Genomic DNA, 72,089 nt, shown 5'->3' on the forward strand with positions numbered 1-72,089 from the left:
AATATCGCTCAAAAGGAAGACATGAAACTGCTACAGGAAAATACCAAAAAAAGAGAAAAAGCCACCAAAATAGGAGTGCAAGACCAGAAGTAAAACACTACACTCAAAAAAACGCCAAATAAGTCATAAAGTGATGGTGACAGTACACCTACTTTGAAACGAGCTATAGTGATGCATGCTTGGTTGGTTTAAAGTCATATCCAACAATTGCGACAACTTTTTACTGTCAACTTGAGTTTCGTTTTTAATGATTTCTGCTGGTGGTGTGCCTCCGGATTTTAGAAAAACACTGGACTCGAGCATGCAGTTGGCAATCACAATTTAATGGTATTTAACAGTATTCATATCATGGAAAACAAATCTAAAGGTGGATGTTCCTGCTTCTTGGCTGCTGGCAGTGTGTACATTCGGCATGATGACGACTGGCGAGTGTAATGTCAACTTTTTTTTTTACCGAAAGAATGCTTCCTTCATTCAGCAGGTGTCATAATGAAGAAGACAGCCATTCATTTCCCCTCAGCGACCGATGGGGGCAAAAGTGGCGCACAATGCATGACAAATCAGCCAGAAGAAGAGACTTTGCAGCGACCAATCAAATGAGGTCCGGTGAGCGCGGGGCGTGGTCATCTCTGCTCTACGCGTCTTCATGTTAGGTGTCTGAGGCAGAGGCTAGCAGTTAGCACTTGGAGTAGTTGTAAAATAACAGCTCATTTGAGACAGCTGGGTCCCCTTTTTATTGTTACACCGACACATGACACGGTTTTTGTTTCTAGTCTCGGTTTTAGGGCAGTAATTAACAGAGTATAACGCTACTTCTATACATGTTGAACGGTGGGAAAGTCGTGAATTGAGTCCCCTCCCACCACCAAAGTAGCTGACGTCACTGACATGCGCAGTAAATATATTTTTGAATTTCGCAAGTGTTAATATGCGCTCCAATCCGTTGACTATCGGCATATACTACCTGTGTCGATCAGAATGCAACTTTGATCTGAATGTGTCATTTGGTCACAATATTCCAAATAATATTTCGGGACGGCGTGGTGCGGTTGGGATTGATTGATTGATTGATTGAGACTTGTATTAGTAGGTTGCACAGTGAAGTACATATTCCGTACAATTGACCACTATAAATGGTAACACCCGAATAAGTTTTTCAACTTGTTTAAGTCGGGGTCCACTTAAATTGATTCATGATACAGATATATACTATCAGATATATACTATCATCGTACAGTCATCACACAAGATCACATTGAATTATTTACAATCAGGGGTGTGGAGGGGGGCGGGGGGGGGGGGGTAGGATATGGACAGCAAGTTGTGGACATAGAGAGAGAGAGAGAGATCAGAAGGCATAAGAAAAAGTATCTGCATTTGATTGTTTACATTTGATTATTAGCAATCCGGGGAGGGTGTTAGTTTAGGGTTGTAGCTGCCTGGAGGTGAACTTTTATTGCGGTTTTGAAGGAGGATAGAGATGCCCTTTCTTTTATACCTGTTGGGAGCATATTCCCCATTGATGTGGCATAGAAAGAAAATGAGTTAAGACCTTTGTTAGATCGGAATCTGGGTTTAACGTGGTTAGTGGAGCACCCCCTGGTGTTGTGGTTATGGCGGTCATTTACGTTAAGGAAGTAGTTTGACATGTACTTCGGTATCAGGGAGGTGTAGTGGATTTTATAGGCTCAGTGCAAGTTGTTTTTCTCTGTCCTCCACCTTGAGCCAGCCCACTTTAGAGAAGTGGGTAGGAGTGAGGTGGGATCTGGGGTGGAGGTCTAGAAGTAACCTGACTAGCTTGTTCTGAGATGTTTGGAGTTTAGATTTGAGGGTTTTGCAGGTGCTAGGGTACCAGGAGGTGCATGCGTAATCGAAAAAGGGTTGAACGAGAGTTCCCGCCAGAATCCTCAAGGTGCTTTAGTTGACCAGAGAGATTCTGTAGAGAAATCTCGTTCGTTGGTTAACCTTTTTGATTACCTTGGTTGCCATTTTATCACAGGAAAGGTTAGCCTCTAGAATGGAACCTAGGTAGGTGACCTCATCTTTCCTGGTGATAACAATGTCACCCACTTTACAGTGAAGTCATTGACTTTCTTAAGGTTGATGTGGGACCCAAACAGGATGGATTCCGTTTTACCCAAGTGTATGGATAGCTTGTTGTCAGCGAGCCAGGTGCAAGTTCTACAGAGCTCAGCCCTGAGGATTTTCTCCACCTGTGACTTGTCCTTGTCGGATACCAGCAAGGCAGAGTCAGCAACCTGAGGGCATACTTGCCAACCTTGAGACCTCCGAATTCGGGAGATTTGGGGGGTGGGGGTGTTAAGGGGGGATGATTTTATTTATAGCTAGAATTCACTGAAATTCAAGTATTTCATATATATATATATATATATATATATATACATATAAAATAAATTAGTAATAGACTTTCAGTGAATTCTAGCTATATATAAGTAAAATAAATACTTGAATTTCAGTGTTCATTTATTTACACATATACACACACATAACACTCCTCTACTCATTGTTGTATTTGAAAGTGAATTGTTTTGCAGCCAGTAGCACAGAAGAAGCATAGGTATGGGCAGCATCTGTGGAATTTAATTTGCAGGAGAGGAGTGAGTTTAGAGTTGAATTGTCCATCCTCGATCTATTCCCTGTCACTCGTCGTCGCCATGACTGACTCGTCTTCGTTCTTCTGCTTCATCTACTTCTTGTTGTGTGCGAAAATGTGCACTCTCCAAATGCCGTAGATGTTATGACGTGACTGGGCCGGCACGCTGTTCATATAGAGAAAAAGCGGACGTGACGACAGGCTTTACTCACTCAGGTCCGCATGGACCTGGAGGGGGCGTGCATGTTGTTCGGCTGGAAATCGGGAGAATGGTTGTCCCGGGAGATTTTCGGGAGAGGCACTGAAATTCGGGAGGGTTGGCAAGTATGCCTGAGGGTTCCTGGTTCAATCCCCACCTTCTACCGTCCTAGTCACGTCCGTTGTGTCCTTGAGCAGACACTTCACCCTTGCTCCTGATGGGTCTGGTTAGCGCCTTGCATGGCAGCTCCCGCCATCAGTGTGTGAATGGGTGAATGTGTGTCAAAGCGCTTTGAGTCCCTTAAAGGTAGAAAAGCGCTATACAAGTATAACCCATTTATTTATTTTTATTCCAGTTAAATTGTTAATCCAATAGTGTCCATGTGCACATAGATAATGTATGGTCAATGTAATCCTTAACAGATGTGCATAATGCATCTGTAAATGGTAACACTTTAGGGCCCGATTTACATATTTATAAGACAAATTCAAGTAAATGAGATACAGGAAAAGATATTTAATATTGGAACATTTACAACATAGACTTTACTCAGAGGAGGCTCTCATTTGAGTGATGGAGAATGGCGGCCCTCACCTCCCGGGTGCTTTACAGATACTGCAAGAAGCCGAAGCGATGCTGTATAAACTCCTCCCGTGGCCTGAGGTTGAACAGCTCCTCGGACAGCGGGGTGACCCAGCGGTCGGTGTGATAAACGCTCTCGCCGACCTGTAGGAAGAAAACGCCCATCGAGGTATTAGCCATTGTACATTGACTCAGGGAGAAAACAACATATAGAAAATAGGATATGATTAAGATAATGAAGGATTAAGTGATTAAGAAATGTTTAATATAGATATGCTTAGAATAGGCGTGCAACTAATCATATGCTCTAAAGTTCCAGTTGAAATTGGGTTCAAGTTCATGCCTCCGCACATACAACTCTTATCTCCCACACAGGTCTGAAGGACAACACCAGATATGAAGTCGGAGTCCGGGGAGAAGAAAATAGAGGAAGATTCTCGAAAGGCCACGCCTGGAGGACACCACCTCATTGCATATTCATACATTGTGTTATATATGGTAAGTCGCCGTGTTGAATGCTACTGGGGACAGACAGCGCTCAGAGAAGCTGTATTAGAATTGCATCCAATAGGGAATAAATACTTCTGATTTTAAGTTTATACATCATGTCCTCTTTAAACATCCTCTGGCTCCAGATTAAAAGAATACGTCGACTAATGAGTTCTCACATGAGTGTTTTAATCAAAGCCGCAGACTAATGTACCTTCCAGCCTGGAACGTCCTTCATGAGAACCGCCTCCTCTTCTAAATTTTGCCTCATCATGCGTAAGGTCCTGCCAAAGAAATAAGACACATTTATTTGAGCTATGTGCCCAGGCAAGGAATACAAGTCAGCAAGTCGAGGCATGGCGTCTATTATTGGAGGAACTATGCATGTTTTTAATGCTCCAATCACCTGCGGTCTTGCTCGGCGTAAAGAAGCGGCATCATCGCTATCCTGGCTTCCAGATCTTCAATTTGCAAGCGCCTGGAAGACAGAAAAAAAAACATGGTCTGAGGTGCGCCAACACATTTCTCCAAAATACAACCGCCATTCCTTACTGTCTTTCCCGGTTCCACTTGAACAGTCTCCAATAACCGAAAATCATGACGCCGATGCCAATTCCAAACATGCTATAACCTGGTGAAGAAGGACCGGGATTATGTTCAGTGTAAAGTAGTCATTCACCAATTTAGAGGTCACCTGTGTGAAGTCGGCCCCTCGCAAAACTCTGTCGAAATAGTCTCAATCAAATGGTTGTTTGTGCTGTTTTCATTTTTGTTATTAAAGTTTCTTTTATAGATCAATCAAAAACCAGCCTGTGCTGGTTTGTGCCAGGTGATGCCCTCCAGACATTGGGTTAGAGGCAGGGAAACGCTGACCTTTAATAACTCAAAAAGTGTAGCAGGACAATCCACTACTTTACCTGCACACAACAATGAGGTTATTTTGGTATAATCTGGAACACAAATCCGACTGTTGTGTGGCTACAAAGAAATCCAGTTGTCTGGTGAGGTCATTTCCAGAAACATCAATCTGTAATAAGTAGGGGTGTAACGGTACACAAAAAGTTCGGTTCATTTTCGGTACAGTAAGAAAACAACAAAATATAAATTTTTTGGTTATTTATTTACCAAATTTGTAAACAAGGGCTTTATCCTTTTAACATTGGGAACACTATAATAATTCTGACCACGTTAATCAACATTAAACTGCCTAAAGTTGTTGCTCAGATTAAATAAAATGACAAAACTTTTCTTCTACATTTAAAAAATTGCAACATTTAACAGTTTCAAGTCAACTCATCATGCTTAATTTTTTAAGGTTATATTTTTATCAACATGTGATAGCAGGGACCCTGCCATTCAAAACTAGGCTGCTGCATTACTAATGATTAATGTAACTATAGCTGAAAAAATAGTACAATAGCAATAGGAGAGACTATTCATCCCTGAACACCATGGAGTTCATGTAGGCTTAATGATGCAGTTACATTATTATATTAACTATCAGAGACAGAAACTCTTCATTTAACATAATGTCCTGCTTCAACACAGCTCAATCAACACAGAAAAAGGTAAAGTGAAATAACAGACAGACAGGGCTTTGCTGTCCGTAACACACACACACACACACACACACAGCAAAAAAAGCGAATTAGCCTTCACCTCAAGCCAGCTGAGCTGCAGTTTATATTTCTAGGTCAACATGCTCATAGTGATGTTACTAGTAGTTGACTGGGAGGTGTTTATTATAATTTGGGGAGAGTCCGCTGCCTGATGCTTACCTGCTAAACGCTAAGCACTGACTACATGCGCTCTGAATACGCACTGCTGATTGGCTGTTACTGCTCTGTATGTAACCAATCAGATGGTTGTGTGGGTGGGACGATGCTGGGTGCTGTGTACTGACAGAGACAGGCAGAAGGAAGCGGAGCAGCTTGTTAAGACTTTAGCTTAGCATAATATGTTCGTGTGGAAACTCGTTCGGTACACCTCCGAACCGAACCCCCCGTACCGAAACGGTTCAATACAAATACATGTAGCGTTACACTCCTAGTAATAAGTCAAAAAGTATAGCAGCACAATCCATCATTTTAACTGCGCAAACAAATGAGACCGTTTTAACAGTTTTGTGCGGTTTTGCGTGTGCCAGCTTCATCAGGACATCACCTCCGGAAAGTCAAAACAATAACTCGAAAAATCAATCATTTTACTGTACACACCAGCACAAATAAATGAGAGCTTGACATATTTGGGGACTGACAATGAATAGTAACACAATAACATAAAAACCATATCATGTTCGTTTAAAAACTAACAGACCAAATAATTTTGCAGCACAAACAAATGAGACTAGTTTGGTTTGGGGACTGGCTGACCTTTGATTCAATCAATCAAAGTTTACTTATACAGCCCTTGAATCACGAATGTCTCAAAGGGCTGCACAAGCCACAACAACAATGGCCTATAAAAGAAACTTTAATCACTCAGAAACAAAAACAGCACAAACAACCATTTGAACGGTACAAACCAGCAAAAAACGATCGGGACAAGGTGGGGGGCTAGGTATCAAATATAAAATAATAACATTAAAACTATAGTAGTTAAGGTCATTTCTTTTGCAGAAGAAACAAATGACTTGTTTGGGGAGATTTTGACATAGTTGAGGACTGTTTATGAATAACAACACATAATTATTAAGGCTGCAAATCTTTGGGTGTCCCACGATTCGATTCAATATCGATTCTTGGGGTCACGATTCGATTCAAAATCGATTTTTTTCCATTCAACGCGATTCTCGATTCAAAAACGATATTTTCCCGATTCAAAACGATTCTCTATTTATTCAATACATAGGATTTCAGCAGGAACTACCCCAGTCTGCTGACATGCAAGCAGAGTTTTTTTTTGTAAATGTCTAATGATAATGTCAATGAGGGATTTTTAATCACTGCTATGTTGAAATTGTAACTAATATTGATACAGTTGTTGATAATATTCATTTTTGTGTCACTACTTTTGGTTTGTTCTGTGTCGTGTTGTGTCTCCTCTCAATGGCTCTGTTTATTGCAGTTCTGAGTGTTGCTTGGTCGGGTTTGGTTTTGGAATTGGATTGCATTGTTATGGTATTGCTGTGTATTGTTTTGTTGGATTGATTAATTGTAAAAAAACAACAAAAAAAAGAAAGAAAAAAAGAAGAAAAAAAAAATTGATTTTTTAAAAATGAGAATCGATTCTGAATCGCACAACGTGAGGATCGCGATTCGAATTCGAATCGATTTTTTGCCACACCCCTAATAATTATATATTAATAACATACAACCATAAACCGTTATGTGGGCTCTGTACCTAGGATGTCGTTGTGGCTTGTACAGCCCTTTGAGACACTTGTGATTTAGGGCTATATAAATAAACATTGATTGATTGATTGATTAACTATAATAGAGCAAAAATGTGAATGAGGCTATTTTGGCTTAATGTGGAGAACGGGGAGAGCTGGCCAACCTTTGATTGACCTGTACAATAATCTTTAATAACTTTAATAACAAACAAATGGGACTATTTCAACAGTTTAGCAGGGGCCAACTTCACACAAGTTACAGCGTCCCGTGACACAATATTGCGGCTTCGTTACTTCAGACTTTTTTTAGGCATATACTACAATTTCTGGTACCTCCTCACATCATTAATACTGACATGTGTGCGAGTGCATAGATATAAACACAGGGTGCTTTCATTGTGTTTATCTCCTAGTGGCAGATTTTAAAGGTGTACTTATTTTTGTCAAAAAGTAGGGGAAATGTTCCCCTAACAGCCCACGGGCCATAGTTTGGACACCACTGGTGTAGAAGTTGACAAAATAAAGATATTTTATGTCAAAGGGGCTCTCATGATGTTGAAATATGTATTTAGAATGGGTTTTAATGTTGAAATATGTATTTAGAATGGGTTTTTATTAGTGGTGTGGGAAAAAATCGATTCGAATCGCGATTCTCACGTTGTGCGATTCAGAATCGATTCTCATTTTAAAAAATCTATTTTTATTTATTTATTTTAAAAAAATATATATATATATATATATATATTTATTTTTTTTTATTAATCAATCCAACAAAACAATACACAGCAATACCATAACAATGCAATCCAATTCCAAAACCAAACCCGACCCAGCAACACTCAGAACTGCAATAAACAGAGCAATTGAGAGTAGTGAAACAAAAATGATTATCATCAACAACAGTATCAATATTAGTTACAATTTCAACATAGCAGTGATTAAAAATCCCTCATTGACATCATCATTAGACATTTATAAAAAAAAACCAAAAAAAACCCAATAGTGTCACAGTGGCTTACACTTGCATCGCATCTCACAAGCTTGACAACACACTGTGTCCAATATTTTCACAAAGATAAAACAAGTCATATTTTTGGTTCATTTAATAGTTAAAACAAATTTACATTATTGCAACCAGTTGATAAAACATTGTCCTTTATAATTATAAAAGCTTTTTACAAAAATCTACTACTCTGCTTGCATGTCAGCAGACTGGGGTATAGATCCTGCTGAAATCCTATATATTGAATGAATAGAGAATCCTTTTGAATCGTTTTTGAATCGAGAATCGTGTTGAATTGGAAAAAAAAAAATCGATTTTGAATCGAATCGTGTGACACCCAAAGATTCACAACCCTAGTTTTTATGCTCCAGCTATGAAAATATTTGATATATTGTCGCTGCCCACTGCTACTCAAGAGAGGATGGGTCCAATGCAGAGACGTTTTACATGTGACAATAAAGCTCAAAGCAAATAATTGTCAAGATGTGGAGTTAAATTCATCAAAAATATTGTTATCTTGAGTTTAGGTCTTCAATGGCGTGTCTACATGTTCTACTAGTTCGGCCATTAAAGCAACAATGTTACAAAAGCTGAAACGCTCAGCCACCGACTTACAGCGTAAAACTACATTTCCCAAAATGAGAGTTAAATAATATGCGTTTAAAAAGTTGTGATATTTTGTTATTTTGAAAGTGTGAACGCATAGACTTATTTAACAGCCACATATCAACGCTAACCTATTTGCACTGCATTAGCATTGTAAGTCAAGCTGGCGCGCCGTGCTTTGTGTGCTTACCAATTAAATCCCAAACGTAATCGAGGCAAATAATATAAGCAGAAGTATGTACCCGATAGTCCTCTTCTTGGTAGATTTCTCTTGTAGTCAAAGGCAGCGTAACCTCCCGCAGGAGGCATGTCCTGCTTCACCTTGGAGCCGGCCATCTTGCTCGAGCCCCTACTGTCCACAACACACCGATGACGTCAGAGAGACGACTCTTCTTCGCTTCATCAGGAAAGCGTGGGCTATAAACTCGAGCGCCTTCACATATCTGCGGTACAATGAGGTATTACAGCTCAATGTAAACTCATTGTATTAATCAGTTGTTGTGACATAAATACTATGTTAAGTTAAGTTAAGTTAAAGTACCAATGATTGTCACACACACACTAGGTGTGGTGAAAATTGTCCTCTGCATTTGACCCATCCCCTTGATCACCCCCTGGGAGGTGAGGGGAGCAGTGGGCAGCAGCGTAGCCGCGGAGAGAATGTATACACAAAACAAAGTATTTAAAATGTATATTTTTATTATTTATTAAGGAGCTAGGAAAAAAGTAAACCGATAATAATTTTTAACATTAATTTGCACAATGCAGTTTAGAGAAACTATGCAATTCGGTGAAGTTAGACTTAAAAACAAAACAAATCGAAAGAATTAGCTTGTGCTTCCCATGTTCTAAAGGTAGAGATATTCCTATTTCTCTTTTCAAGATGGAAAAGGAAAGTCCTTCAGAGATTGCGTTTACTCTCAAAAGATAAAACAAATGAAAATGTTGACAGCAAAATAAAGTAATGGTAATTACAGATGATGGCACCACGCTTGTTTAACGAAGGTGCCAAACATGAACATGGATTTAAAAGTTAGGCATGCTGTTAAACAGAAAGAAGAAAACAAAGCTAAAATAAACCCTCTGCATCTGTGGAAACAACCACAGATACAAACATCAGTCCAATAAGAAAAAGACAAAAAAATAACTTATTGTCAATACAAAATAAATTCCACCTTGAATGTAATGAAACATTTTACAACTCCTGTCCTTTGTGACTAGCTTTAAAACAACTTTGCAGTGAAAAACAATAACCATAGTCAATTTTATTTTTATTCCAGACACATTTACCAGTTTTGTTGTCGTTTGCCCCAATCGTATAAAAACAGGACAGCAAACCTTAAAACTAACAACAGAAAAGAAGAACTCATACCAAAAAAAGAAAAAAAAGGGAGATTTCTTCACTTTCAGACTGTAATTGCCAAATATTCCTCCAGGGATGCGCTGTTGACCATGTTATTGTACAAATACCGGGATCAATGGCGTGTTCTCTTTTGTGTTGATATTTGTTTATTTCCATGTGTTTGCAGTCTGCGAGATGGACGAGCGTGAGGGGATCATGTCCAGCAGGTACTCCCTTTGGCGTGCGTCCACGCTGGCCGAGGTCTTGTGTCCGCTCAGGCTGGGATTCACGTAGGCCATGGTCACGCCTGTGGGGAGGAAACACCACAACAATCAGTCACTGGGGCGCTTTTTGTGCATCAAGATTTATATATATATATTTTTTTAAAATCATTTTGGCTTATTTTGAGACTACGTCCACATGCACAAGTGGACAAATATTTTGGAGTCAAGCTGAAATAAATAATTTCTGGATGTGACAGTTAAAGGATTACTTTTTAGTCCTTTTAATAATTATTGCTGTATTTTTGGCCATCATGTTTGTTGTGTTACTACTCATAGATGCTTTTTCCATTGACGGTTTTTTAAATGTTACATTTTCAATGTCCAATGTTAGCAAACATTAGTTATTGTATGCATTAAAACCTGTGACATTGTCTGATCAAAATGCCTTCAAAAGTGGTAAAAAACATTTTTAAATTACCTGTTAGGTACTTCAGTTTAGGACCTCAGTATTCAAACTACGGCCCGCGAGCCAAGTTGTGTCTGCCATCGTCATCAGTCTGGCCTGCAAGTTTAATATGAAGTCTGGCTTAAAGCATGTCCAGAAATAAATTTAAGCAACATGGCAGTTTTAACACTGCAGACATGCCACCCTGAGGACAATCTTAGTGATGTTATTACTATTTCATATTACACTCTTATGAGCATAGCATTGCATGTCCTAATCCAGGGGTGCCCATTACGTCGATCGCAGTGGGTGTGTCAGACGACCGCCAGCCAGGCATTGAAAAAATAGACCTAAAAATTAACGATCATAAATCTTCAACACATCACTTTTATCACTTAATTGCCATTCATGGCCTGAGGACCTTGTGAAATGATGCTGGCTGCTGCCAGATCATTAAGAAAATATGACTGACAGAAAGGCGAGAAACAGTTTTTATTTCAACCGTACCTCACTTCAAAAGCCTAAAGACTGACCGCAAAGTTCCTGTCTTCACAATAAAAGTGCTGCTTCATCCTGCCTGCACTAACAAAATAAAAGTCTCAGAAAGCTAGCACAAACAAGCTAGCAAGCTACGCAGTTTGCCGTCAATGTATTTCTTGTAAAGTGTATAAAAAGTAGTATGGAAGCTGGACAAACAAGATGCCAAAACCAACCACTTTCATGTGGTATTGAACAGAAAGGAGGACTTTTTTTCTCCTCCACAATGTAAAATCGAAAATGTTGAAGTTGTCAGCACTACTGTGAATCTTGTCTGATTCCAATCAATGCAAGTCATCAGAATCAGGTAATACACCAACTTGTTTTCTTGTCTTCATGAAAGAAGGGAATCTATATGTTAAACATGCATGTATTTTGTACACCTTTAACATGTGAACAAAAACAGCAAAATAATTAAATAAATATAAATTATATATATATATGAGGTAGATCACCTCGACTAGGTCATTTAAAAAGTAGTTCGCCTGCTGAAAAAGTGTCGGCACCCCTGTCGTAATCCAAACAACCGTTCCTAAATTAAACATGTGGCACACAACACACAACCTGCTCACTGGACTATGTGGACATTATCAAAAATGTCCAAATACCGTACATAATGTAAAATTACACCCATTTAAATCCACTACAAAGCATGATAGGTAATATGCAAAACACTCTCGCCACACTTTGCAATGCTTGGGAGGAGGTCGTCACGGAAGTAAAGAAGGTAAGAGTTGAACTTTCACATACTCCTAATATTCAATGTTTAATTGTTTGTTCTTCACATTGTCATGTTGTCAGGGTCTGACCAGGACCGGTCACCAGCCAACACATTAATTCAAACAAAGGTTCACACTCACGCCTATTAACAATGTTTTTGAAGATACAATAGTTGAAAAGCAAACAACTGCATTCATGTGGATGTAGCCTGACAGCCCCAAAAACACGAAGACAGGCACAAAGGAGACAGGAACCCAGGAGAAATACTGGACCATCACACACACGTGGGGGTGGGGGCCGTGCGTGTCATCTGTAGGATTGCTTTGGGCCACACAGGAGTTTTGAAAGAGAGCACCAGATTCGGGCGTCTACGAAGGCGAGTCTACCTTTGTTGCTGATGCTCTGCTTCTTCCATGCAGTGGATGAGGCACTAACTCCTCCGCTCACATTCCTGCTGCCGCCGACTCCACTGCTGCTCACCTTTGAAATCTGGACAGAGCGCTGGGTCACGTGCTTACCTGGCCGGCTGACCAAAGCGGCGGCCGCCACGGCGCTCTGCAGCTGGGAGGAGGAGGAGAAGGAGTGGGCGACGCTGCGGACAACGTTGCTGTGGGACAGCTGGCCCTGGGTGCTCTGATGGAAGGGAGAGATGAGTTACCGGGACAAAAGAAGAAACGACGCTCGTTCTCTGAAAACTCACCTTGATGGAGTGGTGGTGGATGACGTTGGTTCCTCGGTGCAGGGACGACGCTCGGGCCTGAGCCTGCTTCAGCTGCTGAGCCACCAGCTGCTCCGCCTTCAGCGACGACGAGCCGCCGTGCGAGATGGAAGAGGACGTCTGCTGAATAATGCGCTGTTCGATTTCCTGCTCTTGCTGCAGCGCTTTGACGAACGCCGCTTTGAGCCTCTTGGTGTGCTCGGCTTTCAGGGATTTCTTCTGATTGGACGACATGCAGTCCGCGCAGAGGACGACGCCTCCTTTGGCTTTGTCCTGCCGCCACCTGCATGTGAAGTCGGTGTGGCACTGGGTGCACTTGAAGGGGTCTCTGATGCTGGGCTTGGTGGGCGGTGCGCCCGTCTTTCCTGGATACAGAGATGGATTGACACGTTTTAACGAACAGACAGATTACCGCCTTCATAATGGGTACAAATATGTTAAAAGTACACATGCATATTTGATGCAGTACAATATACCGTATTTTCCAGACTATAAGCCCCTACTTTTCCCCCCCAAAGCTTTGAAACCTGCGCCTTTTAAAACGGTGCGGCTAATTTATGGATTTTTCTTGGCTAACGGCCATAATGTTTTGTATTCACCAAATTGTTTTCACAGAGACACTGAAAAGTCCATAGCGTTTCTCCTCGAAAGGATCCTTCAGTCATCACTCCAAGCAATGTTTGTAAGTTTTACAAGATAACTAAAACAATTCATACTTACTAAACCGTCCCATGTGTGATGTCTGCAGTAGTGTTTTAATGCATATTTGTACGTGCTATCATTATATAATAAGTTAGCATTGTTAGCATTAGCAAATATGCTAACAGTGTCCAGGTTAGTATTACTACCTTACAATTACATTATTTTTGCATTGTTTTAGTTTCGTAAACTCACCGAAACGTCACTGTGGAGTTATTAAGTCTGTTTAGCTGATTGGAGACATCTGTTTAGTTTGATCAGCCGTTTTACTGCCATGTGATGGGCACCGTTAGGAAACAATTATGTAAATAAAGTTCACAAAATCCTTCGTACCAGTATATATAGTACAGGCCAAATGTTTGGACACACCTTCTCATTCAATGCGTTTTCCTTATTTTCATGACTATTTACATTGTGGATTGTCACTGAAGGCATCAAAACTATGAATGAACACATGTGGAGTTATGTACTTAACAAAAAAAGGTGAAATAACTGAAAACATGTTTGTATTGTAGTTTCTTCAAAATAGCCACCCTTTGCTCTTATTACTGCTTTGCACACTCTTGGCATTCTCTCGATGAGCTAACTCCTTCAAGACTGTTGGAAAACCATTTCAGGTGACTACCTCTTGAAGCTCATTGAGAGAATGCCAAGAGTGTGCAAAGCAGTAATCAGTGCAAAGGGTGGCTATTTTGAGTAAACTAAAAAATAAAACATGTTTTCAGTTAATTCACATTTTTTGTTAAGTACATAACTCCACATGTGTTCATTCATAATTGTGATGCTTTCAGTGACAATCTACAATGTTAATTGTTATGAAAATAAGGAAAACGCATTGAATGAGAAGGTGTGTCCAAACTTTCTGTATGTGCGGCTTTTAGTCCGGTGCGGCTAATATACGTAAAATATTTTTTACTTTTAAAATTTGGTGGGTGCAGCTTAAATACCGGTGCCATCTATAGCCCGGAAAATAGGCTAAGTATTTTAAATATTACCCTTTCCCATGCCATTGAATGAGAAGGTGTATGGCACCAAAACAATGGCAAAATCCTTGCATGTAGAAACCACACTTTTTTTTAAATATATACCGGTATATATTTTTTTAAACATGTCCTGTCCAGTCACTCAGACAAATCATATTGTTGGTGTAGATGCCCAAATCTGCTGTACAGAATTGCTTTACACAAGAGAAGTGTGGGATACTCTCTTGTTGCCTTATTTGTATTTGACTTTATTCAATGGATGGGTAGGCAGCAGGACGCAGGGGCCTGGGACGCCGACCGCTGCGGAAAAGGCAGGCTACAAGGGCAACACCAGTCCCCTGACTGTAGGAATAATTACACACACACACATACATATACATATACACAAACACATACATACATAAGCCCGCGGGGCAGCGATCCACCCCTGAATCCACCGTCCATTGAGAATCAGCCGATCCACCTCCCCTCTCACAGGTCTGGCCGCGCACCGCCCTCTCCCCCCAGGGACAACCGCCGACAAGCCAACCAACCCCGACAGCCAACCAACCCCGACAGCCCATGCGCCGCAACAGACCACAGTAGCGCCCCCCCCAAAGGACTCAGCAGCCGCGGGCGCTCGCACCACAATCAAACAGCAACAATGACAACCACCGCCAAATCCCCAATGGCCACTACCGCATCAAGGTAAAAACGGCGACAGACAACCACAGGCCAACAATACCACGGAGACCAACCAGCGCCCATGCACAAGCTAGCCCAAACAGCAACATGCAAACAAGAGACATCAATGCCCCCCCCCCCCCCCCCCCCCACCAAGAAACTCCACTCTCCAATCCAAACACACCACCGCCCAAACAACCGAGCTACAGCACTCACATCAAACAAAAGGGCTGCTCTTCCCGCGCACCAAGCCATTGTAGTGTTGTCCCGATACCAATATTTTGGTACCGGTACCAAAATGTATTTCGATAATTTTCTAAATTAAAGGGGACCATAAAAAATGGCATTATTGGCTTTATTTTAACAAAAAAATCTTAGGGTACATTAAACATATGTTTCCGATTGCAATCAAATAACAGTTTTGGCCTTAAATAAAATAGTGAACATATATTAGACAACTTGTCTTTTAGTAGTAAGTAAGCAAACAAAGGCTCCTAATTTGTCTACTGAAGTATGCAGTAACATATTGTGTCATTTATCATTGTACTATTTTGTCAAAATTATGAGGGACAAGCGGTACAAAATTGATTATCAATCCACTAAAATGTAATAATCCCTTATTCTTCTCTTGTTTGGATGATACCACAAATTTAGGTATCGATCCGATACCAAGTAGTTACAGGATCATACATTGGTCATATTCAAAGTCCTCATTTGTCCAGGGACGTATTTCATGAGTTTATAAACATAATAAGATTTTTTTAAAAAGGAAAAAATATTTTGTGACCATAAAAAAGATAGATGTAATCATAGTAGTATTGAAAAGATACGCTCCTGTACTTGGTATCATTACAGTGGATGTCAGGTGTAGATCCACCATGGCATTTGTTTACATTCAGGAACGGCGTCATTAGTGGTGACGCCGGTGAGCTACGGTGTGTAGTGACGCATGTTTAGCTCATCCTCGTCCTGCAGGGATGATACTTGTAAGAAACTTACTTTATTTGTCCTCATGGAAGCGAGCGAGGATTAGAGATTTAGAAGTAGCTAAAACACGGCCGACTGCGGATGGATGTTAGCCTGAGGGCGTTTCAGTGTTATAACTTTACCTTTTTCTTTAGTTTTTAAGCCAAAATGCTCCCTTTTTTGTCTAGACACTGTACTCTGTGACTGTGCGCTGCCGAACATGCTCCTCTGCTCGTAAAACCAGCAATTTCACGGCGCGTCATGCCCGTTAAAAAAATAAATAAAATACATGGGAAATTGGTACTTTTCAAACAGAGTATAGTACCATTTTTGATTAATTAGTACCGCGGTACTATACTAGTACCAGTATACCGTACAACCCTAAGTAATTGCTACAAACCCTACAGCGTCGGACACGGACCTCGCCAACAGGCAGAAAATCCCCGCGACGCCACACAAATCGGAAGCGAAACAACCGACCACTCGATCCAAATCCATAAAAAACCCCACTCCAAAACGTTACAAAACAAAAACCACATTCTACGTGTTTATGGCCTCTGCACGCACGGACTCATTTAGTTTTTTTGCTTCCACCATGGAGACGCTCATTTACGATGCACATTCATGTTACCGGCTCCTACCTGTGGCATTTTTATAGGCATTTTAGAAGCAGTTCTGCAGTGCAATCTACAACAGAACCCATGCACGCTGAAGGTGCGCACACGGAAGATGCTGGTAATAACTTCAAGCTTGCACTGGAATGTTCCAGATGCAAGCATATTGCAAGAATATTTTTCATCTAGGAAATATGTTAATAATAATATATCACCTATATGAAAAAAATAACGTAATAAAAAAAAAAACGCCAGCATAAAAAAATGGCATAAATATAATCTGTTTTAATCAGCCCCTTAAGTCATCCAGAAGCTATAAAAATATAAAATGATATTGCTGAATAGCGAATATGTCTAATATTTTTGACAGTCCATATATGTTGACAAGCATACGTAGGATGGAGCTGCAGCGCGATTGCCTCCTTTCTCACTGCTATTTCTGTGCAACTGCCAGTTTGCACGTCCATTCTAAACATACTAAATATAGGCACAAAACATCGGCCACAGATCAATTTCAGCCTTAATAGATCACACTGCGTGTACTAAATAATTATATTTGCAATTCCTCCTCCCAGTATTGTGGCGGTTCTGATAATCAGCATATATTCGGCATAGTCATGAACTGACACACAAAATGCATTGCGCTCCTTATTCCGCATACTAAGAGAAGCAATCCTCTGCACACACGTTTAGTAGATCAGTTTTGCATGTGCTATCAAGTTTGCACGTGTTTTAATACACGCAATCCTTCAGTAGATCAGGTCCTCGGTGACTAATCAGAAAGGAGGAGCATTGACGGGCAGTCTTTTCAGTCTCAGGAGGAAGATCTATGTCCAAGATATACAGTCGCGATCAAAAGTTTACATACACTTGTGAAGGACATAATGTTATGGCTGTCTTGAGTTTCCAATATTTTCTACAACTCTTATTTTTTTGTGATAGAGTGATTGGAGCACATACTTGTTTGTCACAAAAAAAACATTGATGACATCACATGGACAAAGATAAGACCTTCTGGAGGAAAGTTCTGTGGTCAGATGAAACAAAAATTTAGCTGTTTGGCCACAATACCCAGCAAAATGTTTGGAGGAGAAAAGTTGAGGCCTTTAATCCCAGGAACACCATTTTTATCGTCAAGCATGGTGGTGGTAGTATTATGCTCTGAGTCTGTTTTGCTGCCAATGGAACTGGTGCTTTACAGAGAGTAAATTGGACAATGAAAAAGGAGGATTACCTCCAGAAGCTTGCAAGAAGCTTGTGGATGGCTACCAAAAGCGCCTTATTGCAGTGAAACTTGCCAAGGGACATGTAACCAAATATTAACATTGCTGTATGTATACTTTTGACCGAGCAGATTTGGTCACATTTTCAGTAGACCCATAATAAATTCATAAAAGAACCAAACTTCATGAATGTTTTTGTGACCAACAAGTATGTGCTCCAATCACTCTATCACAAAAAAAATAAGAGTTGTAAAAATGATTGGAAACTCAAGACAGCCATTACATTATGTTCTTTACAAGTGCATGTAAACTTTTGATTGTGACTGTATATGGAGAAATACATATTTCAAGTGTAAACAGAGTCTGTGCATGAGCAAAAAAAATGTGGCGCGCGCGCATAGAGAGACCGTGCAGGCCTAAAATAAATTTACGCACGTGCAAAATGAGTCTGTGCACAAAGTGTGGTTTTTACACGCAAGGGTTTTGGTTGCGACGCCATAAATGTAACTCCAAACTTGTATGTACACAGATCGACAGAAGCAATGTACAGACACGCCAAACAGACCTCTGTGAATGCTATCCAGCAGGTTGTGGACCACTTCCTCCAGTCCCACCAAGTAGATGAACTCGTTATTGGCCGCCGAGGGCAGGAAGTTGAACTCCGGAGCAGGAGGCTTGGGGGGTGGGATCTCCAAGAGGGTCTTCTCTAGTTGCTTCCGCAGAGCCAGTTTGGCCGCGGCTTGGCGACTGGCCGGGCTGTCGTTGGCGCCAACCAGAGTCACGCCGCCGCTCCCCGAGGAGGAAACCTTCAAAGTGGTCGAGGCCTGTGAACACCAGGCAGAGAGTTCATTTGATTTTCATCAACTTCACTGAAAGTTATTCATCAGATAGTTAACGTGTATGTAAAACCGCGGCATGCACAAAAATCTGAGTAACATTTTGTGAGAAATACTGTAGAAGAACCACATGAGATGCGGCCATTTTGAAAGGCAGGTCTAATTCGATGCAAATGGACGCCTCCAGCTGGCTGCAATTGTAACTCTGCCCCATTGGCCATGTTGTTGTTTTAGCAGTACACTTCCGTACCGACAAATATAAGTTGGAACCATGAGCTACTAAATGACAATAGCGGAGGATATTAGCATCAAACCATAATGTACGGGGCCGAGTCTGACTCGCAGCAATAGGAAAGAGAAGAAGAACAAACTTGAGAACCAAATAATTTCAAAAGGTAAATTTTTCAGCTTTCAGTACATAGGGCTGTAAGTATACGCGCTATGTATTATAATAACTATGTCTGCCTCCCAGTTTGAAACGACTATGTACATCCATTACAAGTAGCCTGTTTATCTCATCTACATGTAGTCTGGTTTAGGTAATATGCTAGATTGTCAATATATCATTACATTGCTTAATCTACTGATACTAGACTTACCTTTTCATTGTAACTAGGGGTGTCCGGAACTGAACATCTGAATATTATTTTTAAAATAATAATTAATAATAATATACTCGGTCACCTATTTCGCAGTTTTGTCTTTAAATATATATAATTTCTTTTTTCTATCATTTCTTTTTTAAGTAAAAAAAATATCAAAATGGCCCCAACATACTTGACTTTTCAGTATGCGACTCTTGGTGGAAAAAGTTTAGACAACCCTAATCTAAAATATTGGAAGCTCTGAAAATAAAAATAAAATACACTTAAAATACGAACAAAGTTAGGTTACTTGATTACAAAATAAAATACTAACTTATGAATTAACTTGTAAATGACAACAACCATAATAAACACTGTTAAATGTATAACTGAACATTATTATTTTTGTATAGGCAGAATTTTTGACAGAAATAGGTTCTGCAGTTAAACAACTGTATTATTATTATTTGTATTCAATTATTACATGGGAAAAAAATAATAGTAAAAAATTAACAAAAAAAGAGCAAAAAAATGGAATGTAATGAAAAAAAGCTGTGATGTTCTAACTAATAATTATTATTAATATACTTAGTCACATAGTTGACACAATATCTGTGTTTAGCATTTTTTTAAATGAGAAAATATCAATATGACCCCCGCATACTTTGACTTTTCAGTATGGGGCCCTTGGTGGAAAAAGTTTGGACACCCCATAACCAAGGTGTCAAAAGTATCGATAGTTTGAATATTAGAGCATAAAGATCTGGTATCGGCAGTATCAATATTTCAGTATCGATCGCACATCACTAGTACTTATTGGGATTCCAAGTACACAAAAAATGATGCAAACAGGCAAGAAAAGTGAGTTTTGCATAATATGATACCTTTAAGCTTTTGATATCATACTCTTTTACAATTAAATTGGACAATTTGTAATAACTTTTGAAGGGGAAAAAAACGGTTTCAAATGGGATGTAATCAATTGTGTCACAAGGAAAGCGATACTGACCAGTGAGTTTACACTAGTTCCTATCCTGATAAGGCCCGCCTGCACCATGCTTCTCTGGCCTTGGCCGGCTTGGGCCGAGGTCCTGGTCCCCAAAAGTAAGGGAGGCGGCCCAGAGCCTCCGCCTCCAGTGGACGCCAGCTGCTGCTGTTGCTGCTGCTGCTGCTGCTGCTGCTGCTGGCGGAGAGCCTGGATCTGCTGTGGAGACACAGAGATGGGCTAACCAGGACAACGAGAGGTGGTGGAGCCCAAAAAACAGAGACAGAGAGAGACGCAAAGAGATAATAAGACCTATGTTTAAAACGCCTTGGAGGGTGAAAGAGACGTATGATAAGAAAGTCTGCCCTGAGAAAGACAAAGACATTTTCCCATCACCCACCTGTGCGCCTCTGACCAGAGGCGGCATGATGATTTGGGAGCCGTGTTTGGACGACACCTGCTGCCCTCCACGCACCAAAGGCGGGGGGATGACCGTGCCTGAACCCCTGCCAGTCGCAAGCTGTGTGCACAGAAAAGACCAATCAGAAACGACGTGGACTTCAGCGTGAAAGTTGCTCGCATGCGTGTTTGCTAACCTGCTGTGAGCCTCTACCGCTTGTGATACTCCCGCGTATTAAAGGAGGAGGAGCGGAGGAGGTGGACACCCCCGAAGACTGAGGAATAGTCAAGTCATTATACACACAGCATCATAGCAGTGTGTGTGAATCTTTGTGTGTGTGTAGGGTTGTACGGTATACTGGTACTAGTATTGTACCGCGGTACTAATGAATCAAAAACAGTACTATACTCTGTTTTAAAAGTACTGGTTCCCCTTTTTTTTTTTTTACAGGCATGACAGCGCGTCGTCGTCACATCGTGACATTGCTGGTTTTCCGAGCAGAGGAGCATGTTCGGCGGCGCACAATCACGGAGTACTTACAAACAGACACAGTGTAAAGACAGAAAAGGGAAAATGGACACATTTTGGCCTAAAAACTAAGGATAAAGGTGAAGCTATATCACTGAAACGCCCACAGGAAGAGGTGCTTTTAAACATGGCTAGCAAGTTAGCAGCTAATGTCCATCCGCAATCGGCAGTGTTTTAGCTTCTTCTAAATCACTAATCCTCGCCTCCATGGTGACAGATAAAGTACGTTTCTTACAAGTATCATCCCTGCAGGACGAGGAATAGCTAAACATGCTTCACTACACACTGTAGGAGGATACAATAGCTCACCGGCGTCACAATGTAAACAAATGCCATGGGTGGATCTACACCTGAGATCCACTGTAATGATACCAAGTACAAGAGCGTATCTAGTCGATAGTACTATGATTACATCAATTTTTTATCGTCACAAAATTATTATTATTTTAATTTTTTTAATAATTCATATTATATTCATAAACTCAGGAAATACGTCCCTGGACACATGAGAACTTAAATTATGACCAATGTATGATCCTTTAATTACTTGATATCGAATCGATACCTAAATTTGGGGTATCATCCAAAACTAATGTAAAGTATCCAAACGACAGAAGAATAAGTGATTATTACATTTGAACAGAAGTGTCGATAGAACATGTTGCAACAAAAAATAACCAGAAATTAAAGGCCTACTGAAACCCACTACTACCGACCACGCAGTCTGATAGTTTATATATCAATGATGAAATCTTAACATTGCAACACATGCCAATACGGCCGGGTTAGTTTACTAAAGTGCAATTTTAAATTTCCCGCGAAATATCTGCTGAAAACGTCTTGGTATGATGACGCCGCGGATGTGACGTCACGAGTTAGACAGGACATTTTAGTCCAGCACCGCGGCCAGCTTAAAGTCGTCAGTTTTCATTGCAAAATTCCACAGTATTCTGGACATCTGTGTTGGCGAATCTGTTGCAATTTGTTCATTGCATTATGGAGAAAGAAGCTGAGCAAGCAAAGAAGAAAGTTGCCGGTGCGAAGCGGAGTATTTTGCGAGGGAAGTCAGCAACACAACACAGCCGGTGTTTCATTGTTTACATTCCCGAAAGATGCAGTCAAGATCGAAGAACTCGGACAACAGAGACTCTTACCAGGAGGACTTTGACTTCGATACACAGACGCCTGTAGAGAACTGGGACAACACCGACTCTTACCAGGATTAATTTGATTTGGATACACAGACGCAGACGCGGTACCGTGAGTACACACAGCTGTGCTTCCAAACATTTGATCACTTGCCCGTACGTGCGTGTCACGTACGTAACTTTGGTTAAATATATAAGCTTTATGAACCTTGGGTTAGGTGAACGGTCCTTTGGGCTGAGTGAGTGTGTGTGTTGTGCAGGTGTTTGAATTGTATTGGCGGGTTATATGGACGGGAGCTAGGAGCTAGGAGCTAGCATAACAAACACCTAGGTGTTTTTATGCGGGATTAATTTGTGGCATATTAAATATAAGCCTGGTTGTGTTGTGGCTAATAGAGTATATATACCGTAATTTCCGGACTATAAGCCGCACCTGACTATAAGCCGCACCAGCTAAATTTAGGGGAAAATACAGATTGCTCCATATATAAGCCGCACCCGACTATGAGCCGCAGGGTTTTGATGTGTAATTACCGTAGTATATAGGGGTTCCTGCTACCACGGAGGGGATTGTCGGGACAGAGATGACTGTTTGGGAACGCAAAGCGTCCCATTTATTAACAATAAATCTTTCAATCATTCAATCAAACTTTCACATCTTTGACATGGCGAACAGCATTCGTGCAGAGTACAAATAATACAACGGTGCAAAGTAATACAAAGTTCTCGCCTGTACGTTATCAAAATAACCAGCCTACCGGTATATGAAAAGTCAGTCTTTAATCATTGTGTCATCGTCTTCCTCCTGCGTACTAAAACCACCGGAATCCTCTTCGTCGGTGTCGGAGAAGAACAGGCCGTAAATAAGCCGCACCCTTGTATAAGCCGCAGGGACCAGAACCAGGGGAAAAAGTAGCGGCTTATAGTCCGGAAATTACGGTATATGTCTTGTGTTTATTTACTGTTGTAGTCATTCCCAGCTGAATATCAGGTCCCACCCGCGCGCTTCCAAACATGTGATCGCTTGCCCGTACGTGCGTGTCATGTACGTAACTTTGGGTAAATATACAAGCTTTATGAACCTTGGGTTAGGTGAACGGTCCTTTGGGTTGGTTGTGTTGTGGCTAATAGAGTATATTATATGTCTTGTGTTTATTTACTGTTGTAGTTATTCCCAGCTGAATATCAGGTCCCACCCGCCTCTCACAGCATCTTCCCTATCTGAATCGCTTCCACTCCCCACTAGTCCTTCACTTGCACTTTCCTCATCCACAAATCTTTCATCGTTGCTCGAATCGTCGCTTTCTCGGTCCGAATCGCTCACACTTCTGGCCGCCATCACTGTAAACAATAGGGAACTTTGCGGAAATGTACAACTGACTATGTCACGCTACTTCCGGTAGGGGCAAGGCTTTTTTTTGTCAGATACCAAAAGTTGCGATCTTTATCGTCGTTCTCTACTAAATCCTTTCAGCAAAAATATGGCAATATCGCGAAATGATCAAGTATGACACATAGAACAGATCTGCTATCCCCGTTTGAATTAAAAAATGTCATTTCAGTAGGCCTTTAACAGTAAATGAACAAGTAGATTAATAATCAATTTTTACAGCTTGTCCTCTATAATTTTGACAAAATAATACAATGATAAATGACACTAAAACACCAGCAGACAAATTAGGAGCCTTTGTTTGTTTACTTACAACTCAAAGACAAGTTGTCTAGTATGTTCACAATTTTATTCAAGGACAAAATTGTTCTTTGTCTGCAATAAGAAACATGTCTTTAATGTACCCTAAGATTTTTTGTTAAAATAAAGCCAATAATGCCATGTTTTTGTGGTCCCCTTTATTTAGAAAAGTATCGAAAAGTATCGAAATACATTTTGGTACCAGTACCAAAATATTGGTATCGAGACAACCCTAGTGTGTGTTTGTGTGTACGTGTGTGTGTGTAAGTGAGATTGGAAGTGTCTTCAGAGTGCAGCTCACCTTTTGAAGAGTGTCTCTCTGTAACTGGCTCTGTCGGAGTTTCTTCAGCAGCACCAGCTTTGCCTCCTCCATCCTCAGCTCTTCTTTCAGCTGCTTGATGATGCGCTCCCGCTCAGCCGGGCTGCTCTTCTGCACCCAACACATCACAATCAATTACTTCACACACGCCTTGCCGTTAAAAACAGCCATGTCCGATTGTTCATGCGTCCTTCACAGTGAAATGAATTAAGGATGGACTCATCTTCCGAGTCCACGCTGAATTTGGTCAATCCTACGGTATTGCAACACGATTGGTCAGGCACCCAGGCCTACACCCACTTCCTGTGTCTGTATGTGGAACTCTAGTGAAGTAAAAAGCACAACTTCTCACCATGAGGAGGTCTGTGTTCAGCTCCTTCAAGTGGCTCAGACCATTCATAGGAGGACTTGGGGAGTCATTATCTGACAGGATGATGACATCATCATCATCGTTGTCGTCGTCCCCCTCAGGAGATGGAGGGCGCTTTTCCGTTTTAATACTGCAGGAGGGAGGAAGAGTTCATATTGATCACGTGAAAAACCAGGCCACACAGGACCAAAATGGCACTATGTGTTGGTAAAATAATCAGAAAAATCAAATAAATATCACATTTTTTTAGTAAAAAAAAGTCAAAGGCCACAACAAAAAGGATACCATTAAAATCACCCTACTGAAAGGTTTCATAAATGGCTTATACTGTAGATCAGGGGTGCCCTATACATCGATCGCGAGCTACCGGTCGATAGTGGAGGGTGTGTCAGTCGATCGCCAGCCAGGCATTAAAAAATAGACCTAAAAATTTGCGATCATCAATCTTCACCAAGACGTCACTTTCGTCACTTGATTGACATTCAGGCACCCGAGGGTCTTGTGAGATGACGCTGGCTGCTGCAAGTTCATTAATAAAAAATGACCGACAGGAAGGCGAGAAACACTTTTTATTTCAACAGACTCTCGTGCCGTACCTGCCGTCAAAACTCTAAAGACTGCACAGTTCCTGTCTTCACAATAAAAGCGCTGCTTCATCCTGCTTGCGCTAACAAAATAAGAGTCTCAGAAAGGTGGCGTTCACAAGCTAGCAAGCTACGGAGTGTGCCGCCAATGTATTTCTTGTAAAGTCAATAAAACGACTATGGAAGCTGGACAAATAAGATGGCAAAAAACAACCACTATCATGTGGTATTGACAGAAAGGAGGACTTTTTTTCTACTCCATTTGAAAATGTGGACGTTATCATCACTACTGTCTGATTCCAATCAATGCAAGTCATCAGAATCAGGTAATACACAAACTTATATTCTTGTCTTCATGAAAGAAAGGAATCTATATGTGTTAAACATGCTTGTATTATCATTAAACACCTTTAACTTGTTAACAAAAACGTCTCTTTCATAAATAAATAAATATAAATTATATATATGAATGAGGTAGATCCCCTCGACTTGATCAATTGAAAAGTAGCTTCCCTGCAGAAAAAGTGTGGGCACCCCTGCTGTAGATTGATCCTAGCTTGTTTGTTTAATATTTATAAAAGAACCCCGCCTTCATATGAGCACTAAATGCACTTAACATGTGTGTAAGCCCCCCAACTGTGCTTTAACATACACTTATAAACTCTTCCTATTAGGGCTACACCGCTGAAGCTATCGATTATTTAAGTAATCGGGTAACTTTAGTTTGTTTGATTAATCAGATAAAACACACTGTAAAGCCTTGATGCGTATTTTAGGGAAAATGAACAATGATTTTTCTGCATGCCATAACCTTCAGTCTTTTTTCATCAACAGTGAAATTGCACTAACATGTGCAAACTAATAAAAATAAATAAATAAAAACTACCTGATGTTTGCCGCCACACAGATCACAGCACCCACACACCAACGCTCTCGTGTACACTCTACTGCAGGGGCCGCGCAGAAACTATGTCTGCGTATTTAAAGTTACAGACACTCCCTGAGCTTTGGATTTTATCTGTTTTTTTGTTAGTTTGTTTTTTAAACGATTTATCGAAACAACAGAATATAAATCAAAGCTTTTTCTAATTAATTTAATTGATTATTCATTTCAGCCCTACTTCCTATGCTACTTCAGACACTCTAAATCCAACGTAATTTTAACATGAAACTTCCATGTGTACTACAATCTCCTATTTCGTCAAGTGTCACTTTAAAATATGCAATGCACTAAGAGCGCACTGTATTTGTAAGTTGTAGTAAATTGTAGTTAGTAGCTATAACATGAGAATTAAGCTGCCTATAATAAAGTAATAAACCCTTTATTAGGGTAGCCTTGTTGTGCAGTGATGTAGAAATGCATTGCATCACATATTGCATGAGAGCTACATATTGGTTACCTTTATTAGCTAAATATAAAAAGGACAAAATATTAAAAAAGCCTCTCGTTGTGACGCAATGCAGTTGCACATCATTGCAGACCAGCAACTTCAAATGCAATAATACCTTATAAGTATTTGTGTCTATTTCTTGTACCCTGCCCTTGAATTGAGGGAAGTAAAGTGAATTATATTTATATAGCGCTTTTTCTATAGTGATTCAAAGCGCTTTACATATGGGAACCCATAATTTACATCTTTAAGACGCATTTAAACCAGTGTGGGTGGCACTTTATGCAGTTGGGTAAAGTGACCTGCCCAAGGACACAACGGCTGTGACTAGGATGGCGGAAGCGGGAATCGAACCTGGAACACTCAAGTTGCTAGCACAGGCGCTCTACCAACCGAGCCACCCCACCCCAATATCAAACTTTGTGACTAATTTCAAGAGGGATGGTGATTGCAACACAAATCAAAATTAAGACCATGGACTGATCCATTCCAAATGCAAGTCCAGACACCTCTTCACAATCCAGACTAAGGTAGGGCCCAACAGGGACATTTCTCTTAGATAATACAGTCTTTAGTGTACTAATGAGACGGTCATTCAGAGCCGTGCACAACCTGTTCAATCAGGGGACTTCACTTGAAGTGCATCCATTCAAATGTCAGATGTAAAATGCTCACTTTTTTTATATAACCTGCACAAAAACTGATGATGAGAATGTGTTGGAGGGACTTGTGATGACACACACAACCACAGATAATGTGTTTGTATGCAGCATCAGTCAATGCATGACGACATGCGGCCTATCTGCCTGAGCTGCCCTCTTTACACTATGTGTGCCTCTCTTCGGGGCTTAGCGCCATCATCACTTCCTGTGGATTAATCACTACTTCCAAAAAAGTCACATGACCTCAAAGTCAGCATCACGTGACTCACTTTTGCTCCAACAACAACCCCCCCCCCTTAGCCGCCCTGCTTCTTCCACCGTGGAAACCATGGCAACGTGGCCGGCTGGAACCGGTTTGTGACACACGGCTTCATTTTGTGTGTATGAGTGGACTTTTTAGGGTTCAGGTGGGTGAGCTGGGGTGAAAATGGTGGCGGACGATAGGTTAAAAGTCACTCTCTTGGGGACAACTGTAGCTTGGCCTATAGAACTTCAAAATCACAATGCATGGAATTCACTAAAAGTGTCTTCAGGGTTCTGAAAATACAGTTAAATCTATTTCGTATGTTGAAGTTTTACGCTATGTTCACTGTTTTCCACTTCAAAATAAAATGGCAAAAACTACGCATTAGTCAAATCCAAACATGCCTACAAAACAACATTTTTTTACTTTAACCATGGTCTCCTTTATTTACATCTCAACACTCATTTTATTCATAAGGAGATTAAGGGCAGCTGCTAAAAAGTGGAAACTGCAGAAAATGACACTGCAGCATCCAAACTACAAAAAAAAACAAATTAATCCAGTTTTTAACAATTGGTAGATTATAATTCTTAACTACTTGACGGTTCATTGATTATTATTATTATTATCTTAGAATTAGCATCACAATGCCTCCTCTATTGTGTGCTAACCTGCCCTGTTTTGTGTGTTGTAAGTGAGTGACAAGAAGAAAAGACTTGTTAGGGCCACCTGTTGGTTTGCATATATAAATCTTGACACCCCAAAGACCAAATAAAAAAAAAACTTTTTCTAGGATCTTATTTTCAGTTCAATACAGTAATTTCCTTACAAAAAATGCCCTGTGGTTGACTGACAACCAGGGTTTTGGGCTAAGGCAACTCAAATAGTCTTTATCCTGTGCAGACACCTTGAACAGGACTAGTGGCATAGAAAAAAGGATCAAGTAGTTTCTTACCTTTTGGAGGTGCTCATGTCCACAGGCTGCTCTCCAGTCTGAACTTCGACTTTGATGGTGGCCTTCACCTCGCCCGCAGCCAACAGGCCAGCAGAGGCTTTTGGCTCCGTCACCTGGAAGTGGTTCTTGGTGTCCATGTCTGACTCCCCCTTAAGTGCCCTGCTAGCTTTGTCATTGTATCCAGTCCGATTGTCTGAGTTCGCTTCATTGGGGACCTCGTCCTTTATTGCTAGTGCCAGGATCTGGCCTGGCCCCTCATTTGATCCAGTCTCGACCGGACTCTGGCCATCCTGTTCCAGTCCGGGGTCAGATGAAATAAGCGCCTGAGCAGTTGGTTCAGACGGGTCCAGCCTCTGTTTTTTGCTCTCGTTGTTAGCACTGGAAGATTCTGGAGGCTGGGGTAGAGCATCTTTTTCCAGCGCCCTCTTCTGGCTGCGTGTCTGGCGGACTTCCTCCTCAGACATCCCCTGCGGATAAATAAAAAAACTATTACATACGGTTTATATACACAGTAGATAGATTATTACAGACACCTCTTATTCAATATGATGCAGCACACTTCTGCAGACCTGCAAACGACAACTAGAAAAGTTTTTCTAAGTACAGTATATTCGGTGAATAGTAAGAACTGAACTGGATTTCTTGGCCACATTCTCTGGATTATAGATATGCAGGTGGCACAAACCAAATAAGTAAACCAAGGTATCTTCAGAAATGTGTACATAATTCATGCTGGGCAGTCAGATTTGGCTGAGGTTCAAAATTTTTAGTTTGATCTTACGGCGTTGTCTGGCGGACCGAAACTGACCTTGACTCATCGGTAGCGGACACAAGGGCAACTAAAATGGCCTCCAGACAAAACAAACTGGCTTAGCGTGATCATCTGACCGAGATGTGGAATTCATCTCTCAAAATTTGCTATTACTTGTCTCTTTCTCATCAAATATGCTGACCAAAAGAGACCCGTTACTGTCTGATCTCTTTGTACAACAACTGTAGCAAATGTGGCTGTGCTGAAATGGTGGCGGATGCAAACAGCTGCTTGTTCTGTCGCTCATATACGCACAAACACACGAGTGGTCCCAGTGTGCATCGGCGGACGCTCACACATTATCACTGCAACGCCCGCTCTGAATCTCTCAGGGGTCAAATCACAAATGAGGCTGAAGGAGACATTAGGTCACATGCTCATGGCTCGATAATGTACATCTTCAGTCCATATATGGATGTATGCCAGATCCTCGTTGGACGTACGTATTCACAGGGAAACATAGAACTGCTGGAATATTATTTTGAAATCGATTAACACCCACAATCATATATAAAACAATATCATCTTTTGATAAAGTTGTGCAGACCTTTCTCTACTTTTTTACTCAATGTGTCTTGTTTTGACTAGAACAATTTCAATTTAAGAGTAGAACTAAAAAGCCGACTAACATGACTTGCGGCATGAGACAACCTGTGGTCAAAGTTCACAGAAAAGGTCGTCAGCAGCAGTCAGTGAAGTACACATGTACGACTCTATTGTGCAAAGCAGACTCACCACAGATGTGTCCTTCATCATATTTATGCATACAGAACACAACCTACCCACGGTGCTGAAGCCTTTAATCTGCCCAGCGATACATGACATCAAGTGTCTTCTTTTTTTAAAGAAAATAAATTAGAATTATGGCGGTGTGCACGAAGCATTAAGCGCACTGAGGCCTTTACAGGACTCACAAAAGTCACAATACAGCAAGCCTATGGACCAATCCAACGATAACAGCTGACTAAGTTTTTTTTCCAAAAATATATACTCTTACATCACTAAGACACACATGACATGACCCTTCCCAGGATTCAGTGGGACACACAAAGCACTTTTCCTTAGAACTGGTTTAAACCAGTTGGCTAGTGCGTGTGTGTGTGTGTGTGTGCGTGTGTGTGTTGTGTGTGTGTGTGTCTGAGGGAGAAGCTGAAGCTAGTTTTAACCCTCCAGGTGCCGGATGAGACACACGGCCGCCTCTGTGGCGGCCATTATACAGTATTCGTGTGTGTGTGTGTGTGTGTGTGTGTGTGTGTGGGTGGGTGTGTATGTGTGTGTGCGTGTGTGTGTGTGTGAATACAGTGCGCTGTGATGGCATGGAGCACGTACTGTACGGTAGGAGCTGATGCTGGCGGAAGGCGTTCCACACGGAAGGGACGCAGACACGAACCCCACGACCTCAGGCCGACCCGATCTCTCTAACACGGGGTCTAAATGGCTGACAGGTTTCACATTTCATCTCCGTGGCAGTTTTTACACACATTTCCTTTGAGCCCACACACACGCGCACTAACACATATGGCGGCCCACACTACCACCCACCCACGGACATGGTATCACAAACAACAGAGGAAAGAATGCAAAGACAACAAGTCAGACATATTTCCACACAAACAATCAATGTTTCTAGAATTTTTACACAATCAGTCAAAGAATGTGTCGGTGTGCTAGCGGTGACGTGTGTACTCCCACTGGTGTGCCACCTTGTTCATTCATTTTTGATATTCTTCCCATCAGCTCTTACAAGCATGTAGTGCAAAAGTCAAGTAGCCACGCACGCGCGCGCGCACACACACACACACACACACACACACACACACACACACACACACACACACACACACACACACACACACACACACACACACACACACACACACACACACACACACACACACACACACACACACACACACACACACACTTTAGTAGCTTTTGTGCAATTACTCAGCAACACAGGCCATCAAACTGATCATGATATAATTTTTATATAAAACATATGTGAAAACAACTGTGTTGAAAATTACAGATCAGTTAATTGTTGTATTTATAAAATATATTTTAATGTTTATTTTAGAATATTCTAAAATCAACAATTCCATCCATTCCTTTTTCTACCGTTGTTTTATTTAATACCATCTTACATTAAAATACAGTATTTTGGCTGCCACGATTAAATGAGATTTGAAAATGAACATTTCAAAAAGCAGGCTTCGCTGCATATGAAATCGAGCAATTTTACAGTCGCGGCAGCAGAAAAGCAACAGTGGTTCGTCTTGAGGCTCTTGTGGCAACTATCGCCCACGCCAGAGGCCAGAGTGTATGGGCACAGGGCTCCATGATCAGACTGACCACCTCGCCGGCTGACATTAACAAAAATGTTCCAGGGCTGCTGCAGCCGATTGCCTCTTTTCACTTCCACAGAGTCTACTCTGCATGGATAAAGACCACACTGTTGTTATTGAAGGGCGACAGCAGGGCCTCAGGGATGCCCTGGAGCAGAGAGCGTTTTGCCCCCCCCCACTCTCCCAAACCATAACAACCTTCCCCACTTCAACCTCAACACTCGCCCCACCCAAAAACACACTTTGAAAACAAAATAAATCATAATTTCATTCAACAGGGCAGCAACAATGCAAAAAATGTCGACCATTTAAAAAGTAATTTTGTTCATGAATACATCTCCTTCGCGACGGGCAGTCAGTGCGAGTGCAATAGAAGTCAGTACACTTCAAGTAAGGTGCTGACAATGGTCTCTCACAAAGACGATGTGGGTTCGAGCCCCGCTCGGAGCAGTCGGAAAAAACAGAGAGAGAAAAAAAGAGCGATAGATAGAGAGATTGGCTAAAGCTATAGGCTATGTTAAGTTCAATGGCCTAGAATTAAGTGTTTTTCTGGTTCTAAATCAAATATAGTTATAGAAATGTTAGAATGAGCCTCGTTTGTTTGCAAGAAAATAATGTGTCTTTTTATAGCCACTATAACGTTAGCTAGCTCTTGTAGTAAGAGCTACCTAACGTAAGCTAACTACTTTTGCCTGACTGCTTTGATTAGCAGCACATGAGCGCGTCTTGCAGTTGCAGCGCTGGGCGTGCTGGTAGAGAACAGATCAAAACTGGTTTGGCAGTAAACAGTCAGTATTTTCATGTATGCAGAGTAAAGTTGTCTATGGTTTTTTTTTGCACGGAATTCAGGGTTTCCCCTCGACTGCCAAGATACCTGTGGCGGTGGGGGCGTGGTCACCATGACGTCATTGACTAATTTGCAATGATGATAACCATCCCTCTATCCATCTTCTACTGCTTGTCCCTCTAGGGGTCGCGTGTTCTGGAGCCTATCCCAGCATGCATTTGGGAGGAAGGCGGTGTACACCCTGGACAAGTTGCCAGCTCATTGCAGGGCCTCAATGATGATACATTATACTATAATTCTTTAAAAAGGCAAAAATACATACATTTAAAAACAAATATGTTATAATTAGTATTAACATTTATATATTTTTCATTTAGTCAAATTTTCAATTGTTGCTGCTTATTGTACAATGTACTTTGTTGAGATTTTTTCAAGTGTCTAGAGACTTTTAATGACTTTTTTAAATAAAAAACAACTAGCAACAAATCTAGCATCTTCTTCTAGTGTTATCATAAAATGTAGTCGTGTTTAGAGACTCTACTTCTGTCCCTCGATGTCCCTGACGAAAAAGGCGAGCTGCAGCAAGCAATACGTCACACTTGCTTTGCGCTCTTGCTCCAGTTGGACTTTCACTCTTTAAAAGCCGCCACTGCCCTCTTAATGTTTGCACATTTTGTAGATCGCTGTCCGCGGGTATATCTACAATATATTAAAATGACGTCAACATCGCAAACATGCTGACAACGCTCCAGACAATGGTGTGCGTTTGGTTTACATCCGGTTTCGGTAGCGCGGTTTTCAGTGATCAGAGTCTTTTTTGTTTGTAGTAACATTGGTAGTACAAGTTAAAAATAGTGTCAGAATTTGTGTGATTTCTCTTGGAGGCTACAAAATATGATATTACTTTAATTTGTCTTCACGTGTGGCGGAGCACCACATTCAATTACATTAAGAGGAAACAAGTTACTAACAGCTAGTTCTTCCAAGTCCAGTATTTGGGTCTATAACCCAAATACTACCTATTCTAATTACAACTTGCTAAAAGTATCTTGCTACAGTAATCTAAATAAATTTGCAGTGACAGTTTGATATTGTAAATATTCAAACATGGCTATTTACTTCATGTTTTTGTTTTATAGTGCAATGTTGTTTCACTTGGGTCACTTGAGTCAGACCTTTTAACCAGTGGCCTATTGGTCATGTTTCGTATCTTCTGAATCTGATACAAAAGTAATTGTTAGAGAAAACGGAAGTAACTGAACTTACAGTGAATCTACCAAATGTGTAAGTACTTTTACTGTTATTAAAAGCTGACTTGACATATTGCTGAAATTGACAAATGAATGTTTAACCGACATGTTGAAAGATGCTCTCATATCCAAACCACTGGGACAGACGCCCAGTGGTTTGTATTACAAGAAATCAAAGACTATAAATGATACAGCACAGAAACAACTTAAGAACCCTTTGGTGGCCAACATGATTGAAAAGCACTGGTCAAGTAATTTGTTGTAGTTATTGGTCCTGCTTATATTTTACATGGTTGCACTTTCCCTACACGAAAATTCCACTCATTTCTGTGCTGACCATAGATGCGCCTGGTATCACAATTATTCCTGCACTTAGAGATCCCTTCTTAGAGAATAGATATGTAAGTTGGTTTAAATGGCTTATATTGCATGTATTGGTACTGGATCTACAGTTACTGTGCATTGTATTTTTCCCCCAGGAGCACTTCTTGACCCATGTGGTGGGTCTGGCTACTTGGCTTGGAGGATAAAAAACATTCAGCGCAACACAGTGAATTTGTCAGAAGTGCTGTGAAGAAATATCACTGCTGAAACATTCAACTGGTTGATCAGTTGTAAAAGACAAGGTGAGGACCACATTTCAGTATTGTCAGTCACTGGTTCGCAATCAGGAGTCCTCATCCTCTATCTTGAATTTCTCAAAAGTCCTGCTTTGGTATGACCCTTCATTAATTCAATTAATATTACCTTTTGTGTTTTATGTAACTTTAGATTGAACAAGACTTTGCCATGATGTTTGGAGAGGATATGTGCGGCAGATTTTTGTCAAAGTGGCCCACATTCTTCAAACCCTGACATACTGTAAACATCCAGTCTGTAATGATCATGTACAAGAACTCTTGGCTGCACAAAACTCTGAAAGAGATGGTAAGTTTAACCAGTTATTCAATTCAAATGTAATGTTCAATATTCTGCTATCTTATAGTTTCCTGCTTTGCTATAGTCTTAGGCTGGGACAGTGACCTCTCAAGCATTCCAATTTTGGTTCGAAAACTTCCGGCTACTTCCAAACGACATGAGAAGAGAGCAAAAATGAGTTCCTCCCAAGCTATAAACCATCTTGCAAGATATATGCAGGTAAGTTGTTTTACAGTTGTGTTTATTCTCAAGTGCAGTTGCAACTAGGGCTGCAGCTATCGATTATTCTAGTGATCGAGTAATCTATCGATGACTTTGTTCGACTCACTGGGTAATTGGATTAAACACACTCAATGCGTATTCCTCTGCTTTCCATAAACTTCATTCTATTTTTCTAATAAACGCACACCTTCAACATTGATATTGTCCCGATATGTGTGCATTAATAAAAATGAAAGATAAAATATAACTATCCAGTTTGTTGCCACACAGATCATCGCACCCACGCACCACCACTCTCATGTATGCTCTACTGCAGCAGCCATACAGAAACGATGTTAGCGTATTTAAAGTTCAAATCACTTCATGCGGTCAGAACTTCATTGATTATATTACTTGTACTTATTAAACAATTCATCGAAGCAACAGAATGTAAATTTAAAGCTTCCTTCTTTTTGTTTTTTTCGATTTAATCGTTGCAGTCCTAGTTGCAACACAACTTGACCAATTCCAACTTACACTGAATACATAACAATTGTGTCACATCACCTGTACGTCTACTGCAACAAATATAACTCAAAGTCAATTTATCGGTTTACACTAGCTTAATTAGTTTTCTGCACATCTGTGTCTCTGCAGTAAAAGACAACAAGTAGCCTAATTTTGACTAATGATGCAGCGGCATGAATGAAAATGAAAACAAGAAAATTGTCTCGTGTATATAAAAGTACAAAATGTCCTCCATCCAATGAGACATTGTTACTGTATCATTTAACAGCCCTCGGCAAATTCACATCACCACATTAAAGAAACACAAAGTGCAGCTGGGTGAATTTCGGTGCACCTTGCCCCCACGCAAACTGCTTTGAGCCGCTACAAGTTGTCCTCATGCCAACGGGGGAGAAGGGGGAGTTTTGAGTGCTTCTGATGCCGATATAGGGCCGAGTCAGGCTACGGATGATCAAACAAGTACACCTGTTTTGCATTTAGTCAACAACCTAATGGTTCTGGCTTACTGTGGACGCACACAGTTTGTAATATTGGTTTTGATGGCGGCACAGCGTAGTCAGTGAAAATTATAGGTTATAATATAATATAAATGTTGCAGATTGCTTTCCAGGTCAGGCGTCTGAATAGAACAGTGTATTGAAAACCTTATTTACAATCTTTACAGCAAACATAATCACCACAACACTTAGGATACCGTTGTAAGACATAACTCTTGTAGTTAAGAGGGGCTTTTAGTTGGTGCTTTTACTCAACATCCATTTTTAAATTGCATTGCATTTAAATTCATCAATATTTTTACAGATTGGAACCAGTGTTGAAACTTTTCTTGCCGGGGTAGACCCAGGACAGCCGTCCCTTCCATGTGTGGGGGAAGGCACAAACATTTTGCAGCTTTCCATGAACTATTCAACATTCACGTCTTCAGTTTAAACTACCAAGAGTCTCTCGTCAACAGCGACACCTTCACCCAGACCACAGTGTTCAACATAGACATTGGAAGTGCAAAGGAAAGTCTCAGAGTGAATGGAACTCAGCGCAAGACTTCTAAACAAGGACACCTATGGTGATGCAGTGTTTGTCTTCCATCTGTACGGAACACGACATAAGTACCGCATTGCTTTTTCAACATTTAAGACAACATCATGCTTTGCAACTGCAATGTAGACAACAAGTATCAAGGGTATATTTTTGTTTATAATAGGGTTTCAGGGAACACCTTGTTCATTTAAACACAAACAGTTGATAATGTGAATTATTTTTTTAATATGGACACTATAGTTGAAAGTGTTGAGCCATCAACATTTAAAGGGGCACAGCACTTTTTTGGGAATTTTGCCTATTGTTCACAATCATTACAAAGACATGATGACAGATGGATTTTTTTTTTAATGCATTCTAACTTGTAAATACAGTAAACGTAAATAAGAGTCCATTTACAGGTCCTGTATTTCGCCCATAAAATCTAATAATTATTAAAAAAACGCCAACAATACTCTATTTACTTTTTGTGAATTAAATATTAACCAAGTATTAGTGATATTGTTATTATTAGCGCTAACGCAGACAAACTATTTATAACGGCGCCGTGATCACAATTGTACAATTTCGACATGATTAACTGGCGAAGTGTTTCCTTGCTTCCTTGCTCCCTGAAAGTTTATTGTAGATCTTAAATCATGCATCTCACCTGGACAGAAGAAGTCTCAGGACGTATTCCGACAGGTTGGTACAGTTTGACAGCCATTTAGGAACCGGAAATGGCAAGAACGACACGAAAAGATGCTTGATTCCCGTCCCCCATCCTGTTTATTCGTGAGGATTGTGTTCATTCATCATCTAAATGGGAATATATGAACATCCTACCAGTCTGCATCCTAATGACAGCAGACATTTTACAGTGAGTGATGTTTTATTATGTTTGTTGGCTCTTATTAGTGAGTTGTAATCAGTGATGGTGAAAAAAACGTGATGCGTTTTTAAATGAAATGTGCTGCGTATGCTTCAAATGATCAAAATACGTAACTATTAAATATTATAAATGCACCCGTTACTACATTACATTTATACTTACATCATGTATATAAAACCTCAGTAGATGTGTTTGGATGTTTTTTAAGGGCTTTATAGGCAGAAAATTGAGCGGCTCCCATAGGCTTCATTGTAAGCGGACTTTTGATCGCATTTATTTAATATTTAGAATGCAAAAAAAAAAAAAATCCATCGTCATGTCTCTCATAATGATTGTGAACAATAGGCAAAATTCCAAAAAAAGTGCAGTTCCCCTTTAAGTTTATAGTCAAATTCCTGTAAAATCTACATTTGTTTTGTGGTTATTTTGGTAGCCAATGTTTAACAACAGTAAGTTATGTGATAGTTTTTGTGGGCCTAACAACATGAAAACATTTTTTACAGTGACATACGTGAAGGTAGAGTATTCAAAAGCACTGCATTATATTACCAGAAAAAACACGCTCTACAGAGTCAACTTGGATGAAAAAATATATGTTGTACCCAGTTGCCATACCTGGCTTTGATGGTGGCTGTTACTGTAAAGCAGTGGTCCCCAACCACCGGGCCACGACCCGGTATCGGTCCGTGGACCGATTGGTACCGGGCCGCATAAGAAATTAATTTATTTTTTTTAATTAAATCAACAAAAAAAACACAATATATGCATTATATATCAATACAGTCTGCAGGGATACAGTCCGTAAGCACACATGATTGTATTTCTTTATGATAAAAAAAAGGAAAAAAAAGAAAATACCAGGCGACAGGTGTGGACGCCTGCAGAACATGCTGCTTTGCTTGTCTCCCCGGAGTCCCACGTGCAGGACTAACGGCTAACCATCATGCTAAATAGAGTCTGGAGACACTTTTACATCGAGAAGTCCTCCCCATTGAAAGTCATGCACCTCCTGCCTCCGCATATGTGTATGAGTCCAGGTTAACGCAGAGATGTAATTGGGCATTGAAGGACTCCCCCTGAGTACACTTGTTACACTAAAGGTATACGTTAGTATTTTGTCATATGTTAGACATGTTTCACACTATAAATGATTAAATGAATGGTGAGGTCAAGCGGGGGTGTCCAATGGATGACAAGCGGGCCACCCGCAGAACGTGGCAATTTTTCAATGCCCTCGAAAAAAACTCCCATCAAAAATGGATAAATAGAGCATGGATAAATGCATCATATAATGAGAACAAGATAAAATGTGTAAACTAATAATGCACAAAAACTCTAAAATATATCTTTTAATATAGAGATTACCTTTATTAAGCCTTTTTAATAGACTATTTTATTACAAATTACAAAATTATGTTACATTCACGCATGTCCCCAACCCCCAACCTTCGGGACCCCATTATGACAAGAAGTAGGGAAACACTAACTTTTACCAAAAATAATGAATAATAGTGATTAATAATCCTGTTTTCAATATTGATAAAAATATTCACGATAATTATTTTGGCCACAACCGTGCAGCCCTACCGCAAGTGAATCTTATATCTCATAATTAATACGCTTTTTTTCTTTTTCTTTTTTTACATTTTATTTAATTTTATTTAAGTTAATTTGATAGAAATAGTGTATAGATATCATTTTATAGTTATATATAATTTCCTGCAAAAAATATAATATATGGACTTTCTTGATACAGTTTTAACAATGAAAGATTTAACCACTGATTATTTTTCCTCTACAAACAGAAACTAGTTCAGAAAGAATCTAAAGCGCCTCTGCTGGTTGCAGCCAAGAAGTGCACTCCATTCTGCCTCAACCCGTCCAGTCAAACCTTCCAAAGGACAGAAAATATGAGCTACGCCACTATCAGTGCTGCGTGCATCGACAACTGTCATGATTTCGGCTCCTGCTTTGAGGAGACTGCCTTTTTGCCAGCCCACTAATCTTTCACTCAATTGCTCAAACTTTCTCTCAATCCTCCTCCATTTACAGTATGTGTGGAACACGGTGTTTTCACCTCCTCTTTCTGAGCTCCTGTCCAAATATAGTGAAATGTTTCAGTAGATTCGCTTTGGGACAGCCACAACAAGACACACCTTAAAAAGAGATGATCTGCTACCTGTATAGAGTGGAACCTCCGAAGTCGAATGCCACTATAGTGGAACAGTGTTTCCCATAAACTGCCAAGATACCTGTGGCGGCGGGGGCGTGGCTATGGGCGTGGTCACCATGACATCATCAAGTAATTTGCATAATTTACTACAATGATATGATTTTCTTTAAAAAGGCTCAAAAAATGTATACTTACTAATTAATAATAACATTTTGTTTTAAACGTCCGTCCGTCCATCCATCCATCCATCCATCCATTTTACAATATAATTACAAAACTTTATGTACATATTTATATACAGATTTGAACAATAAGTTATTCACTGAAATATATTTATTAATTGTGGTTCTTACAAAAAATATATCTTATAAAAATATAAAAGCTAAAATGTCTCTTAAAGCTCTGCCCCTTTAATTAGTGCATACTAAATAATTTAACTTTAGCCTACTACTACAACCATACTATTTACCAGCAACATAAAGTGAAACAGAGGCAGAGGTGTCCTGCCACAGTCAGTAACAAATAAAAAGAAAACAGTAGTGGTGGTATATAGACACAGAGCTTCATCAAACATCTGATCCACTGAACAAAGAGCTCCAAAAATCTTGATTCTACACTTCTCTTTTGTAAAGTAAATCTGAACAGCCGATATGGGCATCTACATCAACTATATGATTTGCCTGAGAAGCTGGACAGGACAAAAAAAATAATAATAAAAAAAATAAAATAAACAAAAAACAAAAAAAACAAAAAAACATTTTTTTGTGGCGGCCTTAATTCTTTTGTGGCGGGCCGCAACAAATAAATGAATGTGTGGGAAACACTGTGGAATTCAACCAAATGTTTGGGGGGAAACATGCACAAAACTTCAGAGTTTGAACCGCCAGCATAATTGAACAACACCTCAGTTTAGCAAGCCTCAAAATGATCAATTCTGTGTGCACGCAACAAAACAAGAGTAATATACATGCAGAGTATTAAAGGGTCTGTTTGCAACATTTACCGTATATTTTGGACTATAAGGCGAACTTAAAATCCTTTAATTTTCTCAAAACACGACAGTGCGCCTTATAACTCGGTGAGCCTAATGTACGGAATAATTTTGGTTGTGCTTACCGACATCGAAGCTATTTTGTTTGGTGCATGGTGAAATGATAAGTGTAACCAGTAGATGGCAGTCACACATAAGAGAGACGTGTAGACTGCAATATGACTCGAGTGAACAACACCAACATTTTATATAAATCTTTCATTGAAAATATAGAACATTACACACGGCGCTCAAAAATCTATCAAAATGTTTTAGTACGACTTTGGTAAGTTATGAAGCCGCACCGCTTGATGGATTGTACTGTGCTTCAACATACGAGTATTATTATGGTGTGTGTATATGGTAAGACATATCATCTGGCGTTTTGTTTCGCAATATTATGCAAAAGCAACTTTTCTTACCTTCTGGTACCTGCTGATCTGTATAAGTCCTGAAAATGTGCGTGTGTCCGCCTTTGTAGTCGGTACCGACACCGTAGTCGATAAGCTTCTTCTTTTTCTCTATCTTCTTGTTATGGGACATTTATCGTCCGCTGTTGCCATTTCTAATACAAAGTAGTGTAAAGTTCTTACTTATATCGGTCAGTAAACTCTGGTGTACCAGTGTAGTGAATTTATATTATTCACCCAAGGAACTTTAGTTATTAGAGAGTTCCGGTCGGACGTTTTTTTTACAGGACACATTTCGTTGTTGTTGCACTAGTGAGCCACGGATGAGAAGATGCTGCTCCGTTATTGATTGAAGTAAAGTCTGAATGTCATTAAAACAGTTAACTCCATCTTTTGACACTTCTTCCATTCCCGTCGTTGCACGCTACACTGCTACAACAAAGATGACGGAGACAAGACGCTGCCGAAGGTGAGCCACGTAAATAAGACCGCCCACAAAATGGCGCATCCTGAAGCGACTGTCAGAAAGCGGCCTGAAGATGATCTGTAAAACATAATCTATGCAACATTTTGACCAAATAACCATCATTACATGTTATGTAGACCACAAGGAAATGTTTTAAATTTAGAAAAAAATAACAATATGACCCCTTTAATGCGCCTTATAATCCGGTGCGCCTTTTGTAAGAAAATAGACCTGACTAGACCCGCTCATTGGCAGTGCACCCTATAATCCGGTGCGCCCTATATTCCGGAAAATACGGTACACAAATGCCAAGAGGGCACTGTCACGCCAAATTTCTTCCCCCTACAAAAACCTCCCCCCCCCCCCCATTTACTTCCGGGGCTGCATCCAATTAAATCACAAAGTTGCCGGGGGTCCTTAACCTAGACGCGACTGTCCTGTTTCGCGCCTGTACAAAAAAAAAACAATACCGTAATTTCCGGACTATAAGCCGCACCTGACTATAAGCCGCACCAGCTAAATTTAGGGGAAAATACAGATTGATCCATATATAAGCCGCACCCGACTATAAGCCGCAGGGTTTTGATGTGTAATTACCGTAGTATATAGGGGATCCTGCTACCACGGAGGGGATTGTCGGGACAGAGATGACTGTTTGGGAACGCAAAGCGTCCCATTTATTAACAATAAATCTTTCAATCATTCAATCAAACTTTCACATCTTTGACATGGCGAACAGCATTCGTGCAGTGTACAAATAATACAACGGTGCAAAGTAATGCAAAGTGCTCGCCTGTACGTTATCAAAATAACCAGCCTACCGGTATATGAAAAGTCAGTCTTTAATCATTGTGTCATCGTCTTCCTCCTGCGTACTAAAACCACCGAAATCCTCTTCGTCGGTGTCGGAGAAGAACAGGCCGTAAATAAGCCGCACCCTTGTATAAGCCGCAGGGACCAGAACGAGGGGAAAAAGTAGCGGCTTATAGTCCGGAAATTACGGTAATCGATTTCTTCAGATTCCAGCAGCTGTCAAAGACGAAGTATCCTTCCAGCGACGGGCAGTCAAAGCCGAAGTGCTATCGATCGCTGTCAATGACGTAAGAGATAACATGACCACGGAAGTAAATGGGGGGGGGGGGGGTTTGTAGGGGGAAGAAATTTGGCGTGACAGCACCAACAGTCCGATGTATTTTACACAGCATAGCCGTCCTCGTACATAACATGCACTAGCATTAGCTTTAGTCGTTGTTAGCTAATAATAGCGATTTGGATAGCTAGCGTTGGCTGTCTTTAAATGTATATTCTATCATAACAACAACATGACTGCAAATTGTTTGTTGCTTCTCTTGGGACTGCTTTTGTACGTGTTGGTCCATCCATCCATTCATTTTCTACCACTTGTCCCTTACGAGGTCGCGGGAGGTGCTTCACACGAGCGGAAGGCAGGGTACACCCTGGACAAGTCGCCACCTCATCGCAGGGCCAACACATATAGACAGACAACATTCAGCGAACAATTCATTCTCTATTGCCAATTTACTGTAGCCAATCAACCTATCCCCAGGTGCATGTGTTTGGAGGTGGGAGAAAGCCGGAGGACCTGGAGGGAACCCACGCAGTCACGGGGAGAACATGCAAACTCCACACAGAAAGATCCAGAGCCCAGGTTCGAACCCAGGACATTTGTATTGTGAGGCACCCACACTAACCCCTTTTTCTATCGTGCTGCCTTGTACGTGTTAGTGTTGTTCTATTTTTTGCTTTGAAAAATGTTACTGTGAGGAAGTTGCAAGCAGCACCTTTTAAGTTCTTTGTCCATTTTTTTTGTTATTTTTACATTTCATTTGTGGTTAACTCCAAAGTGTCTACTGTATTTAATCAAATTGCCCTATAATGCCTATACTTACAGTATGCACAACAGCTTCCAGCACAAAGACAACCTCAATCTGCGTTGGCTGTAATCAGCGATATAGCGTTTTATAGTAAGTGGAGCGCAACAACGCTAAAAAGAGTCCATCATCACACGTAGCATTAGAAAACCTTCTCCACTCTTCTGTTATTTGTCTCGACACAAAAGCCATCTGACCTCCATTATTTTCCCGACAATGCCTCAGTGATTGTTTGTGCTGCTGTTTGCATAAAATGTTACTTCTAGATGGCAGTAACATCTCTAAAGTGTACGCCACCTCACCATCCCCAAATGGAATGCAGATGTCATCTAATAGTTAAATTACCTTGCCGTAATTACAACCCATTACAATGACTTGCATGGTACAGTAGACAACTTTAGAACAACAATGATACGCTGAAGAATCGACAGAAAAAAATACATACCCTTATCATAATCAATATCAAACATCTATTTTAATGCTTTCCTTTCGAAATCAAACTGGTGTAGGTGTAGGCTTCTGCCGTTTTTGTCTTCCTGTGAAATTGGAAGTTCTTACTCAAAGATGTCAAGTGTTTGTTTGTGGCTAATCTGCTAATTTGGCGCAGGAACTTGGCCCCCTCTCGACATTATATTATGTACACCTGCAAAATCTAATATGATATTAAAATTACTTGGTCTCAGTTTTGCGCTAGTACAAGAATAATACAAATAAATCCAGATATCATGTTTGGCAACTTAAACTTGAGCGAAAACTATTAAAGTGTTACAGTATATTGCTACAAAGGCAGGTGATGCCTCATACCTGAGATATTATGCAATACAACCTTATTATTTCATCAGAAGGACAAACATTGCCACAGCTTAAGTTAAACACCAAGAATATCTGCTGCCTGAAGAAAATGCTGCCTGAGCTTTTAGTCAACACAACATGAGCACACACCGGCTTCTGTTATACGTAACACTCTGGTATTTAAAATAGTTAATCCTTCAATCAGACATCCGCAACATTTGTTTAAACTGGCTTGAAACAACGCTTACATGCGCACATTAATCAAATTCCTGCCATAATTTCGTTCTCTCCGTGTTTTCACATTTTTCTGTGAAGTAATGTTATGTTAAATGCATTTATTAATTATACGTCAATCACCCCCGTGATCTTGAACGGGACAAGCGGTAGAGAATGGATGGATGGATGGACTGAATTGTTGTGTAATATGGGCATTTCATTCTTACTTCACTAAATAAAGTTGATTAATCAGATTATTTATCATATTTTTAACAACTTTATTTAGTGTCGAGAGGCAAAGATATTTTATTGTATATCAACCACTATTATAGACTGACTGACTAACTATGCCCTTGTGAATATTTCGTAGTTCTGCATCAGGCTTGAGTTTGTGCAATTGTCCGGCGAAACCCTAGAGGTGGTGTTCTCTGGTAAGTCAATCGCTTGTTAGCTTCCTTTGCCGCGAGTGAACAGTGGTGACTAAAGAGTGACAGAGATTGTTATTGCAGCTGGAATTAAGGGTTTTTTGCAAGATGTTGAGAAGACGCTCATGAGGGTGGGATGTACATTCTCTGAGCGAGTCGTATACACACTGGGTTTGTTGTACTGAACGCCGAAACAACTCAGACCCAGAAATATAAACTTTTCCGACTCCAACGCGCTCCCAATTTTTTTTTTTTTACAACACCTCTTTGTTGGAGTTAAGTGTTAAGAGAAAACAATTTGTATGGGGCCGGTATATCTGATTTTTAGAAACACTAATACAAAAACTCACAATAATGTCTGATTGAATGCTTAAAACGTTATGACAGATCACCTTAAAAAATGGAATGGAATTTTTTTATTTTTTTGAATGTACATGAAAATAAAGAATGTGGGATTTACAATATTAACTATGAATGATAAAACACTGAATATTGACAACATATGAATGCCACACCCCTCTCGATCGACATATTTTACAATAAAGCGAAACGCAACAAAAATGCAACAAACACAGCGAACTATGAACGCGAAGGGGAAAAAAACCCCACCTAAGATCTGTTATATCTGATGTATCACTAAGCTTTAGAACTTTGCTGTAAAAATCTCCTTCCGCATCTGTCCCTGACACCCGCATTTCAGGCTGGCTGCTCTGGAAACACTCTGTGGAAACGCTCCCCACTCACACTGCTTGGTGCATCGTCTGAGCTGCTGTGACGTAGATTACCATAGTAAATAGTATATCATGCAAAAGCGCAGATTCCAACCATTGAAATACTTTGTATAGTTCAAGACTTCTTCCTCACCTATGGTCATGAGCTTTGGGTTATGACCGAAAGGACAAGATCACGGGTACAAGCGGCCGAAATGAGTTTCCTCCGCCGGGTGGCGGGGCGCTCCCTTAGAGATAGGGTGAGAAGCTCTGCCATCCGGAAGGAGCTCAAAGTAAAGCCGCTGCTACTCTACATCGAAAGGAGTCAGATGAGCTGGTTCGGACATCTGGTCAGGATGCCTTCCGAACGCCTCCCTAGGGAGGTGTTTAGGGCATGTCTGACCGGTAGGAGGCCACGGGGAAGACCCAGGACACGTTGGGAAGACTTTGTCTCCCGGCTGGCCTGGGAACGCCTCGGGATCCCCCGGGAAGAGCTGGACGACGTGGCTGGGGAGAGGGAAGTCTGGGCTTCCCTGCTTAGGCTGCTGCCCCAGCGACCCAACCTCGGATAAGTGGAAGAAGATGGATGGATGGATGGCTGGAGTTCAAGACTTACGGTCATTTGAAAACATCACTGCACATCATGATGGCAGCTACAGTTATCTTAAAGATTTTTTAAAAATTATTAGGGAATGTCCGGTGGGCCAGATTGAAAAGTTTAACTAAATTAATTTGCCCAGGTCTGGTCTAGGGGAAACCCTGATGGTTGTACGTTTGTATATGGACGTTTAATTCTTACACCACAAAACAAAGTACGAATAACGATCTTGCTTGTGGATGATTCGAATGAATGAAATTGAGGCAGAAATGTACACCCTGGACAAGTGGCTACCTTATCACAGGGCCTACACAGATAGACAGACAACCATTCACACTCACATACACACACTAGGGCCAATTTCGTTTCAGGAGTTATCCGGGACTGCGTGGGTTCCCTCCGGGTACTCCGGCTTCCTCCCACCTCCAAAGACACGCACCTGGGGATAGGTTGATTGGCAACACTAAATTGGCTCCAGCACCCCCCGTGACCCCGAAAGGGACAAACGGTAGAAAATGGATGGATGGAGTTATCCGGCTTAATATAGACAGGGCCTTGGTGTTGCCTATAAGCCTATCCCCAGATGCATGTCTACCGCTATGTGTTATTGTAGTCTACTGACTAACGAAACATACACACATTACTTATTATTTCCGTGTTGTAAATTGGCCTGGATGTGCTGGTGTCATGTCACATATTTAAAGTGACTTCTTTGAGAACATTCTGATACGATACTGTACATTAAAAATATTTTGATCTATTCGTTCAGCTTCTATATTTTTACTTTGTATGCTTTTGAACAAAAACAGTTCCTACCACCGCCCGGCTGGGTCTTTGCCTGTTAATAATGTTGTAAAAAGCGGCATCTTTGACCCCCACGGAGATTTACAGATAACTCAGTGCATGCCGGAGAGATCTGGTTTCCAGTCGCATTGTCTAAGTGTGTTAATCCGATTTTTAAAACGTCAAACACGATGAGATTAAGCTGTTTCCATTTGTTGTAAAAAAAAATCTTATTTTGAACCAAATTATTTGAGCAATCCGAACATACTGAGTGAGCAAGTACAACACTCGTCGATCATTTGCTTACTAGCCTTCTTCGTTGCAAGTGAACCACGACATTCAAAAAGAGAGAGTGTGTTATTGAAGCTGGAACTAAACAAAGTGTCTATTTTATTGCAAAGGTTGATCTGAAGGTGGGCTGTGTGCCCACTGAGCGAGTCGTATACACACACAGGAAATAATGTTCCAAACGCTGACCAATCACAGCTCTCACGGCAGAGGTTTGTTGTTCTTGGAGGTGCATGTCATGATATTCGCGTAGTAGGAATGTAGCGATTGTATAATGATAAACCGCGATATAATTCTCGACCATTACCACAAGTTGAAAGACAATAGCTAGCTAGCTCAAATGCTAACATGACAGATTAAAATGTTTAAATTAAAACGTGGTTAAAAGATTTCAGTGTGTGTTAAAGTACTTTCTATTAACATTCAACAACACTGTGATAATGATTACAACAGTGATAATGTGGTCATAATAACCGTGATATGAAATGTTCATATAATTACATCCGTAGCGCCTTAGCACGTAGCATACACAAGGGCTTCGATGCTGGAGCATAACCTGCCTTAAAAAGGTCATGTTGTGATTTTTTTCCTAATTTTAAAATACTTACTTGTTTGTCTACATGACATGTACCGGTAATGCTGGTGCTTTGGTCAAAATGTTGCATAGATTTCGTTTTACAGACCACCTTCAAGCCACTTTCTGACCGTCTCTCCAGGGGTCCAATGGTGCAAAACCACCTTTTCTTACCTGATGGGAACTGCTTTCGTGTATTTGGGATCCCTATAAATCCCAAATTTTTTAAATCAAACAATACAGGTAGCCAAAATAGCATGTTAGCATTGATAAGCTTGCAGTCATGGTTAGACAAAATATGCCTGATAAGCACTCCAGCAAATCTATAAAATCAACAAAGTTCACCTTTGTGCATTCACGCACAGTATAAAACGTTTGGTGGACATTGCGGATGTATTTACAAAATAATCTTGCCTTCCTTCATACTTCCTCCAAAAGAACCGTTTGGAATTTGCCCTGTCCTGTGACGTTTTCTAACCTGTGACGTCTGCGGATATCTCCATATATGGTAGAAATTTACACAAAGACCTTTGTGCGAGTCTGATGCTGTGGTCAATAAGCTCTTTTTTCCATATTTTCTTGTTGTGGGTCATCCTCCGCTGTTGCCATTTCTAATACAAAGTAGTGTATAGTTCTAACTTATATCTGTCAGTAAACTCGATTTGAAAGCTCTAAAACTACAACATGGCTGACGGGGAGAAGAAGCAGTGAAAGTGGAGTCATAAGACCGCCCACAAAACTGCGCAATCCTGAAGAGACGGTCAGGAAGCAGCTTGAAGACAGTCTGTAAATCACCATTACCTCCCTACTTGGCACTCAGCATCAAGGGTTGGAAATGGGGATTATATCACCAAAAATGATTCCCGGGCGCGGCCACCGCTGCTGCTCACTGCTCTCCTCACCTCCCAGGGGGTGATCAAGGGTGATGGGTCAAATGCAGAGAATAATTTCGCCACACCTAGTGTGTGTGTGACAACCATTGGTACTTTAACTTTTAACTTTAACTTTAATAATCTATGCAAAACATTTACCAAAGAACCACCACTACATGTTATGTACACCAGGGGTTATTAACTTCTCCACTACACAGAGGCCTGGGGCCCACTCAAATATTAACATTTGATTAGTATTCGACTCGTACTCTTGATTTTAATCGTATTCAATAATTACATCTAACCTAATTACAGTTTACAACCATGTCAAATGACAAATATTTTTGGCGGCCCTGGCCCTATGGTTAAGAAACACTGACGTAGACCACAAGGAAGAGTTTTAAATGTAGGGGAAACATGGTTCAGCTCTAAGATTTGTTACTGGCTGTCGTAGTCTCACCCACCATTGTCAACTGTATATGAAGTCAGACTTATCTTCATTGAGTGCACGCAGATACACACATTGGCTGACTTTAATTTATAAGGCTCTTTTAGGTTTAATACCTCCATACTTGTGTACTCTGTTACAAAGAAAAAGCAGCTCTTACGCATTACGTTCTAACAATTTGTATGTTTTAACTGTTCCTCATGTACGGACTGAATTTGGCAAAAGAGCTTTTGGCATTGCTGCCCCTATGGCATGGAATGAATTGCAGACGAAACTGAAACTTACAGAACTACTTCCATTTGGAGCCTTCCGTTCTGTCCTGAGGGACAAACAGCGAGAGACGTTTGCACAGTGCCTGTGTTTTTAAAGATGTAAATCTCTGTTGTTTTACACTTCTCTTATGTATTTTAAAATGTATGTCTTAATGTATTTATTTTGAAACTGCTCTGTGACATGTGCTGTTGACCTCTTGGCCAGGTCACCCTTGTGAAAGAGATCTTGATCTCAATGGGTTTTCTTATCTGGTTAAATAAAGGTTCTAATGGTAAAATGACCCCTTTAAGACTCAAGCAGTGTCTCAATATTTTTGTCCATCATGACCATGAAAGTTATAATAAAAGGACAAATCCAAGTGGTTAACTTCCTTTTACACTTGTGTGACATGTTTTAACGTGCTAAAATGTAAGCTGGGTGACTAATAATGAATCGTTTAAGGCAGTGTTTTTCAATCACTGTGCCATGGCACACTAATGTGCCGTGAAATACAGTCTGGTGTGCCATGGGAAATTATGTAATTTCACCTAATTGGGTTAAGAATTTTTTTTGCAAACCAGTAGTTATAATCCGCAAATGTGCCGTAGTTGGGTGTCTGTCTGTGCTGTTTAAAGCTAGGCGGAGTAACCATGTAATACTTTTCCAAATCAGTAGGTGGCAGCAGGTAGCTAATTGCTTTGTAGATGTTTGTCGTGATCCCAATATGCAGACGACAGCGCAGGTAAAGAGATATCTACCGCTTAAACCAAAAATAAACAAAAGGCGATTGCCGCTAAGAAAAGGCATTGAAGCTTAGGGATTGCTATGCAAAACGAAACTAAAACTGAACTGGCTGCAAAGTAAACAAAAACAGAATGCTGGACAACAGCAAAGACTTACAGCGTGTGGAGCAGACGGCGTCCACAAAGTACATCTGTACATGACATGATAATCATCAATGTCCCCACAAAGAAGGATAGCGCCCGCACAACTTAAATAGTCTTGATTGCGTTCAAGGAAGACATGAAACTGCTACAGGAAAATACCAACAAAAGAGGAAAAGCCACCAAAATAGGAGCGCAAGACAAGAACTAAAACACTACACACAGGAAAACACCAAAAACCTCAAAATAAGTCACGGCGTGATGTGACAGGTCATGACAGTACACCTACTTTGAGACAAGAGTTATAGTGATGCATGGTTGGTTATGGTTTAAATCAGGGGTGCTCATTACGTTGATTGCGAGCTACCGGTCGATCACGGAGGGTGTGTCAGTCGATCGCCAGCCAGGCATTCAAAAAATAGTCCTAAAAATGAGCGATCATAAATCTTCACTATGACGTCACTTTCGTCACTTGATTGACATTCACAGCACCCGAGGGTCTTCTGAGATGACGCTGGCTACTGCCAGCTCATTATTAAGAAAAAATTACCGACAGGAAGGCGAGAAACACTTTTTATTTCAACAGACTCTGGCGCCGTACCTGTCGTCAAAACTCCGAAGACCGACTGCACAGTTGCACAATAAAAGCTCTGCTTCATCCTGCCTGCGCTAATAAAATGAGAGTCTCAGAAAGCTGGCGTGCACAAGCTAGCAAGCTACGGAGTTTGCCGACAATGTATTTCTTGTAAAGTGTGCACTGTATACAAAGGAGTACGGAAGCTGGACAAATAAGATGCCAAAAACCAACCACCTTCATGAGGTATTGGACAGAAAGGAGGACTTTTTTTCTCCACCATTTGAAAATGCGGACGTTATCAGCACCACTGTCAAAGCAAGTCATCAGAATCAGGTAATACACCAACTTATATTCTTGTCTTCATGAAAGAAAGGAACCTATATGTATTAAACATGCTTGCATTATCTTTAAACACCTTTAACTTGTTAACAATATTAACTATATGTGTTAAACATGCTTGTATTATCTTTAAACACCTTTAACTTGTTAACAATATTAACTATATGTGTTAAACATGCTTGCATTATCTTTAAACACCTTTAACTTGTTAACAATATTAACTATATGTATTAAACATTCTTGTATTATCATTAAAAACCTTTAATTTATTAACAATATTACCTATATGTGTTAAACATGCTTGCATTATCATTAAACACCTTTAACTTGTTAACAAAAACATATATTTCATAAATAAGTAAATATAAATTATATATATGAATGAGGTAGATCCCCGCGATTTGATCAATTGAAAAGTGAATCGCCTGCAGAAAAAGTGTGAGCACCCCTGGTTTAAATTCATATCCAACAATTGCGAGAACGACTTTTTATTTGCCAATATCGGCTGCTGAGTTTAATTGTTCAATGATTTCTGCTGGTTTTTCAATGAATAAAATGTGCCTTGGCTCAGAAAATGTTGAACAACACTGGTTTAAGGTGTTAACATCATTCAATTCATTCAACTCGGATTTTTGGCGTGCATATAAACGTATTGCGAGTGAATGTGTGTTGTGCGTGCTCGCCAGTGAGTGTGCGTGCGCGCGCGTGGTGTCAGCGCGTGTATGTGTGTGTGTGTGTTCAGCTTTAAGAGGAGGAAGACGAGGGTTGACACAGCGAGAAGTAGGAAGATTAGCTACAAGATAGCACAAGCAACACTGACGACTGCCATGGGGCTCAAAACAGACAACAGCTTCCCGTGGCCTGCCTCACACAGCCCGGGAAAGCACAACAATCAAAGTCGGCCCTTGAAAAAACTAAAGCCAGCCCCACAGTACATGTGCAAGTAGCCGGCTTTTATTGTTGACACCGCCGGGGAGGAGGTGTTAGCTAACATTAGCTACGCCGCGCAAAACAACAACAAGCAGCCACTTTAGCTCGCAGGTTCAAGGCTCAAATGAAGCCACCAAAAGGCCGACACACACTTCCAGGCGAGGTGATAAAAGTCCTCCATGTGCCTCTTTAAACCAGACCCACGCCATTCGAACCGCCGAGCCAGAATCGCTGACCTGGGCTGCTCCGCGATGCGGGACAGCCGTCAAGCTCAGCCGAGGGTACACAAACTTTGAAAAGAACATTTTTTTTTTTTTTAATAAAGTCAAACTTAAGTGTGCATAATGTTTACCTGTCTGCCCTCCCCTCCCGAGGGGGAAATGGCCGGGTCGGAACTCGTTAATACAAGCGACCGGCCCACCGCCGGAGCTTGCCGCCGACGATGAAACGTTATAATCCTCGCCTCATTTCGCCACTTGTGCCGGGCAGCGGGACAAGCTTGAGAACGCATAAAAAGACATATTTCGTGTGCGAGAGGGACTCCCTGCCCTCCCCGGGGCTCAACCTTTGGCTCTGCGGAGAAGTGTTACTTTTCAACAGCCCATCAGCGTCTTTATCGTCACAGATAGGTGGAGGAAGACCTGGCTCGTCTCGACGAGACCGAATAAAAGGCTCCCTCCTCGGTCCACTCGCCGAAAACTTCGGCTCCAACCCCCCCCTCCCAACCTCCAGTCAACTTACTCGGTCGCTTTGTAGTCCGCTCGTCGCCGATGGTCGACCAAGGAATGTTTACTGTGGGGTTAAACTGGATAAATCGTTGCTTTTTTTGAAAATCCAAGGGATATCCTCCTTTTTCAGCCCTCCCCGCTGCCGCGTCTGTTGCCAAATAATGCGCCTCAACACACATGGAGCCGCTGCGTCCTCTTAGTGGGCATGCGCACCTCGGCATACCAGGGCGACCGGATCACATCATGTACTGTAAGCCGTTGACCACCAAGGGCCAAGGTAGGAAGAGCAAACAGTCAGGGGTCTTTGGGGCTCCTCCGGGGTCACCTAGAACTTGACTGTTGCTCGCCACTATTACACACTCTAACTTATCATATACTATTTAATTGATGCGTTCAAGGTACACTCATCTGCCATTGGAATATAGATATGCAACACAAACAAGGTAAAGAAAAAAAGTTCAAGAGAAATTACAAAACTGGATGTATTGCTAAAGAGAGCCAAGAAGCTGGACTGGATCATCAACCTGTCAAATATGGAAATTGTGTTAATTGCTACAGGGTGGAAAGCCTACGCTTCACCTTACAACAGTGTTTTTCAACCTTTTTTGAGCCAAGGCACATTTCTTTCATTGAAAAAATGCGGAGGCACACCACCAGCAGAAATAATTAAAAAACGAAACTCAGTTGACAGTAAAAAGTCGTTGTCGCAATTGTTGGATATGACTTTAAAGCATAACCAAGCATGCATCAATATAGCTCTTGTCTCAAAGTAGGTGTACTGTCACCACCTGTCACATCACGCCATGACTTATTTGGAGTTGTTTGCTGTTTTCCTGTGTGTAGTGTTTTAGTTCTTGTCTTGCGCTCCTATTTTGGTGTCTTTTTCTCTTTTTTTGGTATTTTCCTGTAGCAGTTTCATGTCTTCCTTTGAGCGATATTTCCCGCATCTACTTTGTTTTAGCAATCAAGAATATTTCAGTTGTTTTTATCCTTCTTTGTGGGGACATTGTTGATTGTCATGTCATGTTTGGATGTACATTGTGGACGCCGTCTTTGCTCCACAGTAAGTCTTTGCTCCACAGTAAGTCTTTGCTGTCGTCCAGCATTCTGTTTTTGTTTACTTTGTAGCCAATTCGGTTTTAATTTTGTTCCGCATAGCCTTCCCTAAGCTTCAATGCCTTTTCTTAGGGGCACTCACCTTTTGGTTATTTTTGGTTTAAGCATTAGACACCTTTTTACCTGCACTCTGCCTCCCGCTGTTTCCGACATTTACTAAGCAATTAGCTACCGGCTGCCACCTACTGATATGGAAGAGTATTACACGGTTACTCTGCCGAGCTCTAGACAGCACCGACTCTCAACAACAACACATCATTTGCAGACTATAATTACTGTTTTGCAAAAAACATTTTTAACCCAAATAGGTGAAATTAGATAACCTCCCACGGCACACCAGACTGTATCTCACGGCACACTAGTGTGCCGCGGCACAGTGGTTGAAAAACACTGCCTTACAAGTCTAAAGTACGTTCACATAACTTCAACAGACTACATAGTTTGCAAAAAAAAAGCATTTGTTTACTTTATTTCTACTAACAATTAAAACATTCTCATATCAGAAATTAAAAGTGTCAGTGTTTACGTGTATTCACTTTTACCCAAACTAAATTCAGTCACTAAAGGGGTAAAAGGAGAACTGCACTTTTTTTGTGGAATGTTAACTATTATTCAAAATCATTTTTTAAATTAGGCCCTTTTCCACCAAAAGTTCAGGAACTTTAGGTTCCTGTAACTATATGTTCCTGTAGAAGACTTAGACTTAGACTTCCGTTTTATTGTCATTCAAATTGGAACTTTACAGTACAGATAAGAACACAATTTCATTGCATTAGCTCATGGTAATGCAGGATAAAAGAGCAATAAGGTGCAGATATAAATAGATAGATTGCTGTACAGATAAATATATCGCACTTTTGCATATGCATCCACGTTTATGGATGTATGTTGTATTGTCTTTATATTCCAGCGAGTTAATCCATTTTGGGGGGAATTGAGGGGATTATTATGATGTGTTCAAGACTCTTATGGCCTGAGGGAAATAATAAATGTCAGTGTTTATGTCACGCTGACAACTCCAACATATCGGCTTTAGCGTTAGCCTGTTAGGATGAGCATTCGGTTCACTCGAGTTGAGGCTGATAACTACACAAACGGAGTGTCACTGACTACTTTTACAACATGTAACAAAGTAAAACGTTAATATTTGATGTTATCTACCTTTGTTCCACTCGTCAAAATCTCAGAGTAGTAAGCAGCTGAGGTCGTTACTTCGAGTACGGCTTCATACTCTTTTCTAAATATGTTTAGAAGAGTCCATCCACTTCTCTTATCTTCGCGAATCAAAATAGAGTTTGTAAACAATAATAAACAGCATTAAACTGCATATAGTTTAAAGACTACGGCTGAGTAAAAACACTGCAAAAGAGTTCCACTGATCAGCGTTTTTCAGCTCGAAGATGTCCCACAAAAGTTCCTGCAAGTCGAAAGTTCCTTTCGTTTGTCTTTCCCTCCGTTTCCAAGTTTGTTGTAATAGAAATACACAAGAAATGGGGAATAAACAGGTCGTCTACGTTCCAAGAACCTCCCAAAAGTCCCACCTAGCTGTCAGGAACTAAAAATAGTTCCTGAGGAACTAAATCTGCCTGGGTAGTTTTTGGTGGAAACACAGGGGGAACTTTATCTAACCAGGTAAATGGGAAAGTTCCTGTAAAAGTTCCTGCGGTAGAAAAATGGCCTAATCGAGGTAACAGGAGTTGCTCTATTCTGCCTATAAAGAGCTTTAAAAATCATCCAAAAACCCAATCAACTTTTTATATACACACTGTAAGTATATATGTAATGTAGTAACAGGCACATTCAAAATAACATGTACTATTTACGTATTTTGGCTCATTTTAAGCACACGGCGGACTGGAATTAGTTTTAGCGGCGCATTAATCACATAGAAGTAACACGCTTATGCTGCTATTGACATACTGAGCTGCTGTATCTCCTCTGAGTTGGTCAAAGTTAATTGTAGATTTCAAATCCTGCTTCTCACTTGTATAGTACAGGTTGTGGCCATAAACCGTGAAGTTGATCAACTTTGACCCCGAAAAGATGCTCATTTGTGTCACTTTTTTTTACTGCGGGAGATTTACGACTGATTCTTTATCCAAACGGCAAGATATGAACATCCCATCAGTCGGCATCCCACTGAGAACAGACATTGTCCAGTAAGTGGTTGTTTTGTTACGTTCGTAGTTTATAATTCTTGTTTAGCACTTAGCAATATTGCTACTTGCTGGATCTGCTTACCACATAGCTTCAAAAACTTGTAGCTTATCCTCTGTTTATTCAGGCTCAAAAATATAAGGTTCTGCATCATCATTTGTCCCAAAGTAGTCGTTGTTCGGTCTCATGAAGTCTGCCATGATTAGTAGTAGTGAACGTTGTGATGCGTCTGTGAAATTAATACATCGCCGTATACTTACAATAATTAAAATACGAAAATAATACATGGTATTATGAATGTGCATATTTTCCAACCATTTAAATACTTTGTATAGTTCAAGAATTCCACTAATTTGAAAACATCACTTCACATCATATAATGGCAGCGACAGTTTCGATCTTAAAGATCTAAAAAAAATATTTGGAAATGTCCAGCGGGCCAGATTGAAAAGCTTAACGGGCCCAGGTCTGGTTTAGACCATGATGTTAAATAAATTGCATTTAACATCTGCATTTATTTACATTAGCCAACTATAACACTTATATAGAGTTATGTTGTGTGCACTATGTGTTTGTTTCCCATTCACAAATACAGTATCAGTACGCTATACAACATACAGAGTGTGAGTTGGCTATAGTTTAAGACCCAGCTGAGACCCAAAAACACACAATTTTGAAAATTGGTAGCTGGAGATCTGCCAATTAGTCTCTGGCTTGAGACCAAGGTTATTAGTTGTGCAGCCACCTCACTCCTGTTTGTACACGTGTTCCTGGTTTTGTGTATGTAGGGGCAAATAAAAATACTACAACTGGGTAATCTTGAATTCCCCCTTCAGGGATTGTTCTTCTTCTTAACTTGTTTGTGTTAGGGACAGAAGTATCTATGTCAAAAACACACATTAAAGCAAATGGAACATTAAGCATCAACATGATTCTTTGTACATTTTCTTTTAAATTAAGACCCTTGAAGGAGGTACTTGGAAGAACTACTTCAATTTGTAGCTGAATGTTGCATTTTTCTGCAAGAAGCCATTTAAGCAAATGTCTGTTTTATTCACTTTTTCAAATAATGTGGTTTTAGCGGTGGAACCAGCATGAAAAGCTTCGGTTGTTGTTTTAAGCATACAATGTGTCAAAAAAATGCTGTTTTTTTGATTAGCCACCAGGGCACTTTTGGCAGTTTCATTTCCCCTTTTCCATTAAAGCCTATATGCAGCAAATAATGCAAAATTGTGCAGGTTTGTAAGGGTTCTCAAATTAAGGACACATTTTACAAAACCCAAAACCAGTGAAGTTGGCACGTTGTGTAAATGGTAAATAAAAACAGAATACAATAATTTGCAAATCCTTTTCAACTCATATTCAATTGAATAGACTGCAAAGACAAGATACGTAACGTCCGAACTGTAAAACTTTGTTATTTTTTGCAAATATTAGCTCATTTGGAATTTGATGCCTGCAACGTGTTTCATAAAAGCTGGCACAAGTGGCAAAAAGACTGAGAAAGTTGAGGAATGCTCATCAAACACTTATTTGGAACATCCCACAGGTGAACAGGCTAAATGGGAACAGGTGGGTGCCATGATTGGGTATAAAAGCAGCTTCCATGAAATGTTCAGTCATTCACAAAAAAGGATGGGGCGAGGTTCACCACTTTGTGAACAAATCATGAGCAAATTGTGGAACAGTTTAAGAACATTATTTCTCAACCAGCTATTGCAACGAATTTAGGAATTTCACCATCTACGGTCAGTAATATCATCACAAGGTTCAGAGAATCTGAAGAGATCACTGCACGTAAGCGATGATATTACAGACCTTTGATCCCTCAGGCGGTACTGCATCAAAAAGCGACATCAGTGTGTAAAGGATAACACCACATGGGCTCATGAACACTTCAGAAACCACTATCAGTAACTACAGTTCGTCGCTACATCTGTAAGTGCAAGTTAAAACTCAACTATGCAAAGCAAAAGCCATTTATCAACAACACCCAGAAACACCGCCGGCTTCGCTGGGCCCGAGCTTATCTAAAATGGACTGATGCAAAGTGGAAAAGTGTTCTGTGGTCTGATGAGTCCACATTTCAAATTGTTTTTGGAAACTGTGGACGTTGTGTCCTCCGGAACAAAGAGGAAAATAACTATCTGGATTGTTATAGGCGCAAAGTTGAAAAGCCAGCATCTGTGATGGTATGGGGGCGTATTAGTGCCCAAGGCATGGGTAACTTACACATCTGTGAAGGCACCATTAATGCTGAAAGATACATACAAGTTTTGGAGCAACATATGTTGTCATCCAAGCAAGACTATCATGGAAGCCTCTGCTTATTTCAGCAAGACAATGCCAGGCCACGTGTTACAACAGCGTAGCTTTGTAGTAAAAGAGTGCGGGTACTAGACTGGCCTGCCTGTAGTCCAGACCTGTCTCCCATTCAAAATGTGTGGCGCAATACGAAGCCTAAAATACCACAACGGAGACCCCAGACTGTTGAACAACTAAAGCTGTACATCAAGCAAGAATGGGAAAGAATTCCACCTGAAAAGCTTCAAAAATTGGTCTCCTGAGTTCCCAAACGTTTACTGAGTGTTGTTAAAAGGAAAGGCCATGTAACGCAGTGGTAAAAATGACCCTGTGCCAATTTTTTTGCAATGTATTGCTGCCATTAAATTCTAAGTTAATGATTGTTTGCAAAAAAAATTAAGTTTCTCAGTTCAAACATTAAATAATGCATGTCTTTGCAGTCTATTCAATTGAATATAAGTTGAAAAGGATTAGCAAATCATTGTATTTTGTTTTTATTTACCATTTACACAACGTGCCAACTTCAGTGGTTTTGGGTTTTGTAGATAATGCATGTTTGGGACAAGTGAACAGTGAGTTTAATTTTGATCCTTTACTATACAAATGTATACAATGAAAATATGTCCATAACAATGTCTTTTGATTCCATGAAAGATGCGAAGAGCATCCCAACATACTGCACAAGGAGTCACCCAAGTGTGAAGCGGGGGGCCGCCACTCTCTAACAGGTGTGGGTTGGTGTGTTTGAGTGCTTTGTCAGCTTCATTGGGTCATCCTAAGCTTCTCTTTAGATGATGCTGTGTCATCAGGTCTGATTGTCTGCCTCCCTCTCATCACGTTGCTCCATCTCCAGAGGCTGTTGTGCTCCATTTCATACAGTGCAGTGGCATCATCTCAATGTCACAGAACTGCAAATAATCTGTGTATCTGTGATGTTAGTGTATCTTCTCAAGGAATCATACTGCAAAAATGAAACTTGGATGTTATTTAGAGTAGTCAGTGTACAACTTGTATAGTAGTATACTGTGCACTGAAAAGGAGTCAACACAAAGCCATTATTGTCTAAATAGCTAGCAACACAAGTGAGCAGCAAGATAATTGTGTCTTACCTATACAGTCATGATCTGGGGCTGCAGAAGTGCTGCCGGCACCGGTACCAAAAGGGTATTTCGATACTTTTCTAAATAAATAATAATAAATGTGGCCCGCCACTTCATTTTGTTTGGCCCTCGAAAGCCTGGAAATAATATGTATCAAAGTACTGTAACTTTTCTTAGTAAATGTTTTCTTTCTTTATATTTTGGGAGGAAAAAAAATATATGCACACCATGTAATCGCAAATTATGTTCACTTAAATATTGTCTAATTATGCAAAAATATATGATCAGACATTCCAACCATTTTTTTTAAATATAAATAAATACTAATAATAATTATTTCAAAGCAAGTTATCCATCAAATTGTGCAATGTAAAAGTATCAATAGATTTCATGGTAAAATTGTGAAATTGACTGTGGTTTTTACAGCATTTTTCTCTAAATGAAAAAAAAACATAGGACTCCGGAGGCAGCAGACAGGTACCGACAGGCCAAGCGGTGTGCGGCTTCAGCGGTCACGGAGGCAAAAACTCGGACATGGGAGGAGTTTGGGGAAGCCATGGAAAACGACTTCCGGACGGGTTCGAAGCGATTCTGGACCACCATCCACCGCCTCAGGAAGGGGAAGCAGTGCACTGTCAACACCGTGTATGGTCGGGATGGTGATCTGCTGACCTCGACTGCGGATGTTGTGGATCGGTGGAGGGAATACTTCGAAGACCTCCTCAATCCCACCAACACGTCTTCCTTTGAGGAAGCAGTGCCTGGGGAATCCGTGATGGGCTCTCCTATTTCTGGGGCTGAGGTTGCTGAGGTAAAAAAGCTCCTCGGTGACAAGGCCCCGGGGGTGGATGAGATCCGCCCGGAGTTCCTTAAGGCTCTGGATGCTGTGGGGCTGTCTTGGTTGACAAGACTCTGAAGCATCGCGTAGACATCGGGGGCGGTACCTCTGCATTGGCAGACCGGGGTGGTGGTTCCTCTCTTTAAGAAGGGGAACTGGAGGGTGTGTTCCAACTATCGTGGGATCACACTCCTCAGCCTTCCCGGTAAGTTCTATTCAGGTGTACTGGAGAGGAGGCTACGCCGGATAGTCAAACCTTGGATTCAGGAGGAACAGTGTGGTTTTCGTCCTGGTCGTGGAACTGTGGACCAGCTCTATACTCTCGGCAGGGTCCTTGAGGGTGCATGGGAATTTGCCCAACCAGTCTACATGTGCTTTGTGGACTTGGAGAAGGCATTCGACCGTGTCCCTTGGGAAGTCCTGTGGGGAGTGCTCCGAGAGTATGAGGTATCGGACTGTCTGATTGTGGCGGTCCGCTCCCTGTACGATCAGTGTCAGAGCTTGGTCCGCGTTGCCGGCAGTAAGTCGGACACGTTTCCAGTGAGGGTTGGACTCCGCCAAGGCTGCCCTTTGTCACTGATTCTGTTCATAACTTTTATGGACAGAATTTCTAGGCGCAGTCAAGGCGTGGAGGGCATCCGGTTTGGTGGCTGCAGGATTATGTCTCTGCTTCTTGCAGATGATGTGGTCCTGATGGCTTCATCTGGCCAGGATCTTCAGCTCTCACTGGTTCGGTTTGCAGCCGAGTGTAAAGCGACTGGGATGAGAGTCAGCACCTCCAAGTCCGAGTCCATGGTTCTCGCCCGGAAAAGGGTGGAGTGCCATCTCCAGGTTGGGGAGGAGACCCTGCCCCAAGTGGAGGAGGTCAAGTACCTAGGAGTCTTGTTCACGAGTGAGGGAAGAGTGGATCGTGAGATCGACAGGCGGATCGACAGGCGGATCGGTGCGGCGTCTTCAGTAATGCGGACGCTGTATCGATCCGTTGTGGTGAAGAAGGAGCTGAGCCGGAAGGCAAAGCTTTCAATTTACCGGTCGATCTAAATTTCCATCCTCACCTATGGTCATGAGCTTTGGGTTATGACCGAAAGGACATGATCATGGGTACAAGCGGCCGAAATGAGTTTCCTCTGCCGGGTGGCGGGGCTCTCCCTTAGAGATAGGGTGAGAAGCTCTGCCATCCAGGGGGAGCTCAAAGTAAAGCCGCTGCTCCTCCACATCGAGAGGAATCAGATGAGGTGGTTCGGGCATGTGGTCAGTATGCCACTCGAACGCCTCCCTAGGGAGGTGTTTAGGGCACGTCCGACCGGTAGGAGGCCACGGGGAAGACCCAGGACACGTTGGGAAGACTATGTCTCCCGGCTGGCCTGGGAATGCCTCTGGATCCCCCGGGAAGAGCTGGACGAAGTGGCTGGGGAGAGGAAAATCTGGGCTTCCCTGCTTTGGCTGCTGTCCCCGCGACCCGACCTCGGATAAGCGGAAGAAGATGGATGGATGGTTGGATGGATGAATAAAAAACAGTACTTTTTTTACTGTAATAAACTGTGGTGCCGTTTTGGCATTTCATACACTGAAAAATCTACAGTTATGATTTTCGGTAAAAAAAACAAACTGGCAGCTCAAATGCCATAATTTTACTGTAAAATTGCAGTTTTTTTTATTTACAGTAAAAAAAAACAAATGTAAATTTTACAGTAAAATTCTGGCAACTGAGCGGCCTTTTTTTCACTACAAAAAAGCAGTACTGTTTTTCCATTTACAGTAATATACACTACATTTTGAGGTGAAATTATTGCAACTTACCATATTTTTTATATATTTTTGTTTTTAAAAAATATACCAATAACATGCTTTAAAAAATTGTGTAATAATAGCATTCACTGTTAGAAGCGGCCCTCTGGGGCCAAACATAACTGCGATGTGGCCCTGAATGAAAACGACTTTGACACCTCCGGTCTAAAAGTAGCCAACAAACAAGCTAGTTAGCTTCACAGTTAACCGACTTCTCCTTACAATGTCTACTTATCTTCTGGAAAAATCTGACTAAAAAATGGAGGAATGTCCAATAAGTCAATTTCTTCTCCTTCTCCTTCAGCCGTAGAGGGCGTTGTTGTGTGCAGATTGCTATTATTAGGCCTTCTTCTGTCATTTTTGGCTGTTGCCAAAACATTTTTGATTACATTTTATTTGTTTTGCGTTGATCGACCAATCACAAAACAGACAAAATACTGACATTATTGTAAAAGGTGCTCTGAGGCGAATCTGAAATCTGATTGGTTAAAGAAAAAGTCCTATTATTAATACAGTTTACATGACTTAATTTTGAAGGCCCAGGGCAGATTACACTGACATGGCAACACAAAAGCGGGAATCTGAAACAACAAATTTACACAAACCCACATACTGGAAGCAGTGTCGAGAGTATACTTTTTTTAATTTGGGTCTTGCAACTCTGAATTTGAGTGTTAACTTCGTTTATGTGCCAGTACGTATGACACATGTCTTGAAACCTCACATGAACAGCTGTTTATACACAGGTCCATATCAATAAATGTTAGTGTTTTTGAAAAGTTCATTAATTTCAGTCCAGTAGTTCAATTACAAAATTAAAAAATCTTACATTCTATGGCAGTGATTCTCCATCTAGGAGAATCACTGCCAAAGAATCACTTAATTAAATATTCAAACACAGTGTTACTGTTCAAACTGTGTGTAATGAAAATGGTAATTGGGATTTGTTATATATTGTGATTGGGATTTGTTATATATTGTGTATATTATATAATAATATAATAGTATAATGTAATAATATGATATATCAGTATATATTATATACTGTATATATAATATGTAAATATTACGTTAAAGACATCGCCCTTGGTCTTCCTGGTCCCTCGCTTCAACACATGAGGAAAACATACAGCACACGGCTAGAGCGGATCCCAGAAGCTCACGCTGTGATGGGTTCTGTGCCTTGGTGGCTGTCAAAGCAGGCCTGGATCGCACGTCAGGTGAACGATATAAGGAAAGAAATTTTACTTTTAAATTTAAATTATTTAGTAAATGTGTCTATTACCAAACCGCTTCTATGTTAGCGACCTCTTTTTATTTATAGTGTATATTTTCTGCTGGATCTACTCTTTTTTTTATGCTGCCCTTTTTTTGCTGCAGCTGTTACATATACTCTAATATTGAATCAGAATCAGAGTAGTTTTATTGCCATTGTTTGTACATGGTAATTGGGATTTGTCATATATTGTATATGTTATATAATCATTTTTTATAATATAATAATATAATATATCAGTATATTTTATCTACTGTATATATAATATGTAAATATTACATATATGTTATATTTATATTGCTACAATGGTACATTTTTAGTCTACTTTATACCTTTTGTTTTCGCCCTCTTTTTGTGCCCTTGTGTGCATTATCCTTTCCATCCTTATCCTTTCCATCCTTTGTAACTGAGCTACTCAGTGGAACAATTTCCCTTGTGGATCATAAAAGTTTGTCTAAGTCTAAACCCCTGCCTTGTTTTTAATGTATATTTAGGCCTACTACGCTAGTGTATTTTAATGCTGGTTATTATGGTGGTACTTGGAAAGCCAAGTGTTTTCTGAGGTGGTACTTGGTGAACAGAATTTGAAAACCACTGTTCTTGGATTTATTAAAGAGTGAAATATTTCAAGAAAGTATTTTTCATAATTTTTATGATTATAGCTTACAGCTAAAAAAAAAAAAAGAAGAAGTCACTTACCTAACTACTTTCCATTGGAATAATATAACTTTTGCCTGAAATTTGAATTTATTGACATGCACCTCCAGTATATTGTCTTTATTTCTTTTTGGCAAGTTGTAGTGGTTCAAACTGAGGTATTTGACATTGGGTCTCTTGTGCAGTGATGTCAAAGTGGTTTTCATTGAGGGCCACATGACAGTTATGGCTGCCATCAAAGGGCCGCTTGTAGAAGCGAATAATGTATGAATTTGCATCTGGATTTCATTATTAATTATATAAATTGTTTTAAGTAGACTGTCCATTTTACAGTAAAAACTTTACATTTACAAAATTTTACTGTAAAATATAGTGTTTTTTACGGTAAATGGAAAAACAGTATCACTGTTTTTTGGGGGTGTTTTATGGAAAACCTGGCAGCTTATTTGCCAGAAATGTTGTGTTAAATTTACATTGGTTTTACAACATTATATTGTTACTGGAAAAACAGTACAAGTGATTTTTTTATTCTGGCAACTTAGTTGTCAGTTTTTCTACTGTAAAAACAAACGTACCGTCTTTCCATTTACAATAATACACAGTTAAAAACAACAACCGTAGATTTTACAGTCAAAAACTTGCAGCTCAGTCAACAGAATTTTAACGCAAAAAACAGAAGTAGCTTTTTTCAATTTACAGTAATATACTGTAAAGAACAACGTAAAATATATTGTCATTTTTATTAATTTGATGGGTAGTTTGCTGTAAAGTTAAGTATTTTTATTAAACATGTTTGGAAAGTATGATAATATACTGTAATATTTGTTGCAATATTGGATACTATTAAAGTTTAAAATGTATGCAATTTCAAGCAGTACATATATTTTTTCTGTCAAAACGAAAAAATCAATTACATTTAGTGAGAAAATATTAAGTACTTTATTGACGCATATAATTTCCAGGTGTTTGCGGGCCAGATAAAATGATGTGGTGGGCCATATCTGGCCCCCGGGCCTTGAGTTTGACACAAGTGCTCTTGTGGATTGACAAATGCTCCTGGAGAAGTCAAACGAGCCTCTAACATTAAAAAAAAACAAAAAAGTAATGATAAAAAAAAATCACATAATTTAAAAAATAAATAAATAAATAAATAAAAATACAAATAATAATAATAATCCATCCATCCATTTTAATAATGTTGAGAAAAGATACCAACAAATAATGAGACAGTGGCTTTGGTAATGAGATTCTTAAAAATGAGAGTAATGTCTTCCAACGGTGGACACAGGAACAGGAAGAACTGGAAATGTAACACAACAAAATGCCGCTTTAATAAACATGACATTAATTACATATTTCTTTTATTCATGACAAGCTCTAACAAACATTACTTTTTAAAATAAAATAGAATATTGGGGATTATAAAACGGTGCATTTATTTATTATGCCATGAAGCTGTGTGTCAAAACACGCAGGAGTTCTCTGATTTGTCCTGATCAGGTAAAGAGGAAGAAAAACAAGTCCACCGAGGAGCCCTAATGGCGGCCGGCATGATAGCGACAACTTAATCCTCATTAAGCGTGGTAACAATGCAGGAAGTGGCTGCTGCAGTCACGATCAGGCCGGGCTCACTATTTGGCAGGAAACGACTCCTCTCAGCTGCGTCCAAGAAAAAGCCTCCAAGCCAGCCGTCCCAGAAGTTGAAACTCGTGACGAGGACGAGTCTCCGCCCACTGGTGACGGCTGTTGTGCCGCGGACCAGATACACGCTCACAGACACTATAATTACGACAAATAAATAAAATACAAATAAATATAAAATATGATTACGACATATGATACATAGTCAAATTGAGTTAATCATTTTACATTTAAATGGACGATCATGATGGGCTTCATGCCTTGAAATAGAGTTCAGTTCAGGTTCAATTTCACTTTATTTGGAACATGCATACAATACAATGTAATGCATCACATATTTCCAGTTGTTCCATTACAGCACGTCCGAAAAGGAGTAGGAAAAAGCTGATCTTATTTAATCCTACCCCTTTTCATACCATAGCAATATCCCATTTCCTTGTTCTTGGTAACAGAATAGTGAATAAATAATATACCATAGTAAATAAACAAGTATTAAATACATAAATAATCTAAATCTCAGAAGAAAAACAAAAGTTTAAGATGTTCATCATAATTCTTGTTCTGTGTACTAGTTTGAACAGTCTCTTAAAGTGAATCATATTGGTGCTTTGTTTGATTTATTTGCCTAATCCATTCCATCATTTAATTCCACATACGGATGTGCTAAAGGTTTTAAGTGTTATACGGGCGTACAAATGTTTTAAATTAGATTTTCGTCTAAGGTTATATTTCTCTTCTTTTCTTGAGAAGAATTGTTGTACATTGTTGGGTAACAGGTTATAGTTTGCTTTTTAACTGTTTGCGAATGCACCAAATCGTTGAATTTCAATAAATAAAGGGTTTGTATGTTCTCCAGAGATATTATCGGCCGATATTTGCTTTAAAATGTAATATCGGAAATGACCGGTATCGTTTTTTTAATTATCGGTATCAGGTTTTTTTTATGTTTTATTTTATTAGATCAACATAAAAAACACAAGATACACTTACAATTAGTGCACCAACCCAAAAAACATCCCTCCCCCATTTACACTCATTCACACTCATTAACAGAAAAGGGTTGTTTCTTTCTGTTATTAATATTCTGGTTCCTACATTATATATCAATATATATCAATACAGTCTGCAAGGGATACAGTCCGTAAGAACACATGATTGTGCGTGCTGCTGGTCCACTAATAGTACTAACCTTTAACAGTTAATTTTACTAATTTTCATTAATTACTAGTTTCTATATAACTGTTTTTATATTGTTTTACTTTCTTTTTTATTCAAGAAAATGTTTTTAATTTATTTATCTTCTTTTATTTTATTAATTTTTTTTTAAAAGGATCTTATCTTCACCATACCTGGTTGTCCAAATTAGACATGATAATGTGTTAATTCCACGACTGTATATATCAGTATTGGTTGATATCGGTATCGGTTGATATCGGTATTGGTAATTAAAGAGTTGGACAATATCGGAATATCTGATATCGACAAAAAGCCATTATCGGACATCCCTAATGTTCTCTATATCAAACATTGATCTTTTTTGTAACACTGTTAGTGAATGAAGCGCACATTTGTAGTTGTTTCCCATATTTCTGCACAATAACTCAGATATGGTCACACTAGTGAGCAGTAAAGAATATGAAGTGATTTTTGCTTTATTCATTATTGACGTGTTTCTTGTGAGTGAATTATATTTATATGCGCTTTTCTCTAGTGACTCAAAGCGCTTTTACATAGTTAAACCCAATATCTAAGTTACATGTAAACCAGTGTGGGTGGCACTGGGAGCAGGTGGGTAAAGTGTCTTGCCCAAGGACACAACAGAAGTAACTAGGATGGTGGAAGCAGGGATCGAACCTGGAACCCTCAAGTTGCTGGCACAGCCGCTCTACCAACCAAGCTATACCGCCCCTTTCTTGCTACTTTATGTTGTATATTTTTTACATGAGATTTCCAGTTCATTTTATCATCTATTATTACACCCAAAAAATGTGTTTTCTTTTACCCTAGTTGTAAGATATATGCAAATAAATAAATAAAGTATACCGAAATTCAGCTTTAAATTGAATAATAGTTGCATAAAAAATTACCATGCAAATACAGCATTTTAACTACTCAATATGCATCTTTTTTATAGTCCTATTACATTACGTTTAGACAATTCAAATAAATAAACACAATAAAAATAGTTTAAAACAAAGCAAGCAGGGCATGAATTACACACATATTGGAATTATATTTAGATGAAATGTAGATTTGATCAATTGAGTTATGCATACCATCATGAAAATCCTGCCCTTTTAAAAAAAAATATATATATATTTATTAAATTTTTATTGACATCCAGCATCAGACATTCCTATCCATTACATCATATGTGCATACATCATACATCTATTGTCTGCCCTAAATGTCAAAATATTTTTTTGGTTTATATCCCAACGATACCCCCCCAACTCCCAAAAAAAGAGAAAAACAGCAAAAAACAAACCAAAACAAACCAAAGTAATAATAATATTAACAAATAAATAAATAAAATAATAATGATAATAATAAAAAAATAAAGAATATAAACAGATAGTAAATAAATAAATAGAAAAAAACTTATAGACATATAGGGTTTAATCTTTTTTCAAACAGTACCATCACTAATTAGAGAAAATAAAATCAGGCTTATGCGGCGTGACATAATTGACACAGTTTTCCCAGTATAAGGTACATTTCTCCAATTTATAATTACTAAAAGCCGTTGTCTTCTCTATTTTATAAATGTCCATTGTGATTTCCATCTATAGCTTCAAAGTTGGGCTATCCTGTTATATCCATTTCCTGGTAATGGTCCTTTTACAAGCCACTAGTACAGGGGTCGGCAACCTAAAATGTTGAAAGAGCCATATTGGACCAAAAATATAAAAAACAATTCTGTCTAGAGCCGCAAAAACTGAAAAGCTGTATATAAGTCTTATAATGAAGGCAACACATGATGTAAGTGTCTATAATAGCTATAATAGCCTACTATCAAAATGACAATGTGTCGCAGGGTGAAGCAAATCTTCATTGACAGAAATGTTGAAATTTAACATTTATTCTACACATTTTTACAACATTAGAAACCATTAGTAAATCAGAGGCTACTCAGAAAGTGAGATAACTTCTGGAAATTACTAGCTTTTAATGGCCAAAGGTATGGATGTGTATGTCCAACTTAAAGGAAACGGCAAGATGTCTTCTTTTAACAGATTTATCACAATCTTTGGCAAGCTAGGTAATGTTTGCTGTGGTCTGGAACAACATGGCGCACAAACAACTGTCAGAAATGCAGCCAATGTTACATACAAATAATGTGTCATGAAACATGCAAATATAAATTATATACACAGAGGACATAAGTAAAGGATATTAAATGAGCTCAAATATACCTACAAATGAGGCATAATGATGCAATATGTACATACAGCTAGCCTAAATAGCATGTTGGCATTGATTAGCTTGCAGTCATGCACTGACCAAATATGCCTGATTAGCACTCCAACAAGTCAATAACATCAACAAAGTGCACGTTTGTGCATTCACGCACAATATAAAACTTTTGGTGGACAAAATGAGACAACGAAGGAGTGAAAGATTTTACATGTAAACAAACTGTTGTGTCACAGTCCACACTATGGTGAGTTCAAGAACTGCCGAAATTAATAGGACAATACAATGTTCACCAAATACTCTCATCAGTGAAGCACACACACAAACATATTAAACAGTGGGCTTTCTAACAATTGGGAAGGTTTGTGTCATGTTCGTCCATCCATCTTCAACCGCTTATCCGGAATCGGGTCGCGGGGACAACAGCTCCAGCAGAGACCCCCAGACTTCCCTCTCCAGAGCAACATTTGCGACTTCCTCCTGGGGAATCCCGAAGCGTTCCCAGGCCAGAGAGGAGATGTAATCCCCCCATCTGGTCCTTGGCGTGCCGCGGGGCCTCCTCCCAGTGGGACGTGCAACAAGGACCTCCCTAGGGAGACGCTCGTGAGGCATCCGCACGAGATGCCCGAACCACCTAAGCTGGCTCCTTTCCAAGCGAAGGAGCAGCGGCTCTACTCCGAGTCTCTCTCGGGTGACTGCACTTCTCACCCTATCTCTAAGGGAGATGCCAGCCACCCTTCTGAGGAAACTCATTTCGGCCGCTTGTATCCGCGATCTTATTCTTTCGGTCATTACCCACACTTCATGACCATAGGTGAGAGTAGGAATGTAGATAGCTCGGTAGACCGAGAGCTTTGCCTTCTGGCTCAGCTCTCGTTTTGTCACAACAGTGCGGCAGAGAGACTGCAATACTGCCCCAGCTGCTCCGATTCTCCGGCTGATTTCCTTCTCCATTTTTCCCTCACTCGTGAACAAGACCCCGAGATACTTAAACTCCTCCACCTGGGACAGAGTCTTGTCCCCTACCCGGACTGTACAAACCATCGGTTTCCTGCTGAGAGCCATGGCCTCAGATTTGGAGATGCGGATCCTCATTCCAGCCGCTGAACACTCAGCTGCGAACCGATCCAGTGAGAGCTGAAGGTCACGAACCGAAGGTGCCATCAGGACCACATCATCTGCAAACAGCAGTGACGCAACCTTTAGCCCCCCGAGAAGTATACCCTCTCCGCCATGGCCACGACTCCGCCTAGAAATCCTGTCCATGAAAATCACAAACAGGATAGGTGACAGAGCGCAGCCCTGGCGGAGACCAACCCCCACTGGAAACGGATCCGACTTACATCCAAGCACCCGGACACAACTCTCGCTTTGGTTGTACAGAGATTGGATGGCCCTCAGCAGGGTTCCCCTCACTCCGTACTCCCTCAGCACCTCCCACAAGATCTCCCGGAGGACCCGGTCATACGCCTTCTCCAAATCAACAAAACACATGTAGACTGGATAGGCATACTCCCAGGCCCTCTCCAGGATTCCCGCAAGCGTAAAGAGTTGGTCAGTTGTTCCACGACCAGGACGGAATCCACATTGCTCCTCTTGAATCTGAGGTTCGACTATCGGCCGGACCCTCCTTTCCAGTACCTTGGCGTAAACTTTCCCAGGGAGGCTGAGTAGTGTGATACCCCTGTAATTAGCACACACCCTCTGGTCCCCCTTTTTGAAAAGGGGAACCACCACCCCAGTCTGCCACTCCCTCGGCACTGTCCCAGACTTCCACGCAATGTTGAAAAGGCGTATCAACCAAGACAGCCCATCAACACCCAGAGCCTTCAGCATTTCTGGACGGATCTCGTCAACCCCCGGAGCTTTGCCACTGTGGAGTTGTTTAACTACCTCAGTGACTTCACTCCGAGAGATCGACGTCGATCCCCCATCATCCTCAGGCCCTGCTCCTATCAGGGAGGGTGTGTCTGATGTATTTGGGTTCAGGAGTTCCTCAAAGTGCTCTTTCCAACGCCCTACGACTTCCTCACTTGAAGTCGGCAAAGTTCCATCCTTGCCGTACACAGCTTGGATGGTTCCCTGCTTAGCCCTCCTGAGGTGCCGTATGGTCTTCCAGAACAGCTTTGGTGCCGCCCGATAGTCCTTCTCCATGGATTCCCCGAACTGCTCACACACCCTCTGCTTAGCCTCGTCCACAGCCACGGCCGCTGCCCTTCGGGCCCGTCGGTACCTTGCAACTGCCTCCGGAGTCCCCCGGGATAACATACCCCGGTAGGACTCCTTCTTCAATCGGACGGCTTCCCTGACCACCACTGTCCACCAGGGTGTTCGAGGGTTACCGCCCCTTGAGGCACCTAAGACCTTCTGGCCACAGCTCGCAGCTGCAGCTTTAGCAATAGAGGCTTTGAACATTGCCCATTCCTGTTCAATGTCCCCAACCTCCACAGGGATGGCAGAGAAGTTGAAGTCCTTCCGGACAGAGGACTCCTCCAAACGTTCCCAGTTCACCCGCAATACACGCTTGGGTTTGCCAGGTCTGTCCAGAGGTTCCCCCGCCATCCAACCCAAGTCACCACCAGATGGTGATCAGTTGACAGTTCAGCCCCTCTCTTCACCCGAGTGTCCAAAACATACGGCCTCAGATCAGCTGATACGATTACAAAATCGATCATTGATCTTTGGCCTAGGGTGCTCTGGTACCAGGTACACCTATGAGCATCCTTATGCTTGAACATGGTGTTTGTTATCGCAAGTCCGTGACTAGTACAGAAGTCCAATAACAATCCACCACTCAGGTTCAGATCAGGGAGACCGTTCCTCCCAATCACGCCAGTCCAAGTATCACTGTCATTGCCCACGTGCGCGTTGAAGTCCCCCAGCAAGACTATGGAATCCCCTGCCGGCATCCCATACAGGACCCCATGCAAGGTATCCAAGAAGGCCGAATACTCTGAACTCTTGTTTGGTGCGTATGCACAAACAACAGTCAGAGTTTTCCC

At 40.6% G+C, this 72,089-nt stretch overlaps 2 protein-coding genes and 2 long non-coding RNA genes across 10 annotated transcripts; 2 read left to right on the top strand and 2 right to left on the bottom strand.

Annotated features, from left to right (window-relative positions):
- Window positions 1–3,309: 3,309 nt before the first annotated feature.
- On the bottom strand, window positions 3,310–9,225 carry ndufa13 (NADH:ubiquinone oxidoreductase subunit A13). Of its 2 annotated transcripts, none has more exons than XM_062022727.1 (5): window positions 9,070–9,225; window positions 4,437–4,515; window positions 4,291–4,362; window positions 4,099–4,168; window positions 3,310–3,539 (listed from the first exon to the last, which is right to left on the bottom strand). In XM_062022727.1, the coding sequence occupies exons 1-5, from the start codon at window positions 9,161–9,163 to the stop codon at window positions 3,420–3,422; spliced, it is 435 nt and encodes a 144-aa protein (XP_061878711.1). In that variant the 5' UTR covers window positions 9,164–9,225; the 3' UTR covers window positions 3,310–3,419. The 2 variants fall into 2 exon arrangements, with proteins under 2 accessions (XP_061878711.1, XP_061878712.1); XM_062022728.1 differs by having other exon boundaries at window positions 9,018–9,133.
- Window positions 9,226–9,508: 283 nt separating this feature from the next.
- Window positions 9,509–53,012, bottom strand: LOC133630899 (transcriptional repressor p66-alpha-like). 6 transcript variants are annotated; one of them, XM_062022733.1, is made up of 11 exons: window positions 52,807–53,012; window positions 28,658–29,124; window positions 24,804–24,951; window positions 24,434–24,562; window positions 20,963–21,040; window positions 20,767–20,886; window positions 20,391–20,606; window positions 18,527–18,785; window positions 12,796–13,178; window positions 12,482–12,728; window positions 9,509–10,476 (listed from the first exon to the last, which is right to left on the bottom strand). In XM_062022733.1, the coding sequence occupies exons 2-11, from the start codon at window positions 29,119–29,121 to the stop codon at window positions 10,337–10,339; spliced, it is 2,184 nt and encodes a 727-aa protein (XP_061878717.1). In that variant the 5' UTR covers window positions 29,122–29,124; window positions 52,807–53,012; the 3' UTR covers window positions 9,509–10,336. The 6 variants fall into 6 exon arrangements, with proteins under 6 accessions (XP_061878717.1, XP_061878716.1, XP_061878715.1 ...); XM_062022732.1 differs by lacking the exon at window positions 52,807–53,012 and adding an exon at window positions 52,418–52,764 and having other exon boundaries at window positions 12,614–12,728; XM_062022731.1 differs by lacking the exon at window positions 52,807–53,012 and adding an exon at window positions 52,418–52,763 and having other exon boundaries at window positions 20,391–20,582.
- LOC133631345 (uncharacterized) lies at window positions 34,641–37,393 on the top strand. The gene is made up of 3 exons (XR_009821449.1): window positions 34,641–34,777; window positions 34,854–34,987; window positions 36,299–37,393. It is a non-coding gene; the product is annotated as an uncharacterized LOC133631345 (long non-coding RNA).
- LOC133630901 (uncharacterized) lies at window positions 52,447–59,427 on the top strand. The gene is made up of 3 exons (XR_009821367.1): window positions 52,447–53,070; window positions 59,025–59,098; window positions 59,162–59,427. It is a non-coding gene; the product is annotated as an uncharacterized LOC133630901 (long non-coding RNA).
- Window positions 59,428–72,089: the final 12,662 nt, after the last annotated feature.

The sequence above is a fragment of the Entelurus aequoreus genome, linkage group LG16 (genome assembly GCF_033978785.1).
Source record: "Entelurus aequoreus isolate RoL-2023_Sb linkage group LG16, RoL_Eaeq_v1.1, whole genome shotgun sequence".
NCBI classification, from domain to species: Eukaryota; Metazoa; Chordata; class Actinopteri; order Syngnathiformes; family Syngnathidae; genus Entelurus; species Entelurus aequoreus.

Bases quoted from the DNA above. Each gene is read 5' to 3' on its own strand.
- LOC133630899 (XM_062022729.1), bottom strand. From the start codon at position 52,576: ATGCGTTCTCAAGCTTGTCCCGCTGCCCGGCACAAGTGGCGAAATGAG. The intron at 24,563-24,803 runs GTGAGAAGTTGT...TGTTGGGTGCAG, and splicing joins TGAACACAGACCTCCTCATG to AAGAGCAGCCCGGCTGAGCG. The intron at 10,477-12,481 runs GTAGACTCGCCT...TCCTCCCCACAG, and splicing joins GCAGAGCATCAGCAACAAAG to GCGTGACCATGGCCTACGTG.
- ndufa13 (XM_062022727.1), bottom strand. From the start codon at position 9,163: ATGGCCGGCTCCAAGGTGAAGCAGGACATGCCTCCTGCGGGAGGTTAC. The intron at 4,169-4,290 runs GTGATTGGAGCA...TTTCTTTGGCAG, and splicing joins TACGCCGAGCAAGACCGCAG to GACCTTACGCATGATGAGGC. The intron at 3,540-4,098 runs GTACATTAGTCT...TTCTTCCTACAG, and splicing joins AGGACGTTCCAGGCTGGAAG to GTCGGCGAGAGCGTTTATCA.